The 70,646-nt window shown below is 42.8% G+C and overlaps 4 protein-coding genes and 1 non-coding gene across 8 annotated transcripts; 3 read left to right on the top strand and 2 right to left on the bottom strand.

The window, feature by feature from the left end:
* Positions 1-32,032: 32,032 nt before the first annotated feature.
* On the bottom strand, positions 32,033-39,042 carry Trim72 (tripartite motif containing 72). Its single transcript, XM_076839920.1, has 7 exons — positions 38,844-39,042; positions 37,955-38,351; positions 35,206-35,301; positions 34,888-35,118; positions 34,344-34,366; positions 33,592-33,710; positions 32,033-32,675 (listed from the first exon to the last, which is right to left on the bottom strand). Exons 2-7 carry the CDS (start codon positions 38,342-38,344, stop codon positions 32,101-32,103), a joined length of 1,434 nt encoding a protein of 477 aa, XP_076696035.1. The 5' UTR covers positions 38,345-38,351; positions 38,844-39,042; the 3' UTR covers positions 32,033-32,100.
* On the top strand, positions 36,111-37,045 carry Pydc1 (pyrin domain containing 1). The gene is made up of 3 exons (XM_076839921.1): positions 36,111-36,481; positions 36,743-36,785; positions 36,965-37,045. The coding sequence occupies exon 1, from the start codon at positions 36,182-36,184 to the stop codon at positions 36,449-36,451; it is 270 nt and encodes an 89-aa protein (XP_076696036.1). The 5' UTR covers positions 36,111-36,181; the 3' UTR covers positions 36,452-36,481; positions 36,743-36,785; positions 36,965-37,045.
* A 7,443-nt stretch (positions 39,043-46,485) lies between the features above and the next one.
* On the top strand, positions 46,486-46,593 carry LOC143385511 (U6 spliceosomal RNA). Its single transcript, XR_013089468.1, has one exon. It is a non-coding gene; the product is annotated as a U6 spliceosomal RNA (small nuclear RNA).
* A 1,139-nt stretch (positions 46,594-47,732) lies between these two features.
* Pycard (PYD and CARD domain containing) lies at positions 47,733-48,953 on the top strand. Its single transcript, XM_076840508.1, has 3 exons — positions 47,733-48,046; positions 48,265-48,321; positions 48,604-48,953. The coding sequence occupies exons 1-3, from the start codon at positions 47,773-47,775 to the stop codon at positions 48,855-48,857; spliced, it is 585 nt and encodes a 194-aa protein (XP_076696623.1). The 5' UTR covers positions 47,733-47,772; the 3' UTR covers positions 48,858-48,953.
* Positions 48,954-58,341: 9,388 nt separating this feature from the next.
* Positions 58,342-70,281, bottom strand: Fus (FUS RNA binding protein). Of its 4 annotated transcripts, none has more exons than XM_076840980.1 (15): positions 70,208-70,281; positions 68,683-68,707; positions 68,389-68,543; positions 67,383-67,527; positions 67,059-67,246; positions 66,145-66,355; positions 64,522-64,556; positions 62,978-63,010; positions 62,323-62,426; positions 61,001-61,130; positions 60,572-60,673; positions 60,340-60,463; positions 59,620-59,723; positions 59,373-59,520; positions 58,342-58,817 (listed from the first exon to the last, which is right to left on the bottom strand). In XM_076840980.1, the coding sequence occupies exons 1-15, from the start codon at positions 70,218-70,220 to the stop codon at positions 58,778-58,780; spliced, it is 1,557 nt and encodes a 518-aa protein (XP_076697095.1). In that variant the 5' UTR covers positions 70,221-70,281; the 3' UTR covers positions 58,342-58,777. The 4 variants fall into 4 exon arrangements, with proteins under 4 accessions (XP_076697095.1, XP_076697096.1, XP_076962249.1 ...); XM_076840981.1 differs by having other exon boundaries at positions 67,383-67,524; XM_077106134.1 differs by lacking the exon at positions 70,208-70,281 and adding an exon at positions 69,401-69,433 and having other exon boundaries at positions 68,631-68,707.
* Between the last annotated feature and the right edge of the window lie 365 nt (positions 70,282-70,646).

The following is a 70,646-nucleotide window of genomic DNA, read 5'->3' as shown; positions in this document are numbered from 1 at the left end:
TGGTGCCCTGCCTCGTCTGCCCCCTACAACTGTTCCTCAAAGCAAAAGGAGACTTAGCAGTTGTTAGGACTCCCCATCAGCTCCTGCCTTTATTCACAGGAGGATCTCTTTCAGATAAACCCAAAGTAAATTCACCCCTTTATGTTGAGAGGATGCTGTCAGAGCAAGAATTTGTCTGCCCCAGACATGCCAATTCTACAGTGTCTCCTAATTCTACAGTGGTCATTCTCAACAAACTCATCAGTCACCTCACATCCTCAGCATAAAAGTTGGGGGCAAGGAATCACTTAGAGTGCCAGACTGCCCCCAGAAAGGTGGAGAGGGGTATTCTTAGGGTCTAGCTGGCTCAAATTTGATACTGAAAGTTCAGTTCTTGTTCCCAGTGCTGATCCAATAACAAGGACAAGTTTTTAAGTTTTTAAGGGGGGGTGGGAAATAAGTATAAAGGAATTTTATTGCTTTGCTAGTAAAGGAGAAACTCTTGGACCTCTTGTCCCAGAGGCTGTGACTCTAACTGCCAGGAGAACCGTGGGCTTTTTAAAAGGAGATACAAAACAGAGGCTACACTCCAGCTGTGCTCTGTCCAGAGTCATAATTCACTTGTAGCCTTGAGAGATAGCTATTTCTTAGTTCCACAGGTACCAATGTCAAAGTCCAGAGTCCTTTATTCCTGTGGTCCATGAACCAAAGGACAGATAACCAGAAGGTTAATCTTCCTTCCCCTGTGGTTAGGAAAAGGTAGAGGAAGAAGAGAAGGGGGAAAAATTACAGTTTTAAAGTAAATCACAGTGGCAGAGCAGCAAGGATTATATTCAAAGAAGTGGACCTGATAAAATGTCCCTGATTTTCAAAAAATTTTTCAAATATTTTGTTCGGTTGTCAAAGTATGTCCCCCATTTGTGGCCAAATAAGGCCAAGAATCAACAGGAAAAAAAAGTTTCCATTAGACTTATCTTTATACTCTCTTAGAAGCAGCATCAGTTGATAGAAAGCTCACTGGGTACAGAACCGTTATGTGGAGATTCAAACATAAACGTGGCTGGACTGAGTTAGCCACCGGAAACCACACAACATTGGGTTTAGAGCAGGGTAGTAGATTGGGGACATAGCTCAGTTAATAGAGTGCTTGCCTCACATGCACAAAGCACTGAATTCTATCCTCAGTCACACCAAAAAAAAAAAAAAGACAGAGAGAGAGAGCAGGTCTAGAGTTCCTTCACTGACTCTGCATGACTTTGAACAGGTCAACTGACCTCTCTGAGCCTCATTTCCCTTGTCATATAATCAAATATATTACTTACCCATAATGGACATATGTCATTTTTAGGCCACTCAGCATCATTTTCTTCCTTCTTCTACTAATAGCACCAAATTTCCTTTGGTCATTTCCCTCTCTATCATTATATGTCATCTAATTAAGGGGCCTTCCCCTTGACCCAAGAGAGGGCCATAACACTTTTTACATTTTTATTTCTATTTTGAGCACAGTAATACAGTATACTAACATTTTATCTTTGCTGGTAGGAACTCCAAAGCTGAGGTGTCTTGTTCGCATTGAGTCTGCATTTTCCATTCTCCCTCCCATCCTGTGAACCGCCCTATTTCCTTCCAATAAATTCTATTTTTCGCTTGGTACCCAGAATCTGCTTCTATTTTTTGCCCAAAAGGCCCTAACTACATATGGTTTTTGTCAGGGATAAATTAAGTAGTGTATATGAAAAACCTAGCACAGTACCTGGCATATGGGCTGTATTCAACATGGCAATACGTATTAGTTGGGACTGAGGTTTAACTGCTGTAATAAGACCCCAAATTATATAGGGTTAAACCATTCTGTCCTGTTGACAGTCCAAACATAAGCAAACCATGAAGTTTATAGAGAATTTAGTGCTGGAAATCCAAGTTCCCTATAACAGATTGCTTAACATGAGGGTTTTGTCCTCATCCTCCTCATGAGGGTTTTCTCCTCATCCAAAGATGGTGCACCACCCTCTCTAACTGGCAGGAAGAATAAAGAGAGGAAGTGGTGGGCATGCCTCCTTTCTTTAATAGTAAGACTTAAAATTTCCATATCATTTTCCCTCACACATCATTGACAATAATCGAGTCACATGACCACACAGAACTGCAATGAAGGCTGGGAAATGCAATCTTTATTCTAAGTAATTATGTGCCTCAATGAAATTGGGGATTTGTTCTTTGCCACCTGCACCTCAGAGCATTAATCTCCAGGATATATAAAGAACTCAAAAAACTCAACACCAAAAAAAAATCAATAATGGGCAAAGAAACTGAAGAGGCACTAGTTAGTATACTGTATTACTGTGTACTTCAAAGAACAAGAAATATGAATGATCAACAAATATAAAAAAAATGTTCAACATCTCTAGCAAATTAAATTGCAAATTAACACTACACTGAGCTTTCATCTCATTCCAGTCAGAATGGTGATTATCAAGAATGCAAGCAACATTGTCTTGCATGCATAAGGTCCTGGGTTCAATCCCCAGCACCACACACACACAAAAAAAAAAGAATGCAAGCAACAATAAATGTTGGTGAGGATGTGAGGAAAAGGATACATTCATATCAGCATATCAAATTGCTGTGGAACTGCAAATTGGTGCAACCAGTATGGAAATACCTCAAAAAACTAGGAATGGACCCACCATATGACCCAGTTATACCATCCTCTATATATACCCGAAGGACTTAAAATCAGTATACTATAGTGACATAACCACAACAATGTTTATAGCAGCTCAATTCACAGTAGCCAAGCTATGAAACCAACTAGGATTCCTTAAAGAGATGAATTGATAAAGAAAATGTAGGGCTGGTGTTTTAGTTCAGTGGTAGAGCACTTGCCTAGCACATGTAAAACACTCACTGTGTTTGATCCTCAGCACTACATAAAAATAAATAAATAAATAAAATAAAGTTATTGTGTCCATATACAACTAAAAATATATTTTTTAAAGAAAGAAAATGTGATTTTATATATATATATATATATATATATATATATATACACACACACACACACACACACACACACACACACACACACACAAGGGAATATTAGCAGCCATTATAAAAAATGACTTTATGACTTTTTCCAGTAAGTGGATGGATATGGAGACTATCATGCTAAAAGAAATGTCAATTCCAAAATACAAAAGGTTGAATGTTCTCCCTGATAAGCAGATGATAACGCACAAGAAGAAGAGAAGGAGAATAGAAGTTCAGTGGATTAGACAAAGGGAAATGAAGGAAATGGGGGGGGAATGGGAATAGAAAAAAGACAGTGAAATTAATCAGACATAACTTTTCTATGTTCATATATGAATATACCACAGTGAACCTTCATATCATTTACACTCATAAGAATGGGATTCAAGGGCTGGAAATATAGCTCAGCTGGTAGAGTGCTTCCCTCGTATGCACAAGGCTCTGGATTCAATCCCTAGCACCACCATTAAACAAAAAAAAAAAAAATAGGATCCTAGCTGGGTGTGGTGGCACATGCCCATAATCCCTGTGGCTCAGGAGGCTGAGGATTAAGAGTTCAAAGCCAGCCTCACCACCAGCAAGGTGCTAAGAAACTCAAAGACCCTTCTCTAAATAAAATACAAGGGCTTCTTGGGCTTCTGCGGTGCAGGCACGGGGCACACTGCTAGCTGGCCGCCAGCTTTTTGCGGTTGAGCTTGAAGGAGCTGCTGGTGCCTGTGCCCTTGACTTGCAGCAGCAAGTTGTTCTCCACCAGTAGGCACATGGTACTTGAGGAGGCTTTCTCTGACCACCTTTTCTGCTGGCATCCCAAACCCAAGCAGTTCTGGATAGTCAGAGCTAAAATGTGAGTCAAGGAGGAACAGCTGTTGGGCTGGAGAGAAGATTGTGTATAGAGAATTGGAAACCCGAAGGAAACACAAGAATGTGACACTGAATGGCAGCACTAGTCGCTGAGGATCACAGCGCTGGTTATTCTACTCATGCGAAGTCCACCGATTCCAGAGTGCTGGAATTAACACTGTCTCCACCCCTCCATGAGGCTGCTGCAGGCTGGGCTCTTCAAAAGCATGGCCAGGGAAACTGCATGGGCATCCATACCATCATCTCCTGGTGGGTTCTGGGCAGGACGGTTTCAAGGAGGGGCAAACATCCCAAACATATGTGTCTTCTGCTCCTACACTCGTTCCAGTGATTGGCAACATGCTCTGGGAAAACATCGTCTTGTTCTTTCACCATGTGCTGGATATAAGCCCATGGGCAGTTTCAAATTCTGAGAAAATTTGCAAAGAGGAAGGCAGTGGGGACAGGAGTCACCTTCTCCATGCTATGAACTCATATAGTGAAGCCACATCTGGGAAACACTCTCTGGGGACCTTGCTATGAATGTAGTCAACTAATGAGTTTGTAAAGTACAATTACTCCTAGCTAGTACCTATCTCTCTGATAACAGCAATGTGCCTTCATTTCTCAGAAATTATTCAGAGATCAGTGTGTCATGTGATCACTGGTCACCCTAAAATAGCTGTGTGGTAATTCTTGCCTATGCTGCTTAAAAATAAAATTTAATTAACAAATAAATTTATTTGTTAATTAAACTATTGACAACAGGTGACCAGACTTGACCAAATGTCCATGAGGACTTGACTAAAGGCCATGCTAGCAGGTGACCACCTGGTACTGGGCACAGCCTGTGTTCTCCTGTCCTGCTGGACACCAGGAGCCACAGCCATGTGGAAGAACAGCTTTAATACTCAAAGGGAACCTGCTCTGCTTTCCAGGTGCTCTCTGCTTCCAGGCCCAGGTTTTCCCTCAAAGAAGGAAAGCTGCTGTCCAGAAGTCATACTTTCTGCTACATTTTATCCAAACCCTCAGATGGCCATCCCACATGGAGGGAAACAGCAGGCTAGCAAAGCTGCAAAGAAAAAAATAGAATTTTAAAAAACTCACTCTGTTGGAAGGATGAAGACTGGATAAAAAAGAAAGTGTTTGGGTCTCCACAGAATGGGCCCTGGTCAGGTCCAAAGCCCCTCCCAACAGCAGACTTCCAGGCTGGGCACATGGTATCAGCCCAGGGAACATGTCACAGGGAAGATTCTGGCCCTTCCTGGAGACTCTGGTTCATCAGTCCTCAGTTGCCTGACAGCTGTGCATTGAGGCACTTGAGGGATCTGAGGACACATGCCCCTGGACACTCTTTAGGGGACACTTCCTTGGACCATGCACCCAGATGCTGAATATTTTCTGAGGCACTGTTCTCTTCCAAGTTGGTGATATGTTTGTGTCCACCTGTGACTTTTTCACTTTAGGACTCCCAGACAATGCTGACTTCTGCTATGAGGTGTCCTCAAAAAGGCCATGGCAGGAGACAGGTATGGCCACATGCATGAAGTTGATGCCTCTCCAATGAGGCTCTGAGCTATCCCTGCCCTTCCCACTCCATGTTCATCCCAGCCCCTCACCCTCATTCAAGCCCTGGTATCCCTATCACCTCTACATCTCTGACCATGCAGCAATGGGACACTGAGCCTCCCCTTCATTTCCCAGACCATCATCCAGGAGGAGTGGTGACTGCATTAGGTGCCACCTCTACAAGAGTCCTTCCACTGCCCTCCATCTTTATACTGTGTCTTCCAAGTGGGCCCCTGCCCCTTGTGCTACCCACCCTCCATCCCTTCTGCCCTGTAGGAAAACCAACTCCTGTGGCTCTCAGGATGATCTGGCTGAGCAGAAGGTGGGAACACCATTGGAACAAATGTATGACCAGATGCCTCTGAGAAAGCCCCAGTGATTCCTGTTGAAGGACACCCCTCAGTCGGTCCATACAAAGCCCAGACACCCTGTGGCTGTACTTTTCTTGACCCAGACATTAGCCTTCAATGAAAACACAGGATGCCAAAGCCTTCAGTCTGGCAGCTTGCCCTGGTTCCCTGGGTGACAGGGCAGGTGCATACTGAAATAACTTAACACAGAGCTGCATTAGGAAGACTGGTGGTCCTGAATGACATGAATAGACATTTCTCAGAAGATGATATTCAACTAATCAACAAATATATAAAAATTTTTATCATCTTTAGCAATCAGAGAAATGCAAATCAAAACTACTCTAAGATGTAATCTCACTCCAGTCAGAATGGCAGCTATTATGAAGACAAACAACAACAAGTCTTGGCAAGGATGTGGGGAAAAGGCATACTCATACATTACTGGTGGGATTGCAAATTGGTGCAGCCAATATGGAAAGCATTATGGAAATTCCTTGGAATACTTGGAATGGAACCATCATTTGACCGAGGTATCCCTCTCCTCAGTCCATACACAAAGGACTTAAAAACAGCATACTACAGGGACACAGCCACATCAATGTTTATAGCAGCACAATTTACAATAGCTAAACTGTGGAACCAACCTAGATGCCCTTCAGTAGATGAATGGATTAAAAAATGTTGCATATATACACAATGGAATATTACTCAGTAATAAAAGAGAATAAAATCATGGCATTTACAGGTAAATGGATGGAGTTAGAGAAGATAATGCTAAGTCAAGTTAGCCAATCCCCCCAAAAAACAAATGACAAATGTTTTCTCTGATATAACATGACTGACTCATGTTAGGTAGGGAGGGGGAGATTGGGAGGAATAGTTGAACTCTAGATAGGGCAGAGGGGTTGGAAGGGTAGGGAGGGGGCAGGGGGTTAGCAAGGATAGTGAAATGTGATAGACATCATTATTCATAATACATGTATGAAGACATTAATTGGTGTAAACTTACTTTATATACAAACAGATATGAAAAATTGTGTTCTATATGTGTAATAAGAATTGTGATACATTATGCTCTCATGTATTTAAAAAATAAAAGCAAATAATAAAAAAAGGAAAAATAAATAAATAAAATACAAAATAGGGCTGGGGATGTGGCTCAGTGGTCAAGTGCCCCTGGGTTCAATCCAGAAAGAAAGAAAGAAAGGAAGAAAGGAAGGAAGGAAGGAAGGAAGGAAGGGGGGAGGGAAGGGAAGGAGGAAAGAAAGAAAGAAAGAGAAAGGAAGGAGGAAAGAAGAGGAGAGGAAAGGACCTGTGAAAGAAGGAAAAGCAAGTAAGTAAGCAAGCTGGAAGATATCACTGTAAAACTGGTCCAGCTCCTAGTTCTTGAGTTTACACTGAAAACTCCTTTCCTTGATCATAAAAATACCAATGAAACCCACGTAAGCTATAGTGGGTGGTGCCATAGTATCTTTTGTCCTCAAAAAATTTGTCCTCAGATAGGAAAATATAAGAACTGCTACAACAAAGATCAATAGTATGGGCCAAGGCTGAGTTTCAGGGCCATGATGGGAGGAAAGAGGCTGACTCTCTGTAGCATCTAGAAAGGAGGAACATAAGGTTTGAGACACTTCCTGCTCACACAGCAAGAGGAAGTGTGGCTTAGTAAGGGACCTGCCACTGAAGCTAGCAAAACCAACGCTTGGGGATCCTTTTCCAGAATCTTGACAGTGAAAGTTATTTTTGAATTAGAAAACAGGAAGTTCTCAGAAATAAATCTAGAAACAAACAAATTTCAGAAAAGGCATTCTAACCGTTTAGATGATGTCTAGTTTTAATGTAAGGAGAGGTAAATTTTAGAAAGATTTCCAAAGAAGAAAAGGGAGTAAAACTTCAGATTTTATTATAGATAAGGCAGTTTAACTGGTTTATCTGAACAACACTAATAAGATAACATTAATAGATATATGTTGAAGACTAACTTTCAGAAATAGTTCTTTCAGATTCACCACTAAAGCCTATTTTACAAAACATTCCAATTTTACACTACAGAAGGACAGAAATCATACATGCCAAGTTCTCTGACCATGGTACATTAACGTAAAATGGAAAATATAACTGACAATCTAATTCTCAGAAACTGAAAACATTAAGAACATAAAATAAATAATACAGTATAATAAATAATAGTATAATAAGTAGTAGTATAATAGGATAATAAATAATATACTAAATAGTATAATAATATACCAGTTTTTTTATTTGTTTTGTTTTGTTGGGGTTTTTTGGTACCTGGGGATTGAATCCAGGGGCACTTTACGACTAAGCCACGTCCCCAGCCCTTTTTTTTATTTTGAAACAGAGCCTTACTAAGTTGCTGAGGCTAACTTTGAATTTAAGATCCTCCTGTCTCAGCCTCCTGAGCCACTGGAATTACAGGCATGTACCAGAAGGCCCACATTTCAAAATTTTCTGGCCAACAGGTTAAAAGGAGACCCCAGAACAGCATGATTCAGAAACTCAGTGGCATATTTAAGGATCCAGTGATTTCAATTCGTATCACTCAAATTTCACAATTAGGCTTGAACTGAACTGTTGTCAAGTTCTTCTATACTACTATATAATTTCTCCTTACTTCCCCTAGTTCACATTAAAGTGAGGCTCCCTTAACTTAAGTGTTTAGCTTCCCCAGTATCTACTACAATCATTTATTTAATCACTTGCCAGATCTTTACAATTGAATTAGTGAATTCCTCACTCATTTATTTATTCACTAAAATAATATCTATTAAGCAATTACTATATGACAAGCACTAGAAGTAAACAAAACACACAAGGTCCCTACCCTCAGGACCTTATATTTTATCTTGGGAGTGTAGTAGACACCATCAACTTCCTGTCCTCAATGCTTCAGATCCTAACATCCCTCAGACCCTATCTGTCAACTTCTGGACATCTTCAATGCCCGCATCCCATTGAGCCAATAGTGCAGAAGAATTAACACCCCGTCCAACCCAGCACCAAATCAGCTCTCACTCACATTGAGAAATTTGCATATAAATACCTCGGCTCCCACACACCTTATGTGGGATAACTCTGAGGTGTTTTTCATTTTTCCTGGTTCCTCAATGGATTAAGGTCCAACCACCCCACTGAGATAGATGACTTAATAAGGGCCCTTTTCACTAGGCCTGGTAATGCACATCTGTAATCCTAGAAACTCAGGAGACTGAGACAGGCAGGTCCCATGTTGGAGGCCAGCCTTAAAAACTTAGGGAGACCCTGTCTCAAATGAAAAATTAAAATAGCTGCAGATGTGGTTAGTGATAGAGTGCCCCTTGGTTCAATACCCAGTGCCCTTTATTAGTCCCTTTCCCATTCCTGTTTCTTTACCACTGGTCCCTGGACTACCACCCCCTCCCCATAAATGAGCTATTTGTACTTGAATCCTTTGTCTCAGGATCTGCTTCTGAGAGGACTGAAACCTGAACAGAGAGACAGATGAAAACAAGAGTGAGAAAACTACTTTGAGATGCTGCTGATAAGAACAAAAAAAGTGTCCATTGTATTTATCCACACAAAAAGGACCTTGAGAAAGACAATTGCAGAGGCGTAGGGATGTGGCAACAGCCCACTGTAGAATAAGCAGGTGTGGCTTTTGCACCAGAAGGAAGGAAGGGCAATGGCCTTGGGCCTGAGGCCACACCAGATCAGAAGTCAGTGAGGTAAAATGCACCATTCCACACTGGGTGGAAGATCTGATGTTGAAGATCTGACATTGAAAGAAGCTTCAGATGCTTGGCAGAGAGGTTGATGACAAAATTAGTGATTACTATGACTAAGCAACCAGAAAATAAGGCAATTATTAACTATAAGAGAAAACAAAAAGTTACACAAAAGGGGAAAGAAATCAGAACTTATTACATGATTTCATAGTAAAAGGCATTCACATTAATTTAATCAAAAATATTTAGCCAGGGCTGGGGTTGTGGCTCAGTGGTAGAGCGTTTGCCTAGCATGTATGAGGCACTGGGTTCGATCCCTGGCACCACATAAAAATAAAAAAAATAAAATAAAATAAAGGTATTGTGTCCATCTACAACTAAAAAAAAAAATTTTTAAAAAAATATTTGGCCAGGCATGATACATGCCTGTAATCCTGGTGACTCAGAAGGCTAAGGCAGGAGGATCTCAAGATCAAGGTCAACCTCAGCAACATAACTGGGATTAAGGTTCAGTAGTAAAGCACCTCTGGGTTCAATCACCAGTAGAAAGAAAGAGGGGAGGGGGAGAGGAAGGAAGGTGGGGAGGAAGGGAGGGAGGAAGGAAGGAAGGAAGGGAGGGAGGAAGGAAGGAAGGGAGGGAGGGAGGAAGGAAGGAAGGCAGGGAGGGAGGGAAATTTTAACTCTATTGGCATGATGGAGAGAAGGGAGAGGGAATAGATAAAGAACAAAATCCCATCTCCCATAATAGGAAGGTCTAGTAAATAATGCCTAAGAAGTAGTATTATAGGTGTGTTGGATTTATGGAGGTAAATACCAAAATCAACAGCTAAACAAGTTGAAATAAACTGTCTCTGTTGTTGGAAAATGGAGGGAGAATGACTCAGGTACTAAATCTTATATAAATATTTGACTTTTCGAGCCAATGTTCTTCACACTTTTCTGAATATAACCAAGTTGGAAAAATAAATTTTACTTCCATACATTCATCTAAGAAGTATTAGAGATGCTGTGGACCACTGGGATCACTGGCTAATGTGAAAACTTGACAGAAGCACTTTTTGAAAAACAGATACATAGCACTTTTTTAAATTGCACAGTACCTAGCAATTTCACTTTTAGATCTTTGTCAAAAGAAATTTCAGCACATATACACCAGGAAAAACATGCAGGATATTCATATCAGCACTGTCCATAATGGTTAAAATCTAGAAACAGCCCAATGTCCATCAATGAGATAATGGACAGATACAGTGGATAAATAGTATATTATACAGCAAAATGGAACTTCAGAGATGGTTCTTAGTAATACAATATTAAGCCTTATTTGTAAGCACAAAATGATGGGTGCAGACCTCAACAGATTTCAGGGAAGCCATTTATTGTTTTTCTCAGTCTTGGGGTGGATGGGGACTCATTTTCTGGATGCAAAAATGGCCAACTGTGTTACAGAGGGGATTTTGGTTTTATAGGGTACAATTAGGGTGGTTTCATCATTGAAACTTGTAGGTGTACCACTCAGATAGTCAGGGGCTAGTTACATAGGTTAAAACTTTAACTCAGGAGGGCAGCTGTAAAAGGCTGAAATTCATTGTTACTTGGAGAGATAGGAGTCCAGATTGTGAGGGATGGGTATTTCTTTTTCTGGAACTTATTGACTCCCAGAGTTTCAGTATTCATTTCCTTCCTTCAGAGCCCATTGTTCAGTATTACTGTGTGTTCTTTTAGGACAATTTGCAATGGGGGAAGGTCAAAGTCCAGAGCCTAACATTCACCCAATCTAATCAGGAAAGGATTTACTAAGGAAGGTTAACACTTGGTTAGTTTCCCCTTCCTTCCCCTTCCCCCAGCTTCATTTCTCTCTGTTTTTCTTTGGGGGATTGTTTCGGAAGATTATCACTTTTCATAACTCTTCAGTATTAGCAGGTTCCTGGTGTAGGATGTTGCTCAGGAATTATTGATAGTGTTAAGTGTGACAGTGGGTTATGACTATGTCAGAAGATGCCAACAATTTTTAAAATGAATGTTAATTTATGTATAAGTAAAATAAGGTGTAGGACTTGCTTTTGAATATTCCAGGAAAATAAAAACTTATTAGATGAGGCAAATTCTTGCTTATTGTTGAACCTTAGTGATGAGAACCATTGGGTGTGTGGGAAACTCCTCACTGAAGTTAAGTCACAAGAAAGTCACCTAATCCCTTACCCCTCCCCCTCCTCTCTGAAGGGTGCCAAGCCAAGTTTTCTCAAAAGTTTTCTCCACCAATCCCCGCAGGACAAGGTGTCCACTCTCTCTGCTCTCATCCTCTCTTCTCTGCCTCTCCTTTTCTTCCCCTTCAGACAGCCCCCCAATAAAATCTCTTGGTTGAATCTCTGTCTCCATTGAGTCACTCGCCTTTCAAGAAGGAAGACATTAATGATGTGAATCTGAAATTTCATAATGAAACCCCTCCCCAGGGATTGAACCTGAAGGATATAGAAAATATGTCCAAGGACATTTTCCCTATGCTTTTGTCATTTAAAATCCCAGGCCTCAACCAGAACAGAGAAACACAAAAGAAAATGGCACCTGACCCCGGCAACACTAATGGGTCACCTGACCCCAATACAATAAGCCCCAGGAAATTCCCTATTCACATTTCTGTCCTACCCCAATGAATCAGGGGGATCCCAATACAATTAACCCCAGGAATTGCCTTCCTGTTTCACCCTAACTGAAGCCTGTATAACTCAGACCCTTGCTTCAGCCCACCGTCATTTTCTGCTCTGAAAATGAGCTGCACCAGGGTTCCACCAATTGACTCCACTGCTAAATACTGAATAAAGAAAAGCTTGCTGATCCTAGGTTTGCTTCCCATTTCCTGCCTTCATCATGTGTGCGTTATTTGTCCTAACAGTTCCCTGAACAGAAGTAAGGTAAAATTAACCCTTCGCTGTCCCACGTGAATACTTCCTCTTCCCCTGTAGTTAAGTCAAACAATTGATGGAATCTGGGAAGTGACTGTTGAGTGTCCAGCATCCCCAAGGATCTCTGAGGTTGGGGGAACAAACCTCCAGCCACAGCTCATGCGGCTAGGGCTGAATCCCTAAACTGATTGCATTTCCCGACCCCATAGAATATAGGCCCTCCACACTCTCTGCAGTCCACGTTCTGAAAGAAAAAAAAAAAAAAAAAATCATGCATAAAATAGGAGAACTCAAAGCAATTCCCTAGTGTTGCACCAAGGCTTTAACTCTAAAATCTGACACCCCAACAGCCAACAGGCATACCAGATATCAACCACCTGCTAAATTTGTGTGGCTTTATGCCCCATGGACAGTAAAGGGATTTGTACCAAACCTTTTGTTAATGTTAAAGTAGGCCTACTTCTACTTCCCACCCCCAAACCTTCTCTTCCTTTGCACAACCAACAAACCTCTGGATCAGGGACCTTGCCATTTTGCTTCTATATCCACCACCAGCCTTCTTGTCTTCTCATCTCTTTGGAGAAGTAAGACCCTATTCATTATTCATTTCATCTTTGCTGAACAGCAATTCCGCCCTTAGGATAACTGGGACCATGTCCCTTACCACTTGGATTGAGGGAAAGATGTTTTCCCAACTCCTAGTGGGAAACTCCTAGCCCTCTGTTGTCACCTTCTGTAGTCAAGCTTCTCCAAGGCTGAAAACTACACATTCAGTTTCCAGAGATACTCCCTAGGCTGTCTCTCTACCCATTTTAAGACCCTCTACTTCTAATGACCTCAAAATTAATGCTTAATTAGCCTTAGAACTCAAACTTGGCCACAAAACAAATTAGATAATTTGCACCAATGGTGCAAATATTAAATATTTGATCAAGAAATTCTCCAAAATTCAAAATTACCTATTATAGATTGGAAAATTTGTCTAAAATTTACAGAACAGCAAGTTTGTCTGAGGTTTTCTACCTCCAAGTTTTTTTCTCCTTCACTCAATTACCAAATATATCACCCCAGACCTTCATACTCCTGCTGGTATTCTCTTTCCCCCATCCAATTTTTCATAGGTTCTACACTTGATACCCATAAAAACTTAAAACAGTTCCCAGAAGCAACTTCTATATACTGCTTTCAAGACCTTTAATAATAGGGAAGACAAGGCCAAACAGAAGAAAGAAAAGCATCAGCTCCTAGCCTCAGCCATCCATAGGCCTAAAAAAGGCCATTGCTGCTCATGGCCCCACCAGACCTTCTAATAAATCTCCTGCGCCTTGTTTCAATATGGAAACTTTGAGCAAAAGCCTGCCTAACCTGAGGCCCCCACCAAGCCCTGCACCAAGTGTAAACAAAAGTGACACTGGACTGAAGAATTGTCCCCAGGGCAAAACACCCCTCCTCTCCTTGCAGCCATCTTCCCAGGTCCCATACACTAAGCTTTTGGAGGGAGAGGACCCAAATCCCACAGCCATGATGGATCCTCAGCACCACATAAAATAAATAAACAAAATAAAGATATTGTGTCCAGTATAACTAAAATATATTTTTTAAAAAGAAAAGATAATACATCTTAGGAACCCCAAGTTATAGGGATGATGAATGACCAAGCAGCAGGCAAATATTCTCCTTCTGAAGAGATTTTAAGGGCACAACGAGCTAGTAAATGTCTCCCCTTAACTTAAAATAATCATCAAAAGGTTAATTAGTATCTTCATTTTTTTTTTTTTTTTTTTTTTTTTAGTATCTTCATTTTTGAGTGAGATCCCAATCCAAAGTCATATGAACAGAACACTTATTCTAAGCCCCTACCCTCAATTTACCTATGGAGCAACAATTTAATCTGTCACTGAGAGGAAAAATACTTAACACCCTCAGTCTCAAAAGTAATGGGAAAGGGCTGGAGTTGGCTCAGTGGTAGAGTGCTTGCTAGTATGTGTGAGGTGCTGTGTTCGATTCTCAGCATCGCATATAAATAAATAAAGGTCCATTGACAACTAAAAAATATTTTTTAAAAGTTATGGGAAAAAATGTTTCATAATTTTATACATCCAAACCTAACCTGATTATTACCAACCAGGGAAAAAAGGGTTAAAAAGCTCTAGACAGAGATTTCCCTAGTTTGGCTGCACTGAAGCTTACATTGGAATGCCAACAACAGACTCAATAAGGGGTCTAAGACTAAAAAGAAGGAGGAGCAGGAGGAGGAGAAAAGTATGTCCTTTTTAACTTTTCCCCAGGTTGCAAGACAAAAAAATGACTTCAGTCTGCCCCCACCCTTCTTATTCTCTCATGCTGCTTGACTGTAATAATTAAATATGGTTTTGGTTTTTTGTTTTTGTTTTGGAACCAGTGATTGAACTCAGGGACACTGGACCACTGAACCAACATCCCCAGCCCTATTTTGTATTTTATTTAGAGGCAGGTCTCACTGAGTTGCTTAGCATGTTGCTTTTGCTGAGGCTGCCTTGAATTCACAGTCCTCCTGCCTCAGCCTCCCAAACTGCTGGGATTACAGGAATGTGCCACCATGCCCCACCAGCTAATTAAATGTTTTAGGATGGAAAATTATAAAAGTTTCCGGATGAGAAAGTATTTTGTCTGGTAAAGTAATATTCTTGGGCTAAATTCCGAAATGAAAGAGGACAAAACTAAAGATATGAAGTTGTGAATGTCAAAGTAGATTGCAGGTTTATGGAAGGTAAATCTCAAAAAGTCTGTGATTAAATTGGCTACAATTAGCAGTCAGATGAGGCTACTTTAACCTTAATGTACTGATATAAAGCAAAATCTAAAACATTGATCTGCTCTTATCTACTTGAGGAAAATAAGTCTTAAGGGAAGTGAGATTACACTTGTTTTCAAATGCAATGATTACTTTGTAACTGGTTTAAAAAAACAACTCTTATTTAGGTTATAACAATATTGTTGACACCCTAAATATATGCAACTAGGTATACATATGTATCTTTCTAAGCCTTGTCTCAGTGTTATATAAAAGTTTATCAAATGAAAGTTTATGTAAATTTACTGGCAAAATAACCAATAAGTGCTCTCTTTTATATATAGTATCTGACATAGAAGGGCCACACTGGGCTGGGGTGTGGCTCAGTGGCAGAGCACTTGCCTGGCATGTATGAGGCACTGGGTTCTATCCTTAGCATAATGTATAATTAAATAAAGGCATTCTGTCCATCTACAATTCAAAAAAAATTTTTTTAAAGCCACATTTCATTTGAAGACCTGTCTCATCTGCCTCATATCTGTTTGCTCTAAGTCAATTTCTTTCTTTCTTTCTTTCTTTTTTTTTTTTTTTTTTTTTTTTTTTTTTTTTTGGTACCATGGATTGAACTCAGGGGTACTTGACCACTGAGTTACATCCCCAGCCCTGTTTTGTATTTTATTTAGAGACAGGGTCTCACTGAGTTGCTTAGCGCCTCACAGTTGCTGAGGCTGGCTTTGGTCTCAGCCTCCCAAACCTCTGAGATTCCAGGCATGCATCACGGCCCAGTTAAGTCAATTTCTGATGATTAACACTGTTTCCTAAATGTATAAGAGATTTAAGGCTATCTTTTGATTTTTGTTAATACATGCAGACCTGTGATTATTGTTTGCATACATTCTGGATTCTAAATTGTGCATTAAAATTTCAACTTAGTTAAACGTGAAACATAGGAAAGCATTTTACCAAGTTGCTGTTCTCTAAATTAAAATTATATATAACAAAATTCTCCACTTTGTATAAAAATAACAAATTTGGATAAAGTAACTTGTTGTCAATAAGTTATATATACAAGTTTGTGTTACTCTTTTTTAAGTTTTTTTTAATATTTATTTTTTAGTTTTAGGAGGACACGATATTTTTATTTTATTTTTATGTGGTGCTGAGGATCAAACCCAGTGCTTCACACATGCTAGGCAAGCGCTAGACCTCTGAGCCACAGCCACAGCCCCAAGTTTGTGTTACTTTTCACACTGGAATTAGAATGTCAATGTATTTTTGGAAGGTATTAAGGAGAACCTGATCTGTTTAAAGGTGACATTGTAAAACATGGAAGCATTCTGCCACTTTTTCCCAAAAAAGAAAGTTAAAAGCTCTCTTAGCCTATCTTTGGTTCAGGCGTTATGACTTGAGGCAAACAAGCGACAAGGAACCATTCGGGTGAGGGTGAGGGTCCAGTGTTCATCCCACCTTACAGCTAACATTTGTTCAGCGTGCTCCGCAACTAACAACCGTGATCTTAAATGGGGCATATAATCCATAACTCAGCAAAATTCAAGATAGCTATTACACAAACTGAATGTGTTTTTTCTCTTGTTAATTTCATTTTGTATTTTCTTTGTATAATTCTATGGCTGTTGCAGAAGTACTTAATGTTTTGCAGAAGTACTTCTTCAAGAACAAACATAATAATAAGCCATCACCTACAGGACAGGATATAAAGCTAACTTTTAGGAGTAATACAGACCCTAATTAAATAACAGGGGTAAATGACTGTAAGGTTATAGACATTAAAGTTAAAGCCCAGTTCTCTTACCTTAAGACTGGTGAGATTGGTTTGCTGAATGTTTAAGGCCAAGGCTTAAAGATTCAGGCTTTTTTAGAAAATAAAACAATATTTGGCTCCTGCCCTCTGAGTCAGCCTAAACCCAGAGAATAAGAGAACTTCTCTAAGGTGCTTTACAACTCTGGGCCTCAGGACTTCCCAATCAGGGAGATTAATGAGACTGCTGGAGAACTAAAAGTCAATCGGTACACCTGCTGCAAAGAGGAAGGTCATTGAACAAAGGAGACATCCCTGATGTTCCAAGGGAAGCCACATCATCAAGGAGACCCTACCTTTTTAGATGGCACTAAAAAGAGCTAAGAAGCTTCTCTCAAGTTCCCCAAGAGTGACTCCAATGGGAACTCAGCTGACTCTTAACAGCAGATGGAAACAAGGTCAATTTGGTTAGCTTGGTCTTGGCACCTAGCAAAAATAGTTATAACCAAAATAAGCCCTACCTGGGCATTTAAAAATGAAAGCAATCATTCTTCTAAATAGAACTTACGATGTACACTTGTGTCATTCTCACAGCCCTGATGCCCTTCCAAATTCTGATGTAAGAAAGCCCCCTAATTTTTACCTAACGCATAGGATTAAAAACATCACCAGGATTAGCACAGGAGCAGCAGGATCAGGAACCTCTATTCACAATAAAAATTGTCAGCACAGGTCATTGCAGATATCCAACAGATCACCAATTTGTATTGACTTTACAAAATCAATTGGACTCTCTGGCAACTGTCATCCTGCAAAATCAGTCAGGAAACAGTGCCATTTCTATGTAAAACAACTGGGAATAATAAGAGACAAAGTTAAATGACTCCAGGACCATCTAGAATATGAAAAATAGATCTGATTCAGGATCCTTTGTGAATCTGAAATATAATAAGCTTAAAAATGTCACCCATCTTAATATTTCTTTCATTGGGAATTCTATTTCACAATATATGTGGTTTTTTGGTTTGGTTTTGTTTATTTATTTATTTGTTGGTTGGTTGGTTTGATGGTTTCTGTTTGTTTATTTGTTTTGTTGTTTGTTTTGGTACTGGGGATTGAACTCTGGGGTACTCAACCACTGAGCCAAATCCCCAGCCCTATTTTGTATTTTATTTAGAGACAGGATCTCACTGAGTTGTTCAGTGCCTCGCATTTGCTGGGCTGGGTTCGATACCTGGCACCACATAAAAATAAACAAATAAAATAAAGGTATTGTGTCCATTTACAACTAAAAAATATATTGGAAAAAAAGCAAATGTGCTCTTTATTCTGCCTTTAACTTTCCATATTGCTCTAGAAACTAATTCCTGGGGCTGGCTCAGTTTCCTCCCAACAAAATGAGCCATTTTGGCCAAATAGTTGCTGAAGCTCCTCTTAAGGAGGACAACTGAATCCTGACCAACCAATACACAATAGATGTTTCTGGCAAAATCCCTCTAGTCCCGCCCAATTGCTGGGAGCCCTAGCCCCCAGCCCACCTGTGCCCCTCATTCATCCCATCCTCTCCCAGGGCCCCATCTCTGAATCCCTATCTATTTCTCCTTCCAGGACCCTGGATTTGGCCCCCACCTTATTTTTGCAGAATCTGTGCTGACCTAACCTCTACCCAAGGTCTCCCCTCTTTCCCAATTGTCCTCCCATTCAGTCATCCAGAGATCCTAGCCCCTAAACATTCTCAGGAAATCTGTCCTGGATTAGGTCCCTGAAGATCTAGTGTAAGACCTAAAGGTCCATGAAACTACCACATTCCCTTCTCCATGTCTGCAATGTTGCTCCTGAACACAAAGGTGTAGGCAGATCCAGGTCTCAGCAACTCCAGTTCAGAGAGTGTAACTTGATTTTCACAGCAGAGGTGACTCAGCACAGCTAAGGACATCATCAGAGCCTGCTTTGCTGCCATGCCCCTCCTGAGTCAGTCCCATTTGTTCCCCTGCCTCTCCCCTTTTGTCCTGCCCCTGTGCAGTGGCTGAGGATCTCTGAAAGCCCTCCTGTCACATCCACTCTGATCTCAGGAAGCTGAGACTCAAACTTCAAACAAGAGTTGGAACATGTGACTGATATCATCATGGGTCCGTCCCCCGCCCCTCCCAGGTTTTGTACTTCTGTGTGTTCTGGGGACTTCCAACCACTGTAGTTACTTCTTCCTGCCTAGAGGCTTTCTCCAAGCTTCAGAAAGTGACCCTACCCTTGTAGAGAGCAAGATAGACATGCAGGGGAATGAACCCCTTGAAGCAGCCCTCCCCAGTGACCAACAGGGGTCAGTGTGTAAGTGTCTCAGGTGGGATGAAACAAGTATTTTCCTCACCATTTCCCAGTTGGATGAAGTTCCAACTCCCATAATACTAACCTGCTTCATTGGCTCCTGTCTCACATCCCCACTCTCCATGAATGTATGTATGTTTCTTTTTTTTTTTTTTTTTTGGGGGGGGGGGTACTAGGGATTGAACCCAGAGGTGCTTAACCACTGAGCCATATCCCCCAGCTCTTTTTTTTTAATTATTTTTTTTTAGTTGTAGATGAGCACAATACCTTTATTTTGCTTATTTATTTATTTTTATATGGTGCTGAGGATCAACCCAGTGCCTCACACACGTGAGGCAAGCGCTCTACCACTTGAGCCACAACCCCAGCGCCACCACCACCACCCCCAGTCTTTTTGTATTTTTTACTTTGAAACAGGGTCTCAAAAGGGTGACTTTGACTTGGTATCCTCTTGCCTCGGTATCCTCTTGCCTCAGCCTCCCGAGCCACTGGGATTACAGGCATGAGCCACCATGCCTGGCCCCATGCATGGTTCTTGAACCATGCCACTAAGCCCTTTTTCACTGGAATCTTTGTCATAAGATCTGCTTCTGGGAGAACCCAACTACAGTGTGATGTCAGAGAATATGTAGGCCAACTGCTTCCCACTCCAGATAAGGAAACTGAGGCACAGGGAAGAGAGATATCTGTCCTTTCTGAAACCTGGTCATCACCATGAAATAGCCCACGTGGCCTTCTTTCAATAGTGTTTCCCAGACTCTTCATGCAATCTACCAACAGCCCCAATTTTCCCCATGATCCATGTACATTTTTCATATCTGTGATAACCACATTACACCTACAATATTTAGCTAATACAGTTTAATAGACTTTTTATATTAAATTTATGGTTCGGGGGTGCTAGGGATTGAACCCAGGAGCACTTTAACACTGAGCTATATCCTTAGTCTTTTTTATTTATTTACTTATTTTTATTTTGAGACAGAGTCCCATTAAATTGCCCAGACTGAAATCAAACTCACAATCCTCCTCCTCACTCAGCTTCCCAAGTTGTTGGGATTACAGGTGGGCGCTAGTGCCTCAAGCATCTTTTTTTCTTGTTAATTTAAAGTAATATATCAATAGATAATATATTCATATGATTCAAAATTCAAAAGGTTCAATAATGTTCATAATGAAGTCTTCCTCCCTTTTCTACCACTGGCTCCCAGTTCCATAGTCCCAGTTTCTTGCATATCTTTCCCAAAATAATCTCTTACTATATATATTTAATATATGTATTTAAAAGTTAATGTTATTCAAAAATCATAAGTAAAAGCCAGAATCGCTTGCTTTTGAATAGATGGTAATAATAAAAATAAATACATGAATATAAAGGAAAATAAAATTTCTAGGAACATGAGCTTGACAAAGGCTTGGATCTGAGATTTGTTCTTTCTCTGTTGCAAACATGAATACTGGAGTATAGTACTGAGGATTTAAAAGTCTCATCAGAGACTTTCCCCCTATATGAATCAGCAAGCTTACGGGAGTCCTGAAAAGTGAACAACATTCTGTTAAGTATGTCACTGATAACTGCTAAGGCTGAGTCCCACAAAACCATCAACTTATCATTGGTAGTGCATCCCATCCAGAGACAGACCGCATCTGACAGCCTTGAGCTATAAACTAACTCTAAGTCAGAATTGGCTTTGCCACTTCCTACTTGTGTTAAGCATTAATATTCTCACTGACTTGAAAAAGAAAATAGCATTGATAATCTCTGATTTACAGCATTCCTAGGCATGTGTCCCATGAGACCTCTCTCTCTCCCTCTCTCTCCCTCCCTCTCTAGTTCTCATTCTGTCATCACTTGGACACTCAGATGGCACTTACTCCTTACCAAAAATGAGGAGACACAGAGAAATATAAAAAAGAAATCCCATTGGTGGCATATGTTGGCATTTGTTTTATCTTTTTTTTCCCAGAGAATTTATTTTCATAACTGCAACCATAGTGGATTTACAGTTTGAAATGTTTGTTGTACTCTCTTTTAACATGAGTATTTCATTAAAAATAGTTTGGCTGGGCATGGTGGCACACACCTGTAATCCCAGCAGCTCAGGAAACTGAGGCAAAATTATCAAAGTTCAAGGCCAGCCTCAGCAACTTTGCAAGATGTCTCAAAATAAAAAATAAAAAGGACTGGGGATGTGGCTCAGTGGTTAAGAACTCCTAGTTCAATTTCCAGTACAGGGGAAAAAAAAAAAAAAACTGTTATATCTCATACTATTTGGTTCATAACATTCCATGGTGGTTTGAAGGAAAATAAGGTTACACAGTTAGAGCTGTCTCTATCTATTCATCTGGACTGAACAGGGTATGTTTCCTAGCCTCATTGAGTTTCCTCAGTTGAGTCCTTTCTTGATACACCCACCTCCATCCCAGTCTTGCTAAATTCTCTGCTTAGCCTTAGACCAAAGTTGGAAAACAGTATCAATAATTTAGATTGGCCATGATTACCACCAATTTTACTAACATAAGCCATCCCTCGAAGGATCTCAGAATACCTGTCAAACTTAGGATGAGGGTTAAATAATAACTGTGTGGAAAAGATTTGAGCTGCTGAAAACTGACTTCATCATTTAGTCTGCAGTGAGAACTACTGAGAGCCTCAGCTATCTCCAAAAGAATGGAGATGTAATTCTCACATTCTGCAAGAGGATTGAAATGAGTTTATGAATTTGAAAACATTCTATAAAATCCTAAAGCAATACCTACATAAAGTGTGATTGCATTGAAATTAGGATATTATGAGTTAGGGTTCAAGTTTCAAGCTCCAGTTTAAAATAGTCTAGAAACAAGCCAGGTATGATAGCACACACTTGTAATCATAGCTACTCAGGAAGCTGAGAATTGAGTACCACAAGTTAGAGGCCAGCTTTGGCAACTTAGTGAGACCCTGTCTCAAAATAAAATAAAAAGGACTGGAGATATAGCTCACTGGCAGAGCACTTGCCTAGCATGCAGGGAGCCCAGTGTTCAATCCTCAGTATCACAAAAAGAAAAGAGAAAGAAAAAATATCTTAGAAACAATGAATTTTCCTACAATGTGCTGGTATCAATACAAAGAGCACATGCTCAGGATTCAGAAGTCCTGGTCCACTGGCAGGAGCTCACAGTGCAAAGACAAGCATGTGTCATCACTCAAGCACTTTGAGGTCACAAAAATACCCAGAACTTTTCAAATTTTTTCTCCAAAAGCTACAAGGAAAAGAACTCCATAAAAAAGGACAAGGTGTCAAATTAGGAGAAAATACTTGCAACACACATATGTAATAGACAAGGATAACTATATGTAGTATATAAAGAACCACTATAATTCATCAAGAAAAAGGAGCAAAGTGATAGAGCGTGTGCCCCTAGGTTCAATACCTAGTACTAGAAAAAGGAAAAGAAACCGGGCACAGTGGTACACTCCTATAATCCCAGAAGCTTGGGAGGCTGAGTGAGACAGGAGGATCATGTGTTCAAAGCCAGCCTCAGCAAATAAGTGAAGCCCTTAAGCAACTCAGAGACCCTGTCTCTAAATAAAATACAAAATAGAGCTGGGGATGTGGCTCAGTAATCAAGTGCCCCTGAGTTTAATCTCTGGTACCAAAAAAAGAAAAATAAAAATGAACAAGTAATATATTTATTTATAATTATATATATATATATATATATATATATATATATATATATATATATCTCCATATATATTTTTCAAGCTTTATTTATTCATATATATATATATATATATATATATATATATTCAAGCTATTTTTAGAAGAGGATTTATAACTGATCAATAAATGCATGCAATGATTTTGAGGTGATGAGTAGGCCAATTTTTAATTATTACACAATGTATACATGTGTTGAGATGTCACACTGTACCCCCATAAATATGTACAATTATATGTAGTAATTAAAAATAAAAATATAATTTTTAAAATACATGCATGGAGTTGGAAGCATAGTTCAGTTGTGGAGCACTTGCCTAGCACAGGTGAGGCCTTGGGTTTGCTCCCTAACTCTACACACACACACACACACACACACACAAAATACATGCAATGAGAAATGTCTGAATTAAAACTGAAACCATGTTATACCATCTGTTTATTTATTTCCTATCATGTCTGCAAAAAGAAAAATAAACTTTGAATTTGATAATATTGAGTGTACTGGAGAAGATTTGGAGAAACTATTCTCATGTGGTGTTGTTTGGCGGGTAAATTAATAGAATCTTTCTTAAAACTCCAAAGTTGTGCCAGGAGTGTGGCTCAGTGGTAGACCACTTGCCTAGCGTGCATTAGGCTCTGGGTTTGATCCCCAGCACCAAACAGCCTTTTTTTTTTTTTTTTTTTTTTTTTTTTTAAGACAGGGTCTAAGTTGTCCAGACTGTCCTCAAACTTCTACTCTTCCTGCTTCAGCCTCCCAAGTCACTGAGATTATTGGCATGCACCACCACACCAAGCTGAAAGCCCCACATTTAAATAGGGTTACATGGGCTGGGGTTGTGGGGCTGGGGTTGTGGCTCAGAGGTAGAGTGCTTGCCTAGCATGCGTGAGGCACTGGGTTCAATCCTTAACACCACATAAAGTAAAATAAAGACATTGTGTCCACCTATAATTAAACAATAAATATTTTAAAATAAATAAATAGGGTTACAGACACACCCTTCAAGATTTCCCCGCCTAGAGAAAAAGCAGGTCCAGACCTGCAAAGGTTCTACTCTCGTAAACTTCCTCAATGAAACAGAGAGTTGTAGTTTTTCCCCTCATATCCCTACAGGGAATGCCCATACATCCAAGCAAGCAAGAAGTTGCTCCAAAAGAACCCCTTGTGGAGACTACTGATACCTCTCCTGGGCTGCAGGAACTGGACAGCCTGGATAAAGCTGGGTTAAGTTCTTAGGAAAACTTATGAGTGTAGGAGATAGAAATGTGTTAGTCAGACAGGATTAAGGGCTGTCCCCCCATCCCATGCAGGAGTTTACAAATAGAGTAGACAGCTCTGGACCAGTGACTCCACTGAAGCCTGAAGTTCTTCATCAGAACCCTAAGCCAGTCCCTGAGGCAAAGCAGTGCACAATCAACATACTGATTGGACAGGGGACTCATGAACACCAAGTGCCCTAGTGGACTCAAAGATGAACTGTTTTTAAAATTCTAGCCTATGGTCTTCAAGTCCAACTTACTCCCCCTCTAACCTTTTCATATAAACCCATAGACAACAGACATCTGTGAGCAACTCACCCCCTGAAGAAGCTCTGCTTTCTATTATTTTTTTAAAAAATATTTATTTTTTTAGTTTTAATTGGACACAATACCCTTATTTTTTTAATATTTATTTTTTTGTAGTTGTACACAATAACTTTATTTTATTTATTTATTTTTATGTGGTGCTGAGGATCGAACCCAGGGCCTTACACATGCAAGCCGAGCACTCTACCGCTGAGCCACAACCCAAGCCCCTCTATTACTTTAATAAATTCCTCCTACTTTGCTCTCACCCTTCATTCTATGGATCTCATTCTCAGAATTCAGGAGACAAAAAGTACCACACAGATCCTTGCCTCTCACCTGTTCCTTGTCCTCAGGGTTTGGAATCCTAAATGAGCAAAGAGACTAGTGTTAGCTTCTAACCTGGAGGATTCCACAGGAGGGATAGATATAGCTGAAAGCAGCTCAAGGTGGTCAGACAAGGAGAGAAATAAGAGCATGTCCTTTTGGCTGGGCAAAAATAGAGATCAAGTGAGTGCTGACAAAAGTAGCAGGCTCGAGGTTTTGTGATAGGCCCCTACCCAAGACAGCTGACTGCCTTGGCAAAAGGACCAGGCAGTGAGAGGATGCAGAAAATGCAACCCAGGGAGGAGTGGGAACAGGGCAAAAAAGGGTTGTTAAAGAAGACTGGGGATTTAGCTTGTTGAAGTGCTTTCCTAGCTTGTGCAATCTAGATTCAATACACAGCATTGCAAAAAAATAAATAAGGGAAGAAAGAAAGGCCTGGGTCAATCAGAGTGTCCTCCTATATCATCTTTGAGGAACCCAACACCTCCCATGGGGAGGATCTCAGACTACAGGCATACAAATCATGCGTCACCCTGCCCTTTTTCCTCATATCAACCCTAACTTTTAAAGAGTCAGCAGAACAATAGAAAGGAGGATTCTGGGGAAGGCTGTGGATCAAGAAGAGAGTGCAGCCCTGTGCCGTGGTGCAGCTTGTAATCCCAGAGACTCAGGAGGGACTGAAGTTCAAGGCAAACCTTGGTAACTTAACAAGACCCTGACTCAAAATGAAAAATACAAAGGGCTACAAGCTAAGTGGTAGAGGGACCCATGGATTCAATCCTGATATAGAAAAAAAAATTAGAAAAAAATCCAATTAATGGAGATATGGTAAAATAAGCAATGGCATATCCATACAATGGAATACTTTTTTTTTTTTATTGGTTATTCAAAACATTATATACAATGGAATACTATGCAGAAAATATACTTGGTGGGGGCAGCTGGTAGGAATTGAACCCAGGACCTCACACATGCTAGACAAGTGCTCTACCACTGAACCATACCCTCAGCCCAGTGTAGTAACATGAACAGATCTCCTGACAGTATGGTTCAATGAAAAGAGCATGCACAAAATTACACATAGAATGTCATATTCATGTAGAGTGTCAAGTATATAGAAAGAAAACACAATATATTTTCTATGGGATATTATATACACACACACTATTGTTCTGGGGAACAACAGTAGAAAAAAACAACTCCAAATGCAGTCTCTCCCACTATATATTCAGCATGCTTCTGACACCAGGGGTGGGAGGTCGGTTTCCTACACATCAAGCAAGTAATGTTGTAGCAACAGATACCAGATAGGTGCCTTCAAATCTACCTGGGGAAAGGATCAGATCCCACAAGTTGAGGGATCAGTGCCCTGCTGCCCTGATTCAGATGCCAACTACAGGTCACCTGTGCTTCTGACTAACCAGTTATAAATCAGGTGTCAGGTTCCTAAGACCCCTCCTTGAATTTCATTAATTTACTAAAGAGACCTACAGAACTCAGGGAAATACCTACTTATATTTACAGGTTTACTATAAAAGATATTACAAAAGACACAGATGAAGAGATGCATAAGGTGAGGCCTATAAGAAGGAGTGCAGAACTTCTTTGCCCTCTCTAGGGATACCACCCTCTAGAAATTTCCCTTTGTTCAGCTACCCTAAATTCTCCAAGCCCTGGCCTTTGGGGATTTAAGGAAGTTTTATTTTCTTAAATGTAGGTGTAATTGATTATACCATTGGCCCTCAGTGATCAATTAACCTTCAGCCTCACTCTCCTCCCTGGAGGACACTTGGCAGATGGGGCTGAAAGTCCTAATCCTCTAATTCTGCCTTAGCCTTTCCAGTGACCAGTCCCTAACCTGAAGCTCTCCAGGGGCTGCCAGTCATCAGTAAACTCAAGTCAAGCAAAATAACATCACTTTAGAAATTCCAAGGATTTTAGGAATTATATGCCAGAAAAATGGGATGAAAAATCAAATATATATTACTGGCCAAATTGGCAACAAAGGAGGAAGAGGAAGGAAAAGAAGAAATCAGTAGTAGGGACCCATGCCTGTAATCCCAGTGGCTCAGGAGGCTGAAGCAGGAGGCTCAAGAGTTTAAAGCCAGTCTCAGCAACTTAGTGAGGCCTTAACAACTTTTTTTTTTTTTAAAGAGAGAGTGAGGGAGAGAGAGAGAGAGAATTTTAATATTTATTTTTTAGTTATCGGTGGATACAACATCTTTGTGTGTGGTGCTGAGGCTTGAACCCGGGCTGCACGCATGCCAGGCGAGCGCGCTACCGCTTGAGCCACATCCCCAGCCCAGGCCTTAACAACTTATTAAGACTCTGTCTCTGAATATAAAAAGAACTGGGGATGTGGCTCAGTGATTAAGTAAGTGTCCCTAGGTCCAATCCCTGGTACCAAAATAAAAAAAAATTTAAAAAATCAGGATTGGAAGATGTAGTTGACAAAAACTGTATCCTTATGTGTAAGATATTAATTACATTCCCTCATTATTTATATTGTTTAAAATAATTTTTAAATCTTATATTGCTGAGAGTCTGGAGTCTAAAATACAAATAACCAGCACCAGTGCAAAACTTCATAGACGTCTCTTGTTTAATCTTGAAAACTCATGCAAACTCTGCATTCTGCTTTATAATATGTTTATTTAAATACAAACAGTATGTTCAATTTGTGCTTATGGTCAGATTACACACTCTTCTCACTGCCATCACTGTCAAGAATAATAATAAGGGCTATGGGTGTGGCTCAGTGGTAGAGCCTTTTGCCTGACTCTAAAGCCCTTAGTTCAATCCCCAACACTGTAAAATTTAAAAAGAAAAAAGAGAGAGTACATTTCAAGATGCACCATACACCTGTAGAGTCAAGTCCTTTAAGGTGATCCTGAAATAGAGCCACTTTTATATTAAAAGTAAACTCCCTCATAACTGGTTTTCTGCAGCCAGAGTTTCCAAGGAAGTTGAAACTATGACACTTTCTCTGATTAGCACAGCCTAGTTAAATCTAAATATGTGTATTTCCTGGCTTTTGTTTCTATAATTTTTTTAGGGGGGCCATACTGAGGATTGAACTCAGGGGCACTGGACCACTGAGCCACACCTTCAGCCCTATTTTGTATTTTATTTAGAGACAGGGTCTCACTGAGTTGCTTAGCGCCTCACAGTTGCTGAGGCTGGCTTTGAACTCGTGACCATCCTGCCTCAGCACCCCAAGTCACTGGGATTACAGGCATGCACCAATGTACCAGGCTTGTTTCTACAATTTTTAAAATATTTTTTTAGTTGTAAATGGTCCTTTATTTTATTTATTTATTTTTACGTGGTGGTAAAGGTCAAACCCAGTGCCTCAAGTATGCTAGACAAGCACTCTACCACTGAGCCACAACCCCAGCCCTGTTTCTATAAAATTTAAATGCTTCTACAGTTCCAGCAGAGAAACAACCTAACTGCTTATCTCCAATATGATCAAGCTGCTTTAAATTCTTTTTTTTTTTTTTACATCATTTGCTTATTTCTTATGGGCAAGTGACCAATTCCATCAAGCTAGGATAGCCAGGAAACAAGTGTTTCCCTGCCTTTACTGCCAGTAACATCTTCATGCACCCCAGGATACCAAAACTGCAGTGTAAAGAGCCACAGAGCTCTAGTAGTTGCAAGGCCTAGAGATGTGAAGATGAGATATGGTGTACCAAATCACTGAGGACATCAGAAGGCACAGGAAATGTCTTAGCAGTTTCTCTAGGTTCCCAGGTCCCCCAAAGCAGATGGGGGAGTATTTGTCTTAGTTCATTTACTGTGGCCATAATAAAATGCCTGAGACGCAGTAATTTACAAAAAGAGGTTTCTTTACATCACTGTCCTGGAAGTCCAAGAGCATGGCACCAGCATCTGTTCAGCTTCTGGTAAAAGTCACAGGCTGCTCCATGTGTAGGAGAAAAACAAAAGTTGGGTGTGTGCAGAAGAGAGGATCATGTGGTAAGAGAGGAAGTAAGAGAAAGCCAAGGAAACCAAACTCACTTTATAACTCACTCTCCCCAAAACTCACCCACTCTCAAGGGAATTACTTTAATACCTTAATGAGGGTAAATCTTTTTTTTTAATATTTTTTAGGTGGACACAATATCTTTATTTTTATGTGGTACTGAGGATCGAACCTGGTGCCTAATGCATGCTAGGCAAGCACTCTACCACTGAGCCACAATCCCAGCCCATGGGGTAAATCTTGCATGACTCAAAATATCTCTGCTTTCCCGTTTCTCAATGTCATTATACTGGCCAGGTATGGTGGCACACACCTGTAATCCCAGCAGCTCAGGAGGTTGTCATGAGGATCATGAGTTCAAAGGCAGCCTCAGCAATTAATAAGACCCTAAGTAACTTAGCGAGACCCTGTCTCAAAATAAAATCTAAAAGCTGGGGATGTGGCTCAGTGGTTAAATGTCCCTGGGTTCAATCCCTGGTACCAAAAAAAAAAAAAGAGGGGCTGGAGTTGTGGCTCAAGTGGTAGCACGCTCGCCTGGCATACGCAAGGCATTAGATTCAATCCTCAGCACCACATAAAAATGAAATAAAGATATTGTGTCCACCAAAAAAAAAAACTAAAAAATAAATATTTAAAAGAAAGAAAGACCATCATTACACTGGGAGCAAGCGTCAATTTTGGTGTGGACAAACGATATTCACACCATAACAGTACTAAAAGAGGAGATACTGTCCTCTAGGACACAAATGCTGAAAGGATCCACTTCTTTGTTTACATTTCATCATCTTACATCCCAAGGGAGATTGACTGGGTCATACCACTCAACAAGGAACACCTCAATTTGGCAGTGTTGCCCACAAACTCCATCTCTCACCCAGTCAGCCATGGCAGACATGGGATCATTCCCATCAATGCACACAGCTCAAGTCAGGGCAACTCTATGCAGCAAGAACATGTGGCCACTGTGAAAAGAAAGTTCCCTGACATAATTCCAACCAAAGGGAACATAAATGACTGAGGGGTCAGACTATGACTAAACATGGCAGAGAGACAAAGACAAGGATAGTACCTGGAAGACACAGGACTCCTTGGATAGTTGGCTTTGGCTGCAGGAGTCCCCAAAACAGTCAAAGATGCTTCTCTCCTTCCAATCTTCTCTCCTTCACTCAGGATAGGATTTCATCACAATCTGATGGCCCTCCCCATTTTCTCTCACACAGGTAACTGCCCTTATAAAGTTCTTGAATATTTAATCTTGGTATCTCCTTCTCAAGTACCCTGAGAAAGAGACTAGGGACTCTTGGATACCAGCATCTCTCCTCACCCACCCATATAGAAAGTTCAATGCCATGGATGTACATTAGGAAGAAGGTGCTTGAGAGATCCAGAATGGACAGTGAGTAACTCTGGAGGCTTACACAGTCAAGACAGGAAAATAAATCGTAGTGTTTGGAGAGTCTTGAAGGCATCCCTAGAGAGAGAGTTCCAAGATGTAGGGAGTGTAGGGACCCCAAGAATTCTATAGGGCCCAAGTGTAGAAATATATGGGACAGTGATAGAGGGTGAGCATGGAGAATGACTGGGCACCTCAAATGCAGAGCCAAAGACTTGGGGCTTGATCTTGTAGGCAACAGGGAGTTGTTGAAAGTTTTGAGCAACTAAAACATCTGACCACATTTGTACGTTGTTATGGGAGTCGTTTGCTTGTTTTTTGTTTTTGTTTTTGTTTTTATTTTCCAATGCTGGGGATGGAACTTTTTTTTTTTTTTTTAAGAAAGATCATCTAAAGGCAAAGAGGGCAATTCGAAGGCTACTGTCTAAAAACAGGTCATTTATCTCTTCACACAGATTTAATGAGGAAGCTCGATTATAATAGTTTTTATTAATGGTGCTGGATTCTACAACCAAGCAATCCTTTTAACTTTATTGCTTTACTTTCTAGCATGAAAGAACTTCTTAAATTAATCCTCCATGTCTCCCAAAGCCAAGGTCTATAGGCCTCCCTCTGAGAGACACACTCAAATGTATTCCCCCTTTAAGTCTTTCTTATCCCACCCACAATCTCCTTTTACCTTCTCAGTCCCATAATCAGCCCCCATCAAGAAAATCCCCACACAGATTCAGGAGCCAGGGGACCCCAGACTCTGTCTGTCACACAGCAGTAGTGACAGATCCAGCCTGTGAGAGTGAATGATCAGGGCCATCACCTTCCCTTTGGATAAATGGTAGAGCAGCCTCCAATCCTACCTGCTCAAATCCCCAAAGGCCTCTCCCTCCAGCAAACTCACCCTGAGCCTTAATGGTTACTCTGGAGCAGCCTCTGAGATAAAACTAAAGGTGTGAACCAAGAGGTAAGTAGTGAGAGGCCTATTCTGTAAACCCTAGTGGAAATCTTTTATTTTCCACAAGCAGCAGGGCCCAAAGAGGGTTTAGCATCAGGTTTTTTCTCTTGGTGGGCAACCTGGGGGATTTCCTCGGTGTCTAAGACATTCCAGAAGCAAAGGGAAATAAGTTGAAGTTTGATTTATTTACCCACCAAGGCTCTGGCAGTTTTTAAATGTCTGTAGAATGGAGGAATATATTTTGGACTTATGACTTGATCTAACTGGCTAAAGAGGCAGGGTGTGCTTCTAAGTGTGATCCCACTGTGACCAGCATCATCAGGATCCCCAGTGAACTTATTAAAAGTGATCATTTCTTGTTGCCTCAGACCTACTGCATCAGAAAATCAACTATCTATGTTTTATCTAGTCACTACTCCATGATTTGAAAAAGACCATCTGAAACAAGTACTAAGTAAAAGGTCTTCAGGTTTGCGAGTCTAGAGCTCCTGCCCCAGGGCCTTACAGAGGAGTGGGATGTGAGGCTCCAGGCACCCCCTTCTACAGATTTCTCAAACTTCTCACCTCAATCTTCACCAAATCTAACCCGCATTCCCTCTTCTCCCTCAACCTCAGTTTCTTCCTGGAACTCTGGGCCTCCTGGTCCCCAGAGAAAGATTACCTAATTGACCTGATTCTGGATCTCCCTTCCTTATGGGTCCCTTTCACAAGGACACCCTAATCTCTCTCAGTTGTTCCCGTTTATGCCAACTCCCATACTTTTCAGAACTTTTGGAGACACCCCAGTATCCAGCCCCTCTGCCCTGTCTTCAGCCCTGGCCACCCGCCCCCCACCCAAGTTCCTCCAGGCCTGACAAAGGAGACTAAGCCTCCTATGGTCAGGACCCCAGCACCCCTCTCCCACCCAGACAGGTGGCTCAGGCCTCCTCCCCATCAGGCCCCACGAGCAGTAGCGGCTGGGCGTTCTTGCCCTTGTCATGCCAGCACACGTCAAAGAAGGGATACACCGGCCCAGGCAGGCGCTCGTGGAAGGCAAAGAGCAGCTCCAGCGCGTCGGAATTACTAGCATCATAGAAAGAGAGGACACCATCACAGAAGCTTAGATAGAGGCCCACCCGTGAAGGCCGCCTGTCAGAGTTTCGCAGAGCACGTGGCTCCTTGGCCTCCACATGCGCCTCCAGGATCTTGCCATCACGCAGCCCCAGCAGCCAAAGGCCCTGTGAGGGTACTGCGTGCAGTCGGCCACGTCGGGTGGCATCCGCTGCCATCACGCCGAGAGCCCAGCGAGGCTTGTCGCCCACCTCTACCTCCCAGTAGTGCTCGCCATCGGAGAGCAGTTGGTGCGCCACCACCGCCACGGCCTTGTCGAACTGGCGAGTATCCTCGCCTGCTGGCGGCGCTTTCTGCTCGGAGCATTCCACACGGCGGCCGGAGGGAGACACCACCAGACTGGGGTGCGCTGAGCTTGGGTCAAAAGTCAGCTCCTCTAGCGCTGCCAGAGAGACAGAAGTCAGGCCCTTGCCTCCTTGAGCCTCCTCTCTACCAACATAGGGCCAGTTTGTTTCCTCTAATCCTCTCAATATCTCTGGATGTGGGCCCCTCTCTGCTTTCTAGCTAGGGCCAAAAACACATCACTGAACTTCAGTTTGCTCAGCTGTAAAATGAGGCAGTGATTACCTCTCTAGGTGGTGGGGAGCAAGACTAAGTTGATATAAGGAATACCACTGAGTATATAAGTATATAAGTATATAAGGAATACCACTGAGTGAGGCCCAGGGTCACAGAGCAAGAAATAGAACAGTTCACATTCTAGCTTGACCTATCCTCTGGGCCATAGTTGTCTCTTAAATATGCTGGGGGCACCTCCAATCCACCCCAACCCCCAGAGGCAGTAAGGTCGGCACCAGGCATAAGTGTTTGTATGGAGCTCTGTAACCTATAGCACTCAGAGGTGCTCTAGCTCATTGGAATGGAGGCTGAATTCTTGGACCTCCCCAAATATAGGCCATTAATATCAGTGTCTCACCTAGGCCAGAGTCCTCAAGGTTCCAGGAATTCTGCAGATCCTCAGCCCCCAATTAGCAGAAATCATCAACTCCATACCCAGAGAAGGGCAGGGACTGGCCAAGGATCATACAGGGAATCAATGGTTCAAACCCAGGCCCCAGCCTCCCATCTGCTGCAGCAGCAAAAGCTTGAGATTAGCTGCATTCTTTCCTTGTCAGTAACCCACTGTCAACCCCATGCCCTTAAAGGTCCTCCTCCAAGTACAAGTTATAGGGCTGCAGAGGTAAAAGGGCAATGGGCACCTTCCAAGCTGGGGTTGGCAGGCCTCTCTACATGTGGCTGGGGTCTGCTATCAATACCTGCACCCATTACACAAACCCTGAGTCAGCCCCTCCCAGTACCTGGCATCAGAGCCCGGAACATCTTCTTCCACACCTGAAACTTGAAGTCATCCGAGATCACAGGCAGTTGGATATCCAGACGTGCAGGTGGTGGTGACTCTGACAGGATCTTCTGCAGTCTGGAGGTGGAGAGATGAGAGAGAAGTGATTGTGTGCAAGAAGAGTAAGAGAAAGTGCCCAAGGACAGAAAGACAGAGGCTATGGGAGAGGAAGCTCCAGGATCTCCCCACATCACACTCCTGCTTAAAACTCTTCTACTGGAGTTTCAGTTTGGGAATGTTAAAAAAAAAAAGAAAGAAAGAAAATCCTGGAAATGGATGGAGATAGTTGTTGCACAACATGAATATACTTAATGCCACTGAACAAAAACTGTGCATTTAAAATGGCCAAATTTTTATTATATACATTCAACCACAATATGGGGGCAGGGGACCTTCTGTTGAAACAAAGTCCAAGCTTCTCATCCCTTTCAGTGCTTGCACTTGCTCTTCACTCTGTCCCCCACTGGCCACTCTTTCCCTCTCCAGCAGCATCAAGCACACAACGATGCCTCTGTCCCTGCCCATGTCTACCCTAAAGTCCTCAAGGATAAGGACCAGGTCTGTTCATGTCTATGTTCAATACAAAGTTCAGGGACACAGCAGTGGGTGAACAGGGATTTGCAGATTTATTGTGAGTAGAAGGTAAGCCAGCTAGTGACCCTAGAAGACTATTACAAGTTGGGCTAAGGAGTAGAACCAAGTTGATCTTACCTGCTGGTCACCAGGCAGTATTTCTGGAAAGAGAGAGAAAAAAAAAAAATAATGGAAGTAAAGCACACAGGAAGGACTCTAGGGATTTCTGAGGATGGGACAGACAAACACAAATGCTGAGTATAAGATCAGGAAAAATCAGAGAAGTTAAGATACACACGCTCAAGGCCATCCCAGTCTTTTACCTTTATGTAAATTTTTTTTTAAAAAAAAGTGCCCCTTCACCAAGAAACTTGAATTTACCTGTTAAATATTTATACTAATAATGAATAAATAAATAATTATTATTTTTAGTAAAAAGAAAGAAAGAAAGAAAATTGTGCTACTAATTATGCAAACCTATAATGTCTGTGATATGGATGGTACCCACTTAAAGATAGTATTCTTCTGCAGTATCCAGCCTAAACTACAGTCCTGAAGCCTACTCCCTGAATATGTGACCCTGGTTCATCCCTGACCCTCTCTGGGCCTCAGGGTCCGCATTTGACAATGGGATGAAGCCTGAGCCAGGGGACTTGGGAGAGGGAAGTCATTCAATGCTCACCATGAGAAATTCAGTCTGTGGCTTGTCAGCTACCTCCTCCAGCACCTTCTCCATCTGCCGCAGCTGCTCCAGGTAAGAGTTCAAACCTGCCAGCTCCCGCCGCAAAGCAACTCCTGCCTCACCCCGAACTTTTTCTGCCTCGCGGTCTAAAGAACCCTCCAGCGCAGCCAGAAACACCCGCATCTTGCCCAGCTGCTCCCCAACAGCACTCCGGAACTGACGCACTGTCTCCTGGGGGAAATGGGAGAGAAGCAAAAGCATTTGGCTGGGAACTCCCAGCCTGGACCACCAGCAGGCTCTGCCATGCTAGCCCCTCACCTCCACCTCCATCAACTGATGCTCCAGCACTGCCACACTTTTCTCCTTGCGCATACAGGCCTCCTGCAGCTGCAGCTTCTGCTGTGGGAGTTGTGTCTGGGAAGCAGGGCAAAAGAGAGAATTTGTGCTGCCCACTCCAAACCCACACCTTCCCCCTAAACTCATCCTCTGTAGCTCAACCTCAAAGCCAGCTCTACTTCCAGCCACATCCTCAACCCCAAACACATTTGCATGCCTTAAGGCCCTGGTCAGTCAATTTTGTTAACTCCTCTCTGGCCTTACCTTCCACTGACCCTACCCTCTCATAGGTCTTTGCCAGAACCATAAACACAAATGCTGTTTGGACTCCCCCATTCCACCCCCAGTCAGGGAAGTACAGTACTTGGCACACAACTGGCTTTCAGGATGAATAAAGGATGTGGAAAAGAAAAAATGTAATCTCTCCCTATTCCTGACTTCACACCTTACTTAAAAGCAGAACATCAGCCTAATTTCCAGCCAGGCTTCCTGCACACCCTGGGCTCTGGGAGCAGGCAATTTAATACATAAGATCCCTGCATGGACCAAGTAAACACAGCTGGATCCTACCCAAGACCTGTTAGTTTGTGAAATGACAGTATAGGGAAACTCCTAATTGCTCCTGCCAAAGCCACTTCTTGCTGCAAGGTCCTAGAATCACCCATGCCTTACTGCCTACATGGCTTCCAACCTCGATTTTTTTCCTCTGCAGAATGGGAGCAGCCACGCAGACCTCAACAAATTGGAACCTTCTATTCTCTCAGGGGGAACCTGGGGGCCCATTAGGTGTTTGCGGAGTCCCCGCCCAGCAGGAGCCAGCCTCCTCCTGGGCCGGCTTCCAGATCAGTCTCCTCCCTAAGACGTCCTCTCAGGCGTCGTCCCCGACTGGTGCGGGACAGACAAGTCTGGAGGCTCAAGGAGCTGGCTTTCAGAGGTTCAGAGGTTGCAGAGCTGAGCCATGGGGAAGAAACGCGACGCCATCCTGGAGGCATTGGAGAACCTGACCACGGATGAGCTCAAGAAGTTCAAGCTGAAAGTGGGGGCGGTGCAGCTGCGCGAGGGCTGTCGGAACATCCCGCGGGGGGCGCTCCTGCCACTCGACGCAGTGGACCTCACCGACAAGCTGGTGGCCTTCTACCGTGAGGACTACGCAGCAGAACTCACTGCAGCGGTGCTGCTGGACATGGGCATGCAGGAAGAGGCGACGAGACTTAAGGGGGTTGCATGAGTCTCCAGCACCGAGGATTCCATTCATTCTGTATGAGTCTGGTACCAGGGCACGGGTCCCAACCCCTCTTGCTCGCAGGGCTCCAGGTGTCCAGTTCTGCCCCAGAGTCTTCCTGACCCCTCCTCCTTCAGGTTCCCTCTTAAGCTCCCCTTCAGAGCTCTGGCCAACCCCTCCCTGTAGTTTAGCGCTGGGCTGATGTGGATCCTGGATGATTGGGTCCTTGGAGCCCTTCAGGGTGTTAGGTTGCCTAACACCCTGTTCCATTTAATGGGTTTTGTTCTATCTTCACAGATAAAAGATGGGCAAGTTTGGAGTTCTGGAGTCATCAGCAAAGGTGAGAGCATGGACTGGGCAGGCCCCTGGGAGGAGGGTCCTGCCATGGGGTAGGAGACCACCAACCAGGACTGGGCTGACTGCAGAAAAGCAGAAGCGGGAGGAGCTGTTAGGCTACTCCCCTGGGGAAGTCTAGAGGCCTCAAATACCAGCATAAAAATGGTTGTCTACCCCCTCTAGGAGACTGGGGGCTAAGAGGAGGGGCAACAAAATGCTGATGAAGCACCCACCCCGACCCTGGCCCACGCATACACAACAGTAGGGGAAGACAATGACTTCGTCCCCTCAGCAGAGATCAATCTAGGAATCTGCCCTTGCCTCCAGACTGCACCTCAAACCTGCACCTGTCGTTTATAACCCAATAAATACTTCAAGACAGACCTTCCTGGACCCTTTGGATCTTTTTGGCAGCTACAAGCATGTGATTTGCATTCGTATAATATGTGCAAGCTAATGTGTACCATTGTCTCCATTCGTCAATGTTTGTATCTTTCCTGGGTGCCCATGAGGTTTGCAAAACTTGGGGCACATACAACTGTGCGTGAGCTGTCGCGGTATTAAGAACTTATAGCTCCTCCAGAAAAGCAACCTGGACTATGCTCTTGGGTGCCACCCTAGGCCTGCACACTGAGGTGCAGGCCTAGGCATGCCTTGCCCTTCCTGCCTCCCTTTCTCCCTTTCCGTTAGGCCCCATGTGGTGACTCTCAGGCATGTGAGTTTCGCAGCTTAAGTTCGTGTTGGGTGCATGGGCCTCAGCCAAGCAGCTATGCACTACAGGAGAGCATGTGCCCCGCCTCCTGGCCATGCCTCAAATCTCAATCCTCTAGTCTTATGGGATCCCACGCCACACTTACTTGCCAGCCTGACAGGACCACCACCCGGGTCATCCAATCGCACATGGGCCATCAGGTTTAGCCCTCAGTTCAGCAGACTCCGCCCCCACAATTCTGGGTTACTCCTGGGACTGCCACTGGGAAATCTAGTTGAGCAGCACTGCTCCCAGCCCGCCCCCCTACACTGGCCACCTTGCCCCATCTGCTTCCCCTAGCAATTCCAGGAGCCCAGGGACCTCTGAAGTCAGATTGAAATCAATGCAGCAACATCCTGATCCTTCAGGCCCCATGCTATCCAACAACGCCATCCCATCCCGAACCCTGCAGGGTCCAGCACCTTGAGGCGCGCATGGGCCTCAGCCGCAGGCAGCAGGCGGTGGCCGCGGTGTGAACCAAGAGAGGCACAAACACCGCACACCAGTGCTCTGTCCTGCTCGCAGTAGATGCTCAGAGGATCTAGGTGTTCCTCGCAGTGGCCTTGTGGCACCTGTGCCAGACCTTCCACCAGGCGAGCCAGCTGCAGGTTGGTGTTAAGCGCCTGCGGCCGTGTGGGTGCCTGACAACAGGGGCAAAGCACTGTGCCATCCGCTGCTGGCTCCCCTGCCACACGGCCCAAGCAGGCACGGCAGAAACTGTGGCCGCACTCAGCGGTCACAGGAGCGTCGAACAGCTGCAGGCACAACGGGCAGGACAGCTCCTGGTGCAGGAGACCTGGTGCAGCAGACATGGGGAACCTGGGAGGAGAAAAGGTGGGTCAGGGAGGCCCAAGGGCCTTGGCTGAGTCCTAGTCTGTGTTCAAAGGAAGGAGTTGCAGCCTAAAAAGACCTCACATCCCATACTGGAAGGGACTCTGGTTTGGGCCAAGGGGAAAGAGAACTCATTTCTTCATTAAAAAATATATCTGCCATCCGTGTATGTATAATATGTCAAAATATACTCTATTGTCAGGTATATTTAAAAATAACACATTTTTTAAAATATAAAACACACACACTCACTCACATATCAGTACCCTTAACAACCCCAGTTCCTAAACACAAAGTCAGGCTCCAAACAGTCTTGCCCACTATTCTTGCCCATCCTGGCCCCAGGCATCAGCCTCTAACTCAGGCCTGGTCAACCCCCAGCCCAAATCCTCTAGAAATTCATCCCTAACCCTCCTCTCACTCATTTCTTGAATTCCCCAGCCCACCCCTCCCCCATATCTCCAGGCCCACAGGACTCACAGGTCTGGTTGGAGATCTTAAAACAAAAGAGACTCCCAGGAGGACCAGTAAGGGTCTACCCTACCGTAGGAGAGTCAGATACACAACAGGCAGACTCAAAGCAAGGACAGGGATCTTACAGGGGCAGCTGGCAGTAGACACCACAGATGATGGGCACATAGTGAACAGAAGTCAGACCCTCCCAGATTAAGACATGGCCCCAGGACTATATTTAGCTGTCCTGCCCATCCCCTCCCATCACTTCTGGAAACTGTTCTAAAAGTGAGGGCTTAGTCGTCAGCAGGCAGGCATCTCATATCAGGGCCACCTGTCCTGGCCCATCAGCTGCTCTCTCCCCAGCCCAGACTGGAGACAGAGCCTTCTACACCACAGAAAAGCCAGAAAACTGGGAGAGCTCTCCCCTTCTTCACGTCCACCTCCACACCCTATGGATTCCTTCCTCCTTGCCTATAACCCCTCCCCAGTTTGCTACACACTCATTTCCCAAGTTTACTGCTCATCAAGTCACAATGATGTTATTATCTTGCAGGAGGGCTTGAAACCCTGAAGCAGTTTCTTCTGAGCTAAGTGAAAAGGATTTTTTCCCTAGTGCCAGCACAAGCCCTGAAACAAAGTGGGCTCCCCTAAATGCTTGGAGATTGGAAGTTAAACAGATAAATAAATGAATGGACTGAATCCAGAGCCTGAAGCCCACAACTCAATTCTTCCTTGGGAGCCTCAGTCCTTCCTGTAAGCTTATCTTTCAAGTTTCAGTTTAAATTTCATTCAAATAAAAAAACCAAAGTCCTCCTGAGGCCTACAAAGCCCTACCCCATTTGACCCCTTTCATTTCTCTGATCTGTTTCTCAACTCTCCCTCCCCCTTATTCTTCAGGGACTTTGCACTTGCCACTCCTTGACTGGAAGACTCTCAAACCCAGATATTTCAAGACTTCTTCCTTTTCCTCTCAGATCTGTACTCAATGTCACATTTTCCTTGAGACCATTTTTTTTTTTTTTTAAGACAGCATCACACTAAGTAGGCTAGGCTGAGCTCAAACTCAGTATCCTCCTGCCTCAACCTCTCAAGTAGCTTGAACTATAGGACATAGTACCATACTACCACACCCAGCAACTCCCTGATTTTATAACTCTTATCTCCCCAACACCTCTCCTGCTTATTTTTCTCCATAACATTTATCTCCATCTGACATGCAATGCATTTAACTTGTTCATTGGTTTATTGTCTGTCTTCTCCCATCAGAATATAAATTTTGTTCAATGCTTGACTCCAGCTTAAAATGATGTGTCCCACCGTAGGGGCTCAATGAATACTCAAAGAATGTAATAAACACAGACTCAGACTCAGTCCCTCTCATCTGGCCTCAGTCTCAGCTTTGCTCAGCCTTTACCCAGTTTTGCTCATTCCTACCTTGAACTCTCTCTGTCCCTCTCAGTCTGAGTTTCTGTTTCAGTCTCTTAATCTCTCCCCTTTGGACTCTCTCTTTGCCTCTCTTTTGGGTTTTTAATATTCAGTACCTTAAATGTGCACATGAGATATTCTGAATCAATTGTCAGATTTTTATTAAATAACTCACAGTAAATGCTCTGGACCACCTTGGCCCTAGGATGATGTGATTTAAAAGCCAGGTCATTTAACCTATGTAAGTAACCAGACTCCCCACTGGTAAGCAACAAGAAAACACTATTTTCCTTGCTTAAAAAGGGGAAGGAAGTGGGCACAGTGTGCACACCAGTAACCCAAGCAGCTCAGGAGGCTGAGGTAAGAGGATCATGAGTTCAAAGCCAGTCTCAGCAACTTAGCAAGACCCTAAGCAACTAAGTGAGACCCTGTCTCTAAAAAATAAAAAGGGCTGAGGATGTGGCTCAGAGGTTAAGCACATGGACTCAATGTCTGGTACTAAAAAAAAAAAAAAAAAAAGAGGAGGAAGCAGTTGTCACCCTCCTCTGCTTGAATATTTCCCCCCTACTCCAACATTTTAGTAGGTACATAAAATCTCACCAGGAATCAGATAGCCCCTTGCATGTCTTAGCTTTTATGACTTGTCCCAGGACTTGTCTCCAAGTTTGAGAATTCATTCCTTTTTGCATGTTCCATGCTGACAGTACAAGCTCACACTGACCTGCTTTAAAAAATAGCTACACTTGGCTTCTTGGCATCTTGGAGGCTGAACCTAGAGACATTGCTCAGGCTGTAACCATTTGGTCCTCTCAGGAAGGAAAAAACTTTATTCTTTCGCATAAAGAGCAACTACCTAAGGCTGGGATTATGGCTCAGAAATAGAGCACTCGCCTAACATGCATGAGGTACTAGGTTCAATACTCAGCACCACATAAATATATTGTGTCCACCTATAACTAAAAAATAAATATTATCTTAAAAAAGGGCAATTACCTATACAAATAACTATAGATCTAATTCTGTTAGCAGGGAAGTCTCAGGAAGAGTAGTATTCTTTACTGGGATATTGAGAAATAGAGGTAAATCTTATTTCCCCAGTTCTTTTTGTCTCTAAGTCTCTGATTTCTTCTCTGCCCTTTTTTTGTTGTTTTGTGTTTTTTTTTTTTTAAGAAAGAGTGAGACAGAGAGAGAGAATTTTAATATTTATTTTTTAGTTTTCAGTGGACACAACATCTTTGTATGTGGTGCAGAGGATCGAACCTGGGCCGCACACATGCCAGGCAAGCGTGCTACCGCTTGAGCCACATCCCCAGCCCCTTCTCTGCCGTTTCTGACAGCTCAGACATGGCCTTGAGTAAGTAACAGGAAGGGTGTGGGGACTGTGGTGTATTTGGAGGTGGTCTCTGAAACTACAAGTCACTTCACTTAGGCTCAAAATCCACCATCCAGACTTTAGATTACATTTGAAATTTCCGTCAGTTCCAAGTAAGACTTGACCCTCTCATTCACAAGAGTGGGTATCCAGGGTTGGGGTTGTAGCTTAGCAGTGGAGCACTTGCCTGGCACGTTTGAGGCCTTAGATTCGAACCTCAGCACCACACAGAAAATAAATAAAACAAAGGTATTCTGTCCATCTACAACTAAAAATATATTTTTTTAAAAAAAATGGGTATCCAGGACTGAGAGGTGACATCAACTCAATCCTTCTCAGCAGATGGATCTGGCCTCTATCCCATGAAAGGGACATTTGACTATCTTAGGCAGGTGGCAAGACAAAAGTGGTGCAAGAAGCCATATCTAGGGAAAGATTGGCTCAAAGACTTTGTGGGAGGTCTGGCCCAGGTACAATTCTTTTTTTTTTTTTTTTAATGTTTTATTAGTTGTTGCTGGACCTTTATTTATTTATATGTGGTGCTGAGAATCAAACCCAGTGCCTTCACACATGATAGGCAAGTGCTCTACCATTGAGCCACAACCCCAGCCCCCACTTCACAATTCTTAACTCATTTAATTTTCATACCCCTATCACTATTTCTCTTATAGAGAAGCCATAACAAAGAGATAAAGTAGCTCGCCCCATGTTCTGGCAATCTGTGGTCCATCTGGCCCAGCAATTCAATAGTTACTTTGTTGAGTGAGGATAACACATCCAGGCATCTTACCTCCACCAATCATTCTGGCTCTTGTCCAGGGGAGCAAGGGTAAACCTGAGCTGAGACCTGGAGATTCTTGCCTACCTAGGGTCAAAGCTCAGAGGCTTGAGCCTCTGAGGCTCAGAAAGGGGTGTGGATGGGTGGGTATTAAAGGAGAAGGGTATACTGTGGATTCCCAGAAAGTCAAATGCTCCCATTCCTACCTTCCCAGGTAGAAACCATGGTGGCAGTCTTCAGAAACCAGCAGGCTTTGTCTTGATCTCCCTGGGGGACACAGGCAAGTCACTGCCCTTCTCAGAGCACTGATTTCCCTATGGGTTGGTGAGGTGAACACATCATTGACATAGCCTGAGAGAGAAGGGACTTGACTTTCCTAAGTCACACAGCTAGGAGACAGAGGATATGGGATTCAAATCTGAGATCCCTCAACTTCCTGATTTTCCCATTATTCCTTATTTTATAAATGTTTTGTAAGTTCTAGAGCATTTTTAAAATAGAAAGTTATACCATTACTATTAATGTTATCAGACATATTTCCTGTCCACATAAGCTCTGCAAGCAATTTGTCAGTTTTTGAAGGCAGGGAATGGGACTCTGGGAATGTTGGTTGCAATTTGGGACTAGGAGATAGAAGGACATGTGTTTAACCATTTCATCATTCACTAGCAGGGTAGGCTGCCAAAATAATTTCTGAAAACCTGTTTTCCCCACAGTAAAGTAGGAATAAATACACATATCTCATGGGATTAAGAACTAAATGAGATTATACATGTTAAGTGCTTAGCACAGTACCTATAAAATAGTAAGAGTCAAGACATGGAAGTTCAATAAGACAGTGAAAAAAAGATTCTTCATAAACTTTGTTTCCTTCTGAGTTCACAATTGGCAGTATGCTCATTAACCTGCCCAAGGTATCACTTGTATTCACTGAGCTTCAGTCAAAAACTGCTTGTAGGAATGAGGATTCCAGCTCTGAATCATTGCATTTCCCTTGTCTCTTATGTCCCCAACCAAAGTGCTAACACTCTGAGAAGACATCAGTTAACAATAACAGCCAGGAGATTGAGGGGCTTAGTCTGAATATGTGTGTAACTAGGATAACACTGGTTGGATGCCACATGGGCTCAACAGGAGTGGTCCTGGATAGTGTTACCCAGAAACAAAAGAAAGGGACATAGTATCACCCCAGCATAACCTACATGCTCACCTCCCTTACCATCAGAAAGTTGGGAATGAGGAGTAGTCCACTGATTGTTCTAAGCATCACACACATACACACTTCCTCTCACACTCCCCTCAGTGCATGTTCCTGCAGCACCAAAGTTTAAGTTGAACACATTACATTGGTTTTACTGGAAGCAAAGTCCTCCCCATCCAAACACAGGTTCAAGAGAAAACAGGTTCAGCCAAGTGCAGTGGCCTATACCTATAATCCCAGCAGTTTGGGAGACTGAGGCAGGAGTCCCCCAAGTTCAAAGTCAGACTCAGCAACTTAGCAACACCCTTTCTGAAAATTTAAAATATAAAGAGTTGGAGATGCAGCTAATGGCAAAGCACCCCTGGCTTCAATCCCTGTACAGAAAGAGAAGGGGTGGGGCAATAGAAAGGAAGGGAGGGAAAGAAAGAAAAGAAGGAAATGCCTGTGAAGGATCGCATCCTAAAGAAGAGCACAAATAATTTTTTTCTTAGAAAAGGTGATTACTGATAAATGTCACAGGAACTCGCCAGGTGGTACATGTGGCCCAAAGGCCAGCAAGGTGAAGATATGCCTGAGAAGATTAGCAACAGTTGTTGAAGGTCAACACAAGTGGCTTGGCCTTGATTCTGAGAGCTCTAGAGAGAAAGGACAGGGCCATATACATGGGTTAGAAAGATATATCCTTCTGGCCACAGGGTATAAAAAAAAGAGTTGGAGAGTCTAGAAGGAGAAATACCAGTGAGGAGCCAAAATAAACTGCCATAGGTCAAGGAACATTGGCTGCTGCACCACAAGTGCCACTCAAGGTAAGGATAGCTTACCGCAGCCTGTGAGGGACATGCTACAAGGATAGGAAGCAGGGCCCTGCCACCCTCTTGAATCTCTTGACTATAACATTCTTCGGCCACAACAGCTTCATTCACTCCTTCATTCAGCCAGTCTTTACTGATAATCTACTATGTACTGGATACTGTCTTGATGCAGGGGATTCTGCAATGAGCAAGACAGATCACTGAACCTGCACTGAATCTGAAAGAGAGGGAATTGAAACTAAGAACTTTTCAAAGAACCAAACTTTTCTCCCCAATTTCTACAAAAGGAAAAGAGGACCAACAATACCTTTTGCTACTTTTAAAAGCTCTAATTCCCATCTCTTACTACCGCTCCAAAAAAAATAATTGATAGATACCCAGCAGTGGCAGACTTAGGAGGCTGAGGCTGGAGGATCACAAATTCAAGACTTAGCCATTTAGCAATACCCTGTCTCAAAAATTTTTTGGTACTGAGGATTGAACCCAAGGGTGCTTTACCTCTGAAGTACATCCTTATCCCTTTTTTTAATTTTATTTATATTTTACTTTTATTATTCTTATTTTTGACATCAGGGATTAATCCACTTAATGAATGAGCCATCCCCAGCCCTCTTTATTCTTTAAGATAAGCTCTAAATTGCTGAGGCTTTGAACTTCTAATCCTCCTACCTCCGCCTCCTGTGTCGCTGGGATTACAGGCATGCATCACCCACCTGGCTCAAAATAAAATTGAGTTAAGGATATAGCTGAGTGGTAAAGTACCCCTGGGTTCAATTGCTAGTACCCTCCCAAAAAAGTCTGCATGACTCTAGACTCCCCATAGTAGCCACTGTTGCCCTGTCTTCTTGTCCTGAGAAGGCACCTCCAATAAACATCAGCAAATAAACACCCCCAACAAAAATTTTTTTTAAATCCCTGAACCAGAGTTAACCTTCTAATGAGATGAATATTCAACAAATGAATAAATGCATAATGATGTCAGGTCATTTCACTAAAAATTATTCTTCTAACCCACCTAAAATGGGAAAATTAAGGATTCCCAATATTCATTGCTATGGTTCATGTGTTGGAAATTTCAACAGTGGAAACTCTGAGGTGATTAAGCAGTGGTAGAGCATGTAAGCATGCATGAGACCCTGGGTTTCTATCCCCAGCAACATACACAAACATATAATTGCTGAGAGCTACAAACAAGTGTTATGAACAAGGGTAGGAAGGACTCTAAGCCTGGTATCCCATAGAAAGTAACATTTCACTTGAGGACTAAAGATCCAAGCATTTGTCAGGCAGAGATTTCAAGGTTGAGGGAATAGCACTTGCAAAGACAGAGACTCAAAGGATCCTGGCACATTTGAAGAAATGAGAGACTGCAGCTTGGAGATGGAGGGAAAATTGGCTGAGACACGTTAGAAAGGTTCACAGGGTCCAAACCAACAGGACCTTTACTAGTCATGTTAAGGGTAAATTAGCCCAGGCACAGTGGCACACTCCTGTAATCCCAGCAGTTTTGGAGGCTGAGACAGAGGATCTCGAGTTCAAAGCCAGCCTCAGCAACAGCAAGGTGCTAAGCAACTCAATGAGACTCTCTCTAAATAAAATACAAAATAAGGCTGGGAATGTGGCTCAGTGGTTGAGTGCCCCCAAATTCAATCCCCAGTACCACCACCAGAAAAAAGAGAGTAAATTAGGGCTGGGGATGTGGCTCAGTGGTAGAGCACTTGCCTGGCATATGTGAGGCACTGGGTTCAATTCTCAGAACCACATAAAAACAAATAAATAAAGGTTTGTCAACAACTAAATCTGTATTTTTTTTAAAAAGTAAATTAAGGCTGGGGTTGTGGCTCAGTGGTAGAGTGCTCGCCTAGTGCATGTGAAGCACTGGGTTCAATTCTCAGCACATTAAAAATAAATAAAGGTATTATGTCCATCGACAACTAAAAAAAAAAATTTTAAAGAGTAAAATTAGCTGGGGGATGGGGTTGTGGCTCTACTAATAGTGGAGTGCCTGCCTCTCAAGTGTGAGGTACTGGGTTCAAGGTATTGTGCCCATCCACAACTAAAAATATTTTTTAAAAAAATTAATTAGCTGAGTATTGCATACACTGGAATTGGAACGATAGAGAGAAGATTATCATGTCCCCTGCATGAAGGATGACATGCAAATTCATGAAGTGTTCCATATTTTTAAGAAAATGTGAACTAGCCAGGCATGGTGGAGCACACCTGTAATCCCAGCTACTCAGGTGACTGAGGCAGGATTGCAAGTTCAAGGCCAGCATCAGCCACCAAGTGAGATTCTGAGCAACTTAGCCAGACCTTGTCTCAAAATAAAGGGCTGGGGATGTGGTTCAAAGTTGAAATGCCTCGAAGAAGGAAGGAAGGAAGGAAGGAAGAAGAAGGAGGGAGGAGGAGGAAGGAGGGGGAGGGGGCGAAGGAGGGGGAGGGGGAGGGGGAGAAGAAGAAGAAATAATTAAAGGTTCCAAATGTAGCAAAAGCTCCAAAGCCATCCCAATCTTTCACCTGCTCTTCTGGGTCAAGTCCTAGGGGTCCAAAGTAGCTGGTTCTTTACCCACAATTCCCTCAACCAGTAGCTCTAATCATTTCCCTGGAAATTTAACCTCCGGGAGGAAATTCTGGCTCCCCTAGGAAACAAAAGTTCAGGAAACATCAGACAGCCCAAGCTAGTACATAACTGAGTGTTATTATCTCCATTTTACAGATTATGAAATTCAACTGAGATAAAAGTACACAACTATCATTTTCTTTCATACATTTCTCCTAAAATGTTAAATTTGGGGGTTTTGGAATTCTAGCTGCTATTATTCTGACACGTACCAGTTAGGTGGCCCACACCTATAATCCTAGCTCTGAAGAAGGCTGAAGCAGGAGGATCAGCAGTTAGAGAACAGCGTGGCCAATATGAGACTGTCTCAAAGAGAGTAAAGATAATGACATGTGAGTCAGGATCCTAAAGTTCAGGGAAACATGGAGATTTCAGGGTTCTAGAAATCCAAGATTCTAAACCTCTGTACTACAGTAAATGCAATATGAACAGTATGAACAGTTCCTGTTCTGTAGCAGCTGGTGCAAGCCTGGAGACACATCAATGAGCCCCTCAGCAGCTCATCTTCCAGGCCTCACCTCACTGACCAACTAGAAGATAATATCCTGCATCCCCCATGGAGTATAGAGGATTCACTGGGCAGGAACCAACAGCCACAAATGGTTCTTGCCCAAAGCCAACCAGCAGGGGAAGTGATGGGAGTGGGAGGTGCAAGTCCCAGTCCTGCCCCTCAGCAGACTTCCTGGTTTGCAGGAGGCAGGCAGGGTGAGAAGCAGCTGCAGCAGCCAGGAACCCCAGAGCCATGGGGCGCGGGAGGGACGCCATCCTGGACGCACTGGAGAACCTGACTGCCGATGAGCTCAAGAAGTTCAAGTTGAAGTTGCTATCAGTCCCACTGCGTGATGGGTATGGGCGCATACCAAGGGGGACGCTGATGCCCATGGATGCAGTGGACCTCACTGACAAGCTCGTTAGCTTCTATCTGGAAGCATATGGCACAGAGCTCACGGCGGCTGTGCTTCGTGACATGGGCATGCAGGAGATGGCAGAGCAGCTGCAGGAGGCCATGCCCAAGGGTAAGTATGCCCAGCCCTTTCATCTACCAATTTCCTCCACCCAGCCAAACATGTTTTGCCCTTCCCACTCTTCTGCTTTCTGTTCCCCCTCCATTACAAAATAAATTCTCCTATGCTAGAAAGGGATCTTCCCATTTAGTGTGGAACTTGGCATTCTGACCCAGGGGGCCCTCAGACTCCCAGATAGGGTGGAAATGGAAGTTCTTTTTTTTCCACAGGTTCTGGATCTGTGCCAGCTGGAATCAAGGGCCCTCCTCAGGTAGCAGCCAAGGCAGGTGAGGCTTCCACACCCTATTTGGAGGGGCGGGGATCTCTAGCTCTACCCCATCACTCCCTCCCCCACCGCCCACAGTTTGTTGTCCCTCTGCCAGAACCAGACTGGGCAAACCGCGCCCCCACACACATACACACCTCTGGGAGGGAGCTTGGTCTATCTCACTCCATCTGGAGCCCTGATGAGTTGCCTCCAGGGTATTTTTGAAGGGAACAGTGTTCCAGAGAGACAGGCTCAAGCACCTACCCTGGGTGCTGGCTCATCTGTTCTCTACCCATCACAGCACACTTTGTGGACCAACACCGAGCAGCACTCATCAATCGGGTTACAAACGTCGATGGGGTGCTGGACGCCCTGTATGGCAAGGTCCTGACTGAGGAACAATACCAGGCAGTGCGGGCAGAGACCACCAACCCAACAAAGATGAGGAAGCTTTTCAGCTTTGCTCCAGCCTGGAACCTGACCTGCAAGGATCTACTCCTTCAGGCCCTGAGGGATACCCAGCCCTACCTGGTGACCGACTTGGAGCAGAGCTGAGGCATCTTTCCCATCAACCCATTGCAGCTCCAGCTTCCGCCAAGTCATCCCAAATTTCTTAATTTTTGATACACAATATACAAAAAAACAAAAACACCAACTTGTAGTTGTGTGGGTTTTTTTTTTTTCCCTCCAGCTCTAAACATGATGTGCAGAGCCATGCTAGAGTTCCTGAAGCCATACAGGCTGAGGGTGTCATAAAGCCTGTGCTTTATATACACAAAGTCCTAGAATAAATCCACAGGCTTAAGTTCATTTGACTGTTCATGCTCATAGGGCATCAAGCTCACCAACTGCTTCCTAATTCACCATTTTGTGGTTCTTCCTGCGCTACCCAAGTCTGCTCTTGTGATTATACACAAAAAGTCCATGGCCAAGATCACAAAGAGAGGCATGTATAAAGGATCTAGAGCCATTGGGGGCCAAATTTGTCCAAGGCATTTAGAAACAAGACTAACCTACACAGAAGAGCACAAGCCACACATTAATTCTGGAATTCCTTTGGGCACTGACATAAGTAGCCTTTCTCTGGTAAACCCCATCCCGGAGTTACACAAAGAACATGCCAACCATAAAAGCAAAGTTTCAGGAAACGAGTTCTGGCGGCTACTTTTTCTCGATGTCATTTTTGCCTCCAAAGAGAAATAGCATTTCCCAAGGAAAAGCATTACAGAGCCTTTCCAGAGCCTGTTTAGAGAACCTAGGGCAACTGAGTACATTTCATACCCAACTCTTCCTGACCTTGAAGGGAGAAATTTGCAAAGCAAACAGCAGATACCTGAGAGATCCAAATCCTATTCTGGAATTAGAATCTTCAACCACTTTCCTACTTCATTGCCCCACCAGGTATACCTGCAACAGGCCTCCTCTCCAGTCTATCTCCTAGTGGCTGTCACCAAAACTGATGGTGAGGGCTAGAAATTTTTAGCACCGTGGTAGAGCATTTGCCTAGCACATGTGAGGCAGTGGGTTGGAGCCTCAGCACCACATAAACAAAACAAAGGTATTGTGTCTTATACAAAGACAAATAAAAATTAAATAAACTTAAGACTGATAGTGAGCCAGGCATGGTGGCACATGCCTGTAATCCCAGTGGCTCCAGAGGCTGAGGCAGGATAGTGAATTTAAAGCAAGCCTCAACAACTTATTGAGGCCCTAAGTAACTAAGAAAGACCCTGTCTCCAAAAATGTAAAGGACTGGTGGTGCATGCCTGTAATCCCTGCGGCTTGGGAGGCTTAAGCAAGAAGATCGCCAAGTTCAAAGCCAGCCTCAGCATAAGTCAGGCACTAAGCAATTTAGTGAGACATCTCTGCCTCTAAATAAATATAATAATTTATTATTTTAGGGAAGCTGTTTCTTGGGACTCAGTGGGCAGATGCCACTGAATTCAATGGCCCCTACCAAAAAGCAGGGAGGGGGACTGAGGATGTGGCTCAGAGGTTAAAACCCTTGGGGTCAATCCCCAGTACCAAAAAAAATAAAACTAATGGTGACAAGAGCTGGGCACAGTGGCACATGCCTGTAATCTCAACAGCTCAAGAGGCTGAGGCATGAGGATGAAGTTCAAGGCCAGCCTCAACAACTTAACAAGATCCTGTCTCAAAGTTTCCAAAAAAATAGGGCTGGGGTTGTGGCTCAGTAGTAGAGCAATCACCTAGCATGCACAAGGCACTGGGTTTGATCCTCAACACCACGTAAATGGAAAATATTGTGTCCACATAAAACTAAATATTTTTTTAAAGTTTCAAAAAAGTAAGGCTGGGATATAACTCAGTGGTAAAGTGCCCCCCAAAAAACTTCACTTACATAACTTCCTTCAAGCCTAGCCTATCTAACCTCTCCCATACCCCACCACCATCTCAGCAACACTATTTTGTTCAAAATCAGCATCATACATCCAGCACCTATATCCCTTAGCTCAACAACCCTGAAATCTTCTGCCTGTCCCTACATGCCCAAAATCGAACTTTTCTCTGGCTCCAGTGAAACTTTGGGTCACAGCAAACCACTTGTCATAGTGTAATGAAGGAGTCTTATGTGATGTACACTAAGTTCCATAAGAGACATCTTCTCAAGCCCTATATAAATGCCATGTTAAACTGGGTACACTGGCACACACCTGTAATCCCAGCAGCTTAGGAGGCTGAAGCAAGAGAATTGCAAATTCAAAGACAGCCTTAGCTCAGTTGGTGGAGGGCTTGCATTGCATGCACAAGGCCCTGGGTTCAAACCCCAGCACCACCAAAAAAGAGGGAAAAAAGGTTGCAAACCAGCCTAAGCAATCTAGTAAGGCCCTAAGCAACTCCTTGAGACCCTATCTCTAAATAAAATATGAAAAAGGGCTAGGGTTGTGCCTTAATGGTTAAGCAGTCCTTGGGTTGAATCCCTGGTACAAATAAATAATCAATAAATTGTAGTTACTATGTATTTCTAGTATCTAACATTTTTTTAACAAAACTTCACCTAGGAATAACACAAATTTCCTTAAGGTAGGTGCAAAAAAAAAAATCAGTCCTAAAGTGAAGTGGACCCCAAGAAACAGCTTCCCTAAAATAATAAATCTTCAGGGAGATGGCCTCCTTTTCCTTTGGTGAGGCGAAAGGAGGACTTCATTCCACCCAGAGTCTCCTCACACTGTTCAGCATACAATAGTGGTTAAGAGCAGGCATACAATGTTAAGGGCAGTTTTACTAAGGACAGGAATTCAAATTCTAGCTCTACATGTGTCACAAGCTATGGGATAGTTGGTGCCTCAGAAGCCCCTATGCAAAGTGGGAACAAGACAAAGTTCATCTTCTAATAGCAAATTCTTCCACAGAAAACATACTTGTTAGCAACTCTCTGCTGGATGGTTTTTGTTCCTAGCTTCCCAGTTGCTGGATGGTTTTTGTTCCTAGCTTCCCAATGCCTCAGAATAGCATCTGAGCCATCTCCACTGTCCCAAGAGCAGTTCAAAGTGCACCTCTAGCCCCACCATCTGGCTCATCCTGCCAGTCCCAGATCAGGTGGCAGTTTCCTGAGAGCTTTTGAAGGTCTAGCCCCAGTTCAGATAGTCCCACACATCTTTAGCATACTGAAGCACATCCCAGGTAAGTCAAGAGTCTGGAAACACCCTAAAGAGTAGAAGTAAATAGCAATTGACCACATCAAGTAGAGAAATTCCTGCAAAGACCCAGAATTGGGTTGTTGTTTTTGTTGCTTTGTTTTGTTTTTGATGCTAGGGATCAAACCCAGGGTCTTGTGCATGCATGTAAGGCAAGCATTCTACCATCTGAGCTATATATCCCCAGACCCTAGGATTGGTTCTGAGACATTCAACAAAAGAGCAACTCAAAGAACCTTTCTCTATATACTGGCACTCTATCCCCATCCTCATTGGAGCCACACTAAAATTTTCCAAATTCCAGCCCCATCCCTCCATGATGCCCAGGACCTCGTGCAAAAAATTAAAACCCAAAGGGAAATAAAAAAGAGCTGTAAAACATTTCTTCCTCAAACTTTACATTCAGCCCACCATGCAGTGTAAGCATACTGCCTAAAATCCCAGCAGCTCAGGAGGCTGAGACAGGATCGTCGAGTTCAAAGACAACCTCAGTGAGACCCTGTCTCTAATATAAAATACAAAAATAGAGCTGGGAATGTGGCTCAGTGGTCATGTGGTCCTGAGCTCAATCCCCAGTACCAAAAAAACCCTTACACTGAATATTCAGAAGATTCAGAAACAAGCCAAGGCTGACTATGCCTGCGCTATTTAAATCTAGAACTCATATGCAGGATTCACACCTTTTTTTCTTAGCTCCTAGACAGTACTGTAGCACTCACTGTTTGCATAGTCAAGTTCCCCCTTCATGTAAAGTAGGGGGAATGAGCAAGAATTGAGACTCTGCCCAACTCTTTTTTTTTTTTTTTTAAAGCATTACTCTTAATGCAGTAGGCTGCTGCATTCCAATCCACCATCTGCCCTGGAACCACAAAAATTTTCTTAAAAACCATTATAAGGTTGAATCCTCAGATGCTAGAGAAAATATAAAGGCCACCATACAGAATAAAGAAGAAATTCCTCCTGATTAGCCTCAACTATCAGAAGATGGACATAAAAGTGTCAAAAGGAGTCCACCCTTCATCTTGTGCTGAGGTTCTGTGGTGGTGCCAAGAAAAGGAAGTCATCTCATAACCACTCCCAAGAACAAGCGAAAATAGCTGGCTATAAAAATGGCAAGATTGGGGCTGGGGATGTGGCTCAAGCGGTAGCGCGCTCGCCTGGCATGCGTACGGCCCGGGTTCGATCCTCAGTACCACATACAAAGATGTTGTGTCCGCCGAGAACTAAAAAATAAATATTAAAATATTTAAAAAATAAATAAATATGGCAAAATTAATCTCCTTCATCAGAATGCCCCAAGATGAATGTGGTGCTTGAGTTTTTATGCTCAACCACTCTGATAGACATTACTGTGGCAAGTGTTGTCTTTCTATTTCAATAAACCATGAAATTGTTTGAGTTTATGACATGAACGAAAAAATTAATTTAAAAAAAACCCACAGCGTATTACCAGAGCATGTATTAGAAATGCACACCTTAGCTGGACACTTTGGGGCATGACTGTAATTCCAATTCTCAGGAGGTTGAGGCAGGGAGCATCAAAAGTTAGAGGCCAGCCTGGCCCACTTAGCAAGACACTATCTCCCAAATAAAATAAAAAAGGGCATGGTGGCACACACCTCTAATCCCAGCAGCTCAGGAGGCTGAGGTAGGAGGATGGCAAGTTCAAAACCAGCCTCCATAAATTAGCAAGGCCCTACAGCAACTTATGAGAGCTCCTATTTAAAAAAAAAAAAAAAAGCTAGGTATACAGTTCAGTATAAGTACGAACCAAGATTCAATGCCTAGTTAAGACCCCAAAAAAAAGTATACAATGTACATATTAACCATAAGTGAACTATGTTTAGCATCCCATCCCCAAGATACTTCACGATGTGTAAACATTCCAAAACCTGAAAATATAAATCCAACCTGAATCTTTAAAAAAAAAAAAACTTGAAAACATCTGAAATCCAAAACACTTCTTTCTGGTCCCAAGCATTTTAGAAAAGACATGCTAGTTAATTATACATTCAACTTGCAAAGTATTTAGTTCTAGCAATCTCAAACTGACAGGTTTACATAAGCCTCTCCACAAGAACTGGGATCTGCCTTTTATTCAGGGATACTGTAAACAGGATGGGCCATCTTCCCTTCAAACTCTAGGGGTGGGTGCAGTATGGGGGGAGAAGTCTTATCATCCTAGAACATTTCAAGTAAGGTCCCTATTCTGAACGGACTGAAGTAAAAGCCCTAAAGATACTGCACCAAACAGCTACAAAACCTGCAATTGTGCAATACTGCCACCCCTAGGTAAAGTGTTTACAGTCAGGATTCTACCTGAAAAACAGCTCCAGTTCCCTTTAAACTTTTTCTCACACTCCCAAACCACAGCCCAACCCTTGAAAACCTTATTCTCCACTTAAAATAAAAAAAGATGCCTAGCTTGGTAGAGCTCTTGCTTGACACGTGTGAAGCACTAGGTTCAATCAACTAGAGAAACCAGACTGGCTGCTAGTTTCTTACTAGGTAATAAAGAACAGAAGGCCCAAAATTCAAACACATGGGTCTCAACACTTCTCACCAGTGATGACCTGGAACCAAAACCCGATTCTCAACAAACAACATCATTCTCTCCACTGTTGTTTCTTGTCTTCATCATTGTGGAAGTTCCCTCACTACCCCAAGCTATATCTACCCAAAATTAGTCATCTGTGACCGTTTCATTTTAAGGGCAAGGCCAATCACTAAAAATCCTTTTTTTGGAGAGGGAGCAGTACTGGCAATCAAGCCACACATCTCCAGTGCCCCACCCCCACCCCTTTGGTACCAGGGATTAAACCCAAAGAACCACAATCCCAGCTTTTTTTTTTTTTTGACAGGGTCTGACAAAATCACTGATGCTGGCTTTAAAACTTGTGATCCTCCTACCTCAGCCTCCCAAGCTGCTTTTCTAGTCATGCCCCTAGCACCACACCTGGCACATTTATTTTTTGAATAAATTGAGTTTCACTCAATTGCTCAGGGTGCCTCAAATTTAACAATCCTCCCATCTCAACCTCCCCATTTGCTGAGCTTGAATTGAAGCACCTAAACCATTTGAAAGAATCAAACCAGGTGCAGTGTCACATACTTGTAATCCCAGCCACTAGGGCAGGCTGGGGCAGAAGTTTGATTGAGGCCAACCTCAGCAACTTAGCATGACCCCATTTCAAAATAAAACATTAAAAGGGCTGGGAACATGCCAGGCACAGTGGCGCAAGCCTGTAATCCCAGCAGCTCCGGAGGCTGGGGCAGGAGGATCGCAAGTTCAAAGCCAGTGTCAGGAAAAGCAAGGTGCCAAGCAACTCAGTGAGTACCTCTGAATTCAATCCCCAGTACTACCCCCAAAAGGGGAGGGGGATGAGGTTTTGGTTCGGTTTCAAAGCATCCCTGGGTTCAATCTCCAGTACCAAAGACATCAAAACTTGATAGTGTCAGCAATCCACTCACGAGCTTCAATCTCCTTCAATTTTAACAGGAGGAATCTGGGACCTAGGCCAAATTTTAATATTAAAACCCCAGCACAAGCGTAAGACATCCACAGACTAAAGGTGAAAGGATGGGGGGAAAAAAAAAAAAAAAAAAAAAACATGCCACTAACATGGATCATGTAAATAAGCAGGAGTTTCTACCCTCATATCAGATAAAGTAGGCTTTAAGCCAAAGTTAATAAGAAGGGACAAAGAAGGCCACTGAAGGGAACTATACATCAATAAAATATAACAATTGTAAATATTTATGTCCCAAATAATGGAGCATCTATATCCATCAAACGAACCCTTCTCAATTTCAAGAATCAAACATACCATATACAATACTGGGTAATATGCCTGTCACCACTAGATAGATCCTCAAAAACTAGATAAAGCAGCTACAGAAATACAAAATGCAAGTGATAATTTAGACAATACATATAGAATGTTTCATCCATCAATGACTGAATACACTTTCTTCTCAGAAACATGGATCCTTCTCTTAATAAGACCATTATTACAGTTGGCATACAATTGTATTATTACCTTAATATATTTTTAGTATCTGTAGGGTTATTTTGTTAACTCCTTCCCATTATGTGCCTTTCTCATTATTTTTATCAAATTTTAGTCCTATTATTTCTTCTCTATTTCATATATTTTTGGTTATTCTACCACACAATTTTTAAATAATTATCGTTTCTTTATGAATGTTCCCATCTACTTTTCTTGTGTTTTTTCCTTGACCTATAAATAAGTGTGCCATTTAATTTTGAAATAGTTGAAATGTGGGGGTGGGGTTCTACATATCTTAAGGTGACTGATTTCTAATATATCAGGCAGGAAAGTCTGCATGATTTCAAATTTTAAAAATTAATGGAGGACCTGGAGTTGTAGCTCAGTGGTAGAGTGCTTGCCTAGCACATGTGAGGCACTAGGTTCAATTCTCAGCACCACACATAATTAAGTAAATAAAGCTCCAACAACTAAAACTTTTTTTTTTTAAATTAACAGAGGGGTTGGGGTTGTGGATCAGCAGTACAGTGCTCGCCTCGCACATGGAGACCCTGGGTTCAATCCCCAGCACCACATAGAAATAAAGGAAATAAAGATAGTGTCCGACTACAACTAAAAAAATAAATATTAAAAAGAATTAATGGAATGATTGTATTGGTTACATACATGTCAAAACTGGTGAAATTACATACTTCAAATAGGTGCATTTTATTGTACTTAAATTTTACCTCAATAAAACTATGGGGGGGTTAAAAAAAAACCTAACACAGGAAGCAACAAAAGTAAATGTCTTAAGAGACCTCAACCAGGCTACTCAAATCAAATAAATCAAAATCAAAGTTATCCTTGGCTCTAAATCCAAAGGTTCTCTTACATGTTCCAAGTTCAATAAGCCAAGCCATAACATGGCCTGGAGACATAAGGCCACTCCCAACCTACTCTTGGTTAAGAGCAACCCCTTTCCTGCAGGAAGATTAAGCAGCTGATAACCTTTTATAAAAAGCCAACACCAGAGATGAAATAACTTTTCTAGAATACATATTTGAACAGAGAATGTACGTCAGCATAGCTTCAAGTGAGGCAGTAAGTGACATGACTCCAATGATATAGCAAGTACCTAGAAAATAAAAGGATCTGGGTTTAATCTCCAGAAGCAAGGGAAGGGGGACTTTCATAAGAAAATACTTCCAACAGTGGGTCTCAGTATGTGCCAGACCCTGGATATGATCTCTAGCATCACCAAAAAAAAAAACTGGGTTTGCTCTTGGCTACTTCTGTTCACCAAAGTTCATGTTCAACAACTGGCTGGCATGCATAAACAAGTTTACTTAATTCAATTTGAGTAGAAAAAAATATTTTTTTGTACCAAGAATTGAACTCAGGCACTTAACCACTGACCCACACCACCCCCCAAGTCCAAAAAAAATGAGTCTCTAAGGTCTGCAAAGTCATATGCTAAGCAGTTGGGAGTCAGTGTTATATAACTCAATACCCTACCCACAGACTTCCCATCCATAGCAATCATGAATCTTCAAGCCTAAAACCTCAAAATACCATAGGCAAAATATAAAAGTGATCTAACTAGACCAGCTTTCCTATAGCAGATTATCTACTGAAGATCCAATTCCCCAAAAACTAGGTAGCAGTCCACTTTCTCATCTCCTTAAAATAAAGGGACCACCCTCTACATTCCTTTCCCAGCCATCTACCCACCTCACACACCATCATCTCCAGACCTCTTCAAAATTTAACATCCTCTTAGCATTTAAGCAAGTTTGGGACAGAAGTCTGCCGCCTTCAAAACCTCCTGCACAATTGTATCAGTATTAAAATGCTAATAGAAATGGTATCAAAAGAGTAAACTCAATTCTGATTCCTAATCTCTGATTCTGAGACAGCAACATAACTGCTGCCCCTCATTTTCAGCTTGTAAAGCGAATGGCCTGGTTTTCTAGGGTTTACGATTAGACCATTACAACTCCATAGAACCTCCATTGGCACTAAACAATGGAATGAAAATAGGTACTCTAGTTATTCTCCCAACTTGGTAATGTGCTCTCTTCTCCCATAGTCAGATTTTGTTTGGGGTTTTTGTTTGGTTTGGTTTGGTGGTTGTTTATTGTTGTTGGTTTTTCTTTTTTGGAACTGGGGATGGAACCCAGTGCTTTGCAAATGTGAGGCAAATGCTTTGCCACTGAGCTACATCCAGCCCATCATGGTCAGATTTAATAGTGCTCCAAATACAAATCTAATTTGTTTGAACCTCAAGAGCCAAGAATTCTTAAAGAGTAAATCTCCTACAAATGGTAAACAAAAACCATCATGTAAATTGTGGCAAAACTCCCATAGACAGGCAAACCTGGAGCAATCAATACTCATCACATCCTGTATTTTCATTTATCCCATTACACACCCAATTTTGCCATGACATAAATTTAAACTCTACTCTCAAGGATACCACTTGTCCTTTTCTCCCCTAGATCAAGTATCAAATACTTTATTTCTAGTTCCTGCTGGGCAGGAACAAATCATTATATTCCTGCTACACAGCATGATCTCAGAGGCATACTCTCCACATTCCTGTCAGGGACATCAATCCTCCAGGAAAGTGAAGAGGGGGAAGAGTAACAAATTTTAACTAAAACGATGGTTTTTAATGGGAACCAGAGGTATGGCTACAATCATGTAGTCCAACACAAATCCATGGGTGTTCAGGAGGTGGAAGGTTTAAAAAAAAAAAAAAAAAAAAAAAAAGGGTAACACTGGGTACAGGAAGAAAAGCTGTTCCAGAACCTCAGGAGCCAGGCTAATACGGCCTCTCCCTGCGATCCTGTCTGTGCTCACCCCTAGGGAAAAAGAAAAAGTGTCTGTTAGGTTTGAATTACCGGCTTCTCCACCTACTCCATAACCCCAAATAATCTACCAGACCCTCTTAAGTCTCAACCAAGCAAATGCCTTATCTGTAAGTAAAATGCATCTAAAGAGTAGTTCCCCTGATTTTCCTCCTTTCTCCCACCTCCCCCAGCTCTTTTGACAAACAGGGTACTGAACCCAGTGCTGCCATACCACTGACCCCACAATCTTGCTAAAAGCCTCACTAGGTTACTGAGGCTGGTCTTGAACTTGAAATCTTCATACCTCAGCCTGGGATTACAGGTGGATATCCCTATCTATGCCTGGCTCAACCCCAAACCCCCCTTTTTAAATTTTTAAAGAGAGTCTCAATTAATTTGCCCAGGCTGATCTCAAACTTGGGATCCTCCAAACACAATGTCAGTATTAAAGGTATATGCCATTGTGTGCAACTTTTAGCTCTTTACAAAGAAACCATCTTCAACACAATCTTATTATCCCATGTCCTGTGTTCAATTGCTTTATTTCCTTTTTATACTCTTACTCACCTGGAGTCCATCTTGCCAGGGCCAAAGCCGCCTCTGTCCCCACCTCCCCGGCCCCCTCGGAAGCCCCCACGGTCCCCTCCACGGCCCCGGTAGCCGCCCCGATCATAGCCTCCTCTGCCGCCACGTCGATCATCTCCATAGTTACCCCCTAGGACAAAAGAAATATATAAGATCTCTATCCTCCTACTTTCCCCTAGCCTCCCTGCTAAAAACTAAGGGATTTTTTTGTCCAACTCCTCTCTCTTACCACCCATGTGGGAGCCTCCTGGTCCCCCTCCTGGGCCATCTGGTTTAGGAGCCTTACACTGGTTGCATTCATTTCTCCAAGAGAAGTTCATGTTCTCACACGTACTAAGAAAAAGAAGGCAAGTATTTTGGAAAAATAGAACAACTAGAATTAACGAGACAGAAGAACCACCAATGTGATTACCACTGAACAACCACTAAACCCCAGTCCATCACCTTTTCTGATACAATATTCCCCCACATGCAGTTGTTTCCTATGATCAACCAGCTTGAAAATCATACAAAATTCCAAATTTTTTAATTGCAGGCTTTCTGAGTTGCAGCATGATGGAATCTCTTTAATTCCACACCATCCTGACCCCAAGATTCACACAATTTGTCCAATAGATTTATTCTGCATATATCCTAATCCCACCCACTTAATAGTCATCTAAACAATCAGACCCACTATCCCAATATCACAGGGCTTGTTTTCAAGTAAGCATACAGGATTTTGATACTCTAATTTCCAGCACCCTCTTAGGGATCTTAAATCGATAGTTATCTCCCACAGGTAACAGCAGAATATATACCAACCTTATCTAACACACTCTCAATTGAATCCTCCCCCTCAACCATGCAACCCAACTTTCATTTCTTAGTTTAGAAATATATCCAAACAATTCTACAATTCTACAATAAGAGCACTAAAATTTAAAAAAAAAAAAAAACTTTCACTCACGGATTAGGACATTTCCAGTCCCCAGCTCGTTGCTGACCTCCACCACCACCACCTCCACTGGGGAAACCTCCCCGGCCACCACCGCCACTGCCACCACCTCCATAGCCTCCACGGCCCATGGGTCCTGGGTATAGATATAAGAAGTCTGTTCCACTTTCAAGTTTGGTTAACAATCTTTTCCATGCAAGCCCTTACCATCTTCAACATTCACCACCAGGAGGTAGTAGCTCACCTCCTCGCCCTCGGCCTCCACGACCATTGCCACCACCCCGATTGAAGTCTGCTCGGCGAGTAGCAAATGAAACCTTGATAGGATTCCCGGAAAATTCTTTGCCTACAGAAAAAAAAGGACATATAAAAAAATATTTTAAGTGAGGCATGTAGCTCTGTGATAGAATACCTGCATAGGATATATGAGGGTTCTACCTGCAGCGTCTTGAGAAAGACACTTGATTCAAGGACTGTAGATTCAAAAACACTTGGTACAATCTAAGAGTATACCTTCCTAAAAAGGGTTATAATCTAAAACATAAGCAAAAATTAGACTACACTGAAATTATAAACTAAGTGGTGGAAGATTCAAAAGAAGCCTCAAAATGTAACATGCTTCCTAAGGTTAGACACATACCTATGCCCACCCAACCTGTTTCCTCATACATACCATCAAACCAGTCAATAGCTGCTTTGGCAGAAGGTGGGTCATCAAATGAGACCGTTGCCTCTCCCTTCAGCTTGCCGGTTTCCCTGTCTGTGTACAAATTAATCATAGGCTGTCCAGTTTTCTTATTCGTCTGAAAAATGCAAAATATTATCAATTTTGGAGGATAACAATAAAATTTTCCCTTGATATCCTTGAGGGATTAGGATCTTCCCAAATCCCCCATTATCCATATATTCAATTCCATTAAAGGACCCAATATTTGCATGTAACAAACACACATGCTCCTATATGTACTTTTTATTGGCCAGGAGATGGGGGCAGGGGGAGGGATACTGGGGATTGAACTTGGGCACTCAACCACTGAGCCACATCCCTAGCCCTATTTTGTATTTTATTTAGAGACAGTGTCTCCTGAGTTGCTTAGCACCTCGCTTTTGCTGAGGCTGGCTTTGAACTCGCGATTCTAGTGTCTCGGCCTCCTGAGCTGCTGGGATTACAGGTATGCGCCACCACTCCTGGCTCCTGTACTTTATCTCCTAGACACTACACTGAGTTAGACCCTAAATTCCTAGGATCTAGGCCTGTAGCTCAGCGGTATACCACTTACTTAGCATGCAGAAGCCCAAGAGTTTGATCCCAAGCACCACACACAAATAAAAATCGATTATTTATTAATACCTAAATGTAAATGCTATAATGGTTATACTTCTTGTTTACGACTGATAAGAAAAAATGTATGGACAAGGGTTCTACCCCCAGCATCTTAAGACACTTGATTCAAGGACTAACACATCCATCTTCCTCTTCCAGAACTGAAGCTTTTATCATTCACAAACTACAGCTCTTCCCTTCCCAGTTACTTCTTAGTATCTCACATTCAATCTAAATTAAAACCACAGTCTACCCTGTCTTGGGGCACCTTCCTTATCACTTAGTCTTTTTGTGCAATTTCCTAAAAAATGGCAACAACTACTGTTCTTTGTTCACCAAACTAAACTGTCAATAGCCATTAAGACTTCCATTTTGGGGGCTGGGATTGTGGCTCAGCGGTAGAGCGCTCACCCAGCACGTGCGAGTCCCTGAGTTCGATCCTCAGCATTACATAAAAATAGATATTGTGTCCAACTACAACTAATAAATATTAATTAAAAAAAAAAAAGACTTCCATTTTTAGGAGCTGCGGTTGTGGCTCAGTGGTCCAACAACAACTAAAAAAGAACTTCCATTTTTACTGCTGGCAATCACTATGACTGATTTTTACTAATGTGTCAAATCCAAATGCCTGCCAACCAATAGAACCTATATACACTGTTCCACAGTACCTTAATAATACCAATCTGCTTGAAGTAATCAGCCACAGACTCAATTGTAACATTCTCACCCAGGCCTTGTACAAAGATGGTGTTGTTGTCTGAATTATCCTGTTCTGCTTGTTGAACACAGGGGAACATGAAAAATTTAAAAAGGAAAAACAAAGTTAAAATATAAAAAAATTAACAGCCCTTCAATTCTCACATTTGAACATCCATTTGGGTTTAGTTTTACAACTATCCATTAGAATATTTTATAACACAGAAACCAGGACTCAGGTGTTCACTGCCCAAGATCACAAAATTCATCAGTGCTTATCAACTTTCAACTGAAGATCCCTAAGACAATTTACATGAAAAAAAAAAAGTAAAGATTTTTTTTTAAATGCTGTTCAGTACTGGAGTATGGTCCACAGATGAATTGGCATCACCTGTGAATTGTTACAGATCCTCAGGCTCATTCCAGACCCTCTAAATTGCTTAAGAATTATTCATTTACCAAACATTTCTGATATACTCATTTATGAATTGTTAAGTATATCTAAAACACTCTTCCCTTCTCTATCACTGCTTTTTCAGTTTTTTGTTTTATAAATTTCAAAAAACATCTAGGTGAAGTCTAAATACTACTTTAACTACTTTTTCATGCCACCACCAGTGAACTCACCAGAATCATGGCGTGATCCTTGGTCCCGAGGGCCTTTAGTGACACCAAAAAAACAAAAACAAAAACAAAAACAAAAACAAAGAAAAGAAAAAAAGAAAGAAAACAAAAACAAGGAAAAGAGCAACTGTTAGTCAACAGGAAAGACAGACAAGGAAAAAAATTAATACCAAATTCATATTCTTGCAAAGTATCAGTTAAGTGCTCACAGCCTTACTCCAAACCCTGTCCTGGGCCTGCCCAGAGGAGAATATCATCGGCAGGTCTGGGGGAGACACAGGCCCATTTCTTAAGATCTGTAACCTAAGTCCCCACAGGGACAACGCCACACTTCAGAAAATGCTGCCTCCCCCAGCTCAGGCTGGGAAATGTCCTCAGCGCAGATTTGGGGGGGGTGAAGGGAATTACCCATTAAAGTTAACAAACCAACTCATAGCTTGGCCCTTTTTCTCTCAACCCAGAGAGACATGGGCTCACCACCAGCAATGTGATGTGCATCCATCCAGTTTCTCCAAACTTTAACACCAAAAACACTTATCAATTGTGGAACAATTTTTAATTTCATCTTTAGAAACCATTCTTAAGACCATGTTAAGTTTCCCCAAAACCACATGAAAATTAAAACATACATGATAGCTATTATATTTTTAAAGCATGTCCCAGGGAACAGACCAGAAATCTCATTTCCATAATGCAGCCTCTTTTTTTTTTTCCAGAGACCATCTTTGACCAATGTTTATCTGAATTCATCATATGCAAATATTGTACCCATACGCAATGACACCTAAGTCATGAACCCACGCCTTTGGCTTTAATGTTGAGACAAATCAAGAAACCTTTTGTTAACCAAACCAGAAAAGTTCCAGCTTACTGGGAGACTTCTCAAATTTGCCATTTTTCCATGAATTCAGTTTGTGGTGTTTAAGACCTGGTTATTTCCCATGAGCCACACATGCTCCCAAATCTTTCTTGAAGTAGTCCACACCTTCCTTCCCAGAGCTAGTTTCTATTTGCCCATCTGAGTTAAGTACATTATGTAGAATTGCATTGACACCACTCGGTACTTAATATATACCAACTTCACCGTCCTCAGGCAGGGCAATATTTCATGTCCTCACAGAATTAAAACATTTTGAGGTTGTTACACACACACATACACACACACTAGCCTTGGACACATACTGATCAAAAGGATCCTAAAGCCAAGTTGGTACCATGTGTTCCAGCACACTCCCTCCAGTTTCTCAAAATGGTGGTCACTAAATGCCAGGTATGGCAACACCCCTATCAAGAGGCCTACTAGATACCTCTATTAACCTGGGTCAAACCAATTTGATACCAGACGACTGCCGAGTCTTACCCCTGCCTGCCTCCAGGTTAGCACACATCTGGCAGCAGGGTGGCATTCTACCCCACCACTTTCTGGAGGTGGTTATGGACACTTCAAAACCTTTGACACTTAAATTAACACGCTAAGACATCTGCAAATGAACAATCAGACAAAGCATTGCCGGGAGTTGGGAATTTTGGAAACTCTGTTCACTTACCACCAAATTTATTGAAGCCACCACGGTCACTTCCGCTGGAGAAGACAAGTTAGAAGAAAGGACATGAAGCTTCCAACGGCTACAAAAGGGTGTTTTTGATTTTAACATTCCCCAAACATGGGTAGGTGTTTTGGGAAAAAGATACAAGTGGCTACTAAAATACATCCCTTCCTGACCAACCCTTGTCTGACCTGTGAGCATGTCACACACACGTGTGCAATTTCTCAGACACAGTTAAGAATTTTGCTTTAAAAGATTATAAATCTATTTCCTCTGGAAAAAAAAAATGACCCATTTTCCTTGGTTGTTCTTCCGACGTAGCAGATGTTTTTTTCCTCGTCGTGAATGTTGACAACCCAGTAGTTGGTTTAAAAACCCTACCCCCAATGTACCCATAAGACACTTCACACCAGGCTGGGGTAGCCCTCAACACATTTTTGTGGATTTTGCTTTGAAAGCAGCAAGCAGACCCAACCCCATTCCATAAAAAGTCAAAACCAAAGGCAACTTCCCCTTAAAGCAAGACAGACTTAGCTAAGCCCTATCCTAACTACTGAGCTGTTTTTGATCACCCTCCACCCCCGGGGTCACCCCTTCTACACTGTGAGAAGAGCGGAGTATTTTGCAATGTCACCTTTCATACCTGTGGCACATAAAATGCAGAGCAAGTTAACAGTCACATAACAGTTGTTTTTCTTTTTAAAGTTTTGCAATAAACACACGCACACAACAGAGTTTTCCTTATTTTGCACATTTTTGAGATTGCCCCCACCCACCTCTGAATACTTACCATATACAAACTCATTTTAAAAAACCTACTTTTTCCAAAAAAAGTAACACTGGCATTCCTCCCCTTTTCAAGGAGATAGTAGGATCCTTCAAATCCTATATATCCAACAGATTTGACAAATGTTTTAACATCAAATCTAAGGTTCTACTTCAGCAGAAGGGAAGGAAAGAAGACCCAGTTGGACAAGCTGATGCTTTTAACCAACCAGGGGAAGGCAGACAGTGGAATAAATAGGTGGGATTCCACTTGTCAAGCATTATCTTGCCCCAAAGGTCTGCACACTTCAGTCATATGACCCCATAAACCAAGTCACACACAAAATCAGTCAGTCAAATTAATGCAAATCACGTTCTTGGATTCAAGTGACTACAGAATACGGGAAGAATAAGTAGCCAATTCCTGGAAGCTGAAGTCAGGTTATCCATTACCAACTCCCCTGGAGAACACATGGGAATGCACATGCCATGTTTCCCTATTTCCCAGGAGTGGGATCATCGGTTTCCCTTGCAGAGTTAAGAAGTCTTTACTTCCATGTTTCTTGCCTAGGATATCAATGACTCCAATCCATACACAGCTATGTACTTTTTCTTTTTCTTTGGAAATAAAAGCATCATACTCAAACATCTACTCACAGGTGTGGATAGGAATTTAGGCTCCCAAGTTCTCATAAAAATAAAATGGGAAAGTACAAAGAAAGTCACTGCCCAAAATCAAAGCCCTCACAGATCCCCAGATAATAAGAATACTAACCATGCACTAGGGACTGGTTTCAAGGGAGATTCATGCACCCTCCATACTCCCCAAAGATACACCCTGACTCACAAGACACCTACCCCATGCCGCCTCTGCCTCCACGGCCACCTCCACGACCTCTGGGTTCATAGCCACCACTGCTGCGGTTATAACCACCGCCACCGCCCCTGCCACGGCCCCCTCGGTCCTGTTGGCCTCCCCCGTAGCCACCGCCGCCACCACCACTCTGGTCCTGATTGCCATAACCACCGCCTCCACCACTCATGGAGGACTGATCTTGGCCATAGCTACCTGTGGGAGAAGAAAAGATACTTTTTTTGTGGGGGCAAAACCAGGCTGGAGACGTAGCTTAGTAGTAGTGTGTGAGTGCTCAGCATGGACAAGACCTGGGCTCAATCCCCAGGGTCAGGGGAGGAAGCCAGGCCAGGCTTAGTGATGCATGCCTTTAAGCTCAAAGGCATGGGAGGCCATGGCAGGAGGATTTGAAGTTCAAGGTCAACTTCAGCAATTCAGAGAGGCCCTCATCAACTTAGCAAGACCCTGTCTCAAATAAAAAGCGCTGAGAATGTGGCTCAATGGTTAAGCATCCCTAGGTTCATTCCCAGATACCAAAAATAAGGGGGTAGGGGAAATGAAACATTAGTAAAAGGACCAACAGTCCCAAACAATAAGAGACAATAGAAATAAAAGAATATGAGAGATAAAAATAAAAAGAACTTGGGGCTGGGGATGTGGTTCAAGCGGTAGCGCGCTCGCCTGGTGTGCGTGCGGCCTGGGTTCGATCCTCAGCACCACATACAAAGATGTTGTGTCCGCCGAGAACTAAAAAATAAATATTAAAAAATTCTCTCTCTCTCCCCCCCACTCTCTTTAAAAAAAAATAAATAAAATAAAAAATTAAAAATAAAAAGAACTTAAAAAAAACTCTTTGATAAGGGCTAAACAATAGAATACAGAAAATAAATAGGAGACACAGCTGAAGACCCCTTCTTACCTCCACCACCACCTCCACCTCCTCCACTGCTACTGTTGTACTGATTCTGTTGTCCATAGCCCTGGGGGGGATTATAGGAGCTTTGCTGCTGTCCATAGCTTTGCTGTTGTCCACCATAGCCAGACTGTTGGCCATAGCCTCCACTTGGGGGTTGCCCATAGCTGCTGCTCTGAGAACTGCTACCATAACTATGTGGGAGAAAAAACAACATAATCTTAGCATATCCATTATTCCCTTTCACTTTCATCCTACCCCATTCTCTTTACCCATCACTAACAATTCACCCTAATCTTTTGTGTCATCCATCCCCCACTACCAACTTACCTTCCAGAGGTGCTACTGGGAGCCGGCTGCTGGCCGTAGCCAGGATAGGACGACTGCTGCCCATAAGATGATTGGGAACTCTGGCCACTGCCATAGCCACCAGTGGAGCCATATCCCTGGGGAGCTGACTGAGTGCCATAGCCTGCTACAAAGAAGAGAAAGGGAGTCGTAAAAGCTATGAGGAAATTTAAAACAAACAAAAAAAGGCAGGAAATGGGTTAAATATTACGTATCATTTACTTGAAAAGTCAGTTTAGAAAATGCTAGTATCTCAACTGATCAAGTTACCCTCTTTTAAATCCTAAAATTAGCCGAGTGTGGTGGCACATGCCTGTAATCCCAGCAGCTCTGGAGGCTGAGACAGGAGGATTTAGAGTTCAAAGCCAGCCTCAGCAACTCAGACAGGCCCTATCTCTAATTAAACATATAAAAGAGCAGGAAGATATGACTCAGTAGTAATCCACTTGTGGGTTCAATCCAAGTTACCAAAAAATTATAATTCCTAATTAATGCTCCAATTTCTCTCTTTAAGATAGTTCCAGTTCCAATTCCCTTACCTATCCCACCAAAACCAAAAGATGTGTTAGCTGCATTTTAACATGCTGGTATGTATACAACATATACCAGACAATCCACATTATTTACAAGTCCAACATTCAGGCAAATTTAACCTCCTTGTATACCACATGATGTATGGTAACCTGACTTAAATCATTTCCAAGCCAACTATTTCCTCCATGTAAGAATCAGCCTAAGACTCCTCTCCTTTTCATGTCAATAAAGGAAACAGGAAAAGGTCAATAGAAAAGTTTCAATTTAAGAAAAAAAGGAAATAATTACAATCCATAGCACTTTTGGTTTGAAAGGACTGTTTCCAAGGAATTTTAAAAGTTATGAGATTGAAAAGAAAATATAGGAACCAGTTTCAACATTTCAGCACTATTCAGGTTTTAGAAAAGCAGCATTCAGAAAGAACAGAAGTAACCCAAAGTAAGAGGGACTCAACTGTTTTGGGTCTGTCCATAAGAAGAACCATAGCTGCTCTGGCCATAGCCTGAAGTGTCTGCTGACTGGCCATAACCACTGTAACTCTGCTGTCCATAGGGCTGATTGCTCTGCTGGGAGTAGCCCTGCCCAGGCTGGGTGGGGTAGGCCCCGTAGCTAGAAAAAAAGAAAAAGCTGCACTGAGGAAAAATTACCTTAGAAAAGAAAAAATGAAAAACAAAAAAATACAAAAGGGAGAATTACCTTGACCACCCTTGCCCTTTACAAACTCTGGAAGCCCAGAAATGGCACTCACCTTTGGGTTGCTTGTTGAGTATAGTCTGCAAAACAAAAACACAATCACATTATCTTCTAATCACAGAAGTAAATTCCTCAACTTAATAAGTGCTAGGGCCCCAGATTAAGAAAAGCCAACAAAATTTGATTGCAATAAAAGGCATAAATTCCCCCACAAGATACTAATTTGTAGACAAGATGGCAATACAAGTTTTCTTACAATAAAGAAAAACAATACAAATTTCTTCAAAGAATCTGAGCAAGTTCACAGATCTTGGTGGACAGCTATTATGTTCTGCAAACTCAATGCCACAAGCTGCTCTAAATTTACATATATTTCATTTTCACATCCGTTTTAGGAGAAAACTATTATACTAGTTAAGATTCAGCATAAAAGAGCACAGGTTTGAATTCAAGTCCAAGGCAATGGTGTTCACAATGTGGCACCCTCAATAAGACCAAAGAATAAGATTTGTCTCTCAAAAAAAGCCGTTCTTCACCCCTTTGACCAACCTTGGAAAAAGTCAAAGCGGTGTTTTAGCACGAGGCAGAGAACCAAGACAACAAAGACCTTTGACCCCAAATGTCAAAGACAAAGTGATGTCCTCAGGAGGCAAAGTCACCTGATCCTCAAATCCCCAAGCCTGTGGCTTCAGATTATTATTTTCCACAGAGATGAAGAGATTCATCAAGCTAAAAGCAGAAAACACTTTCAAAATGCTATATTAAAAACGCACTAGGCAAGATCGGGTCATCTCTTCCGTACAGGAAATGAAGCACTTCCCCCGCAGGAAAAGGCAAACGACAGGGAGAGGGCGTGGCCTCGGGGGCCTTTCTTTTCGGTTCTCACTTCAGAAAAAGGGAAATTTAGGCGGGAAACCGTAGGGATCCCGTCCCCCAGTCCGTTGATCAATTTCCCTGCCCGTCCCCAACCGTTAAGCGGGCGCGAAGCCCCGATCCGGAGGCTCCGCCCTGGCCGCGTGGCAATCTGGGCGGGAACCGAGCAGTCCCGCCCATTCCCTAAGGACCCCAGGGGCAAGGCCCACATCGGACGCGCGCGGCGGAGTCTCCTGAGAGTCTCGCGACAAAAAGTCGGACCAACACGAGGCGGAGAAGTGGGATACGCGCGGCGAGAAAGGGGGAGGGGCCAGCAGAGCGCGTGCGCGCATCAAATGCCCGGATGCAGCACTGCGACAAAGCGAGCCCGAGAGCGGGGTTGGGTGGGGGAGGGGGCCTATGCTAGAGAGACTGGGCATTTTCACCCTCCCTTTATGCTTCAATCACCAGGTCGCCTCCCTCCCAACACTCACCTCATATAAACGCACTGCAAAACCAAGACTTTCAATCCCGCGAGAGCCGCCAGAGCGAAACAAAATGGCGACACCGAACTGCCCCTTCTACTTTCTCCGCCACCTCCCGCCACAAAGGTGCGAGAAGACCTTACACACCAACGCCTCCCCAGGCCTACCGAAAATCAAAAGCCCAGCTGGGAAAGAACGAAGCCCTGACCAGGCGCACCACAGCCGCCTCGCGCCCTTACATACCGTTTGAGGCCATGTCCGCGCACGCGCGCACAGGCCGACAAGCAACAAAATTCCGACACGACTGAGCACTGCCGCCTCGAGGACTGAGCAACCCCGCCTCCTGCGTCGAGGTTTATGTACGCCTCCCCGCCTACGTACCGCGGCGGAATGTACCAAATATGGAAAAGGAAAGGGGAAGAAGGATCGTATTCCCACCATTTTCCGAGGAATAAATTAGTCCAAACGGACAAAAAGGAAATAGATTAGCTATATATTGATATACTAATGTATATTATAATTTTTTGACGAATAACTCCTGTTTATTTTGAAGGATTAGCCCCCTACTCATGTCAACCCCTATATGTACACAATGGTAGGGTCTAGCCGCCTGATGGGGGCGGGGCGAGAGGGCCCAGGCGGTTGAGGGCGGAACTGTAGTGACGGCCTGGAGTCCTGGTGT

This window comes from Callospermophilus lateralis, chromosome 19 (genome assembly GCF_048772815.1).
Source record: "Callospermophilus lateralis isolate mCalLat2 chromosome 19, mCalLat2.hap1, whole genome shotgun sequence".
Lineage (NCBI taxonomy): Eukaryota > Metazoa > Chordata > Mammalia > Rodentia > Sciuridae > Callospermophilus > Callospermophilus lateralis.
This window is presented reverse-complemented; position numbering and strand designations above follow the sequence as displayed.

What these genes read in the sequence shown, in the direction of transcription:
- Pydc1 (XM_076839921.1), top strand. Translation starts at nt 36,182, where the DNA reads ATGGGGAAGAAACGCGACGCCATCCTGGAGGCATTGGAGAACCTGACC.
- Trim72 (XM_076839920.1), bottom strand. Translation starts at nt 38,344, where the DNA reads ATGTCTGCTGCACCAGGTCTCCTGCACCAGGAGCTGTCCTGCCCGTTG. An exon ending in TACTGCCTGGTGACCAGCAG is followed by an intron (nt 33,711 to 34,343) that starts GTAAGATCAACT and finishes CTCCACCTCCAG; the next exon opens with ACTGCAGAAGATCCTGTCAG. An exon ending in GTTCCGGGCTCTGATGCCAG is followed by an intron (nt 32,676 to 33,591) that starts GTACTGGGAGGG and finishes TCTCTCTGGCAG; the next exon opens with CGCTAGAGGAGCTGACTTTT.
- Pycard (XM_076840508.1), top strand. Translation starts at nt 47,773, where the DNA reads ATGGGGCGCGGGAGGGACGCCATCCTGGACGCACTGGAGAACCTGACT. An exon ending in GCAGGAGGCCATGCCCAAGG is followed by an intron (nt 48,047 to 48,264) that starts GTAAGTATGCCC and finishes TTTTTTCCACAG; the next exon opens with GTTCTGGATCTGTGCCAGCT. An exon ending in TCAGGTAGCAGCCAAGGCAG is followed by an intron (nt 48,322 to 48,603) that starts GTGAGGCTTCCA and finishes TACCCATCACAG; the next exon opens with CACACTTTGTGGACCAACAC.
- Fus (XM_077106134.1), bottom strand. An exon ending in AGCTATTGACTGGTTTGATG is followed by an intron (nt 60,674 to 61,000) that starts GTATGTATGAGG and finishes TTTTTTCTGTAG; the next exon opens with GCAAAGAATTTTCCGGGAAT. An exon ending in TGGAGGCCGAGGGCGAGGAG is followed by an intron (nt 60,464 to 60,571) that starts GTGAGCTACTAC and finishes ATCTATACCCAG; the next exon opens with GACCCATGGGCCGTGGAGGC.